General features: G+C 43.3%; 2 protein-coding genes, 1 long non-coding RNA gene and 2 gene segments (V, D, J or C); all 5 read right to left on the reverse strand.

Moving 5' to 3' along the window:
* Window positions 1–3,967: 3,967 nt before the first annotated feature.
* On the reverse strand, window positions 3,968–6,100 carry LOC121615144. The segment is given in 2 exon segments: window positions 3,968–4,470; window positions 5,237–6,100. Coding segments are annotated over 2 exon segments (516 nt in total).
* A 6,505-nt stretch (window positions 6,101–12,605) lies between these two features.
* LOC121615150 lies at window positions 12,606–13,445 on the reverse strand. Its single transcript, XR_006007249.1, has 3 exons — window positions 13,398–13,445; window positions 13,007–13,186; window positions 12,606–12,914 (listed from the first exon to the last, which is right to left on the reverse strand). It is a non-coding gene; the product is annotated as an uncharacterized LOC121615150 (long non-coding RNA).
* Window positions 13,446–24,058: 10,613 nt separating this feature from the next.
* Window positions 24,059–31,488, reverse strand: LOC121614940 (immunoglobulin lambda-like polypeptide 1). Its single transcript, XM_041949043.1, has 4 exons — window positions 31,434–31,488; window positions 27,537–27,638; window positions 25,761–26,069; window positions 24,059–25,178 (listed from the first exon to the last, which is right to left on the reverse strand). The coding sequence occupies exons 1-4, from the start codon at window positions 31,486–31,488 to the stop codon at window positions 25,024–25,026; spliced, it is 621 nt and encodes a 206-aa protein (XP_041804977.1). The 3' UTR covers window positions 24,059–25,023.
* A 12,466-nt stretch (window positions 31,489–43,954) lies between these two features.
* Window positions 43,955–45,649, reverse strand: LOC121615146. The segment is given in 3 exon segments: window positions 43,955–44,097; window positions 44,663–44,737; window positions 44,856–45,649. Coding segments are annotated over 3 exon segments (477 nt in total).
* Window positions 45,650–54,752: 9,103 nt separating this feature from the next.
* Window positions 54,753–58,707, reverse strand: LOC121614945. The gene is made up of 6 exons (XM_041949048.1): window positions 58,576–58,707; window positions 58,094–58,483; window positions 56,568–56,747; window positions 56,108–56,446; window positions 55,901–55,975; window positions 54,753–55,355 (listed from the first exon to the last, which is right to left on the reverse strand). Exons 1-6 carry the CDS (start codon window positions 58,616–58,618, stop codon window positions 55,189–55,191), a joined length of 1,194 nt encoding a protein of 397 aa, XP_041804982.1. The 5' UTR covers window positions 58,619–58,707; the 3' UTR covers window positions 54,753–55,188.
* Window positions 58,708–60,948: the final 2,241 nt, after the last annotated feature.

Here is a 60,948-nt window from a genome sequence, read left to right on the forward strand (position 1 = left end):
CTATGAGCAAGCCCACACCAGCCCGCTGCCTCTCACCAGGGGCAACTCCAGCGTAGAAGGGAGTCCAGCCTCTCTTGAGGAGTTTGGTTCCAGAACCCAGACTGTGCGTGGAGGTGAGCCCGACTATCTCTAACCGGTACCGCTCAACCTCCCGCACTAGCTCTGGCTCCTTCCCCCCGAGCGAGGTGACATTCCATGACCTCATTGCCAGATTCGGAGTCCAGGGATTGGGCCGTCGGGGCCCCCTCCCACGACTACCAACCAAATCCCACCGCATTGCCCCCTTCTGATCTCTCCTTCGGGTGATGGGCCTACTGGAGGGCGGGCCCAAGATTTGTCTTTTAAAATGTCCTGAAGTGAAACGATGTGGTGAAATCTACTGAAAGGTGTTCAACAACAAGTGCTGCTCAAGTGTTTTCACTCAGAGCACGTTAGTATTGTGAGGGAGGAATGGACTTTATTCAGCAGCAGAGCAAAGAGGAGGGTTTTCATCTTCATCTCAAATATCTTCTCTGCAGTTTGTTGTCTTATTGTCCAAAATGACTGAATGAAAAATGACAGATGTTTGTTATTTGAGCCTTTTATCTGCGTCATGTTTCTATTGGTTTTCTCTTGTTTACTTCATCGTTGTGTTGCTGTGTTGCTCGTTTGTCTTCACTGTGTTAAACTACAGAAATCCTGCTGGAATATGTGATGAAACTGTGAATAAATCTCATCTTTAATAAATGTGTCACTTCAGGATGTTTGTGACTCTGCTGAGATGGAGGTGAAATATGTGAACCTGGGCTGTGGTTTACTTCCTGTCACAAACACTGTTTGACATCTGTTCATCTGTTGGTTTTTGTTCAGGCTGCAGGGATCATTTCTCACTGTGGGGATCCAACAGCTGCAGTAGTAGGAGGCTGAATGATGGAGTTTAACTGACTTGATCTCCAACTCACAGCCGTCCTGTTTATTCACAGCTGAGAAATCATCTATCTGAGGATGATTGTACCTGTGAGCTACGGTACAACCACTCCTGTCAATATCAAGAATCCTTCTGAATGTTTCTGTGTCTTTCTTCTGGTACCAGTATACATAATTACTGCTACACTGTTGAGTTCCTCGACAGCTGAAGGAGACTTTTTCACCAACTCTCCTGGTCAATGTTAAATCATCCTGAATCAGCTCTGCTGCCATGGCAACCAGCGCTGTAGAGACACAGAGGGAGAGGTGAAGGTCAGTGTGACGGTGCTGGTTAAAGGTGGACTTTGCTGGCTCCTGATTGGCTGCACACACTCACCTGAACACAGAAAGCACAGAGCAGCAGCTGGGAGGAGAAGCATTTTGTGCAGTGATGTTTCCTCTGGTGAACCTGGGGAGAAGTGGCGCTCCGATGCAGCCGAGGCCGAACGAGGACGAGCTGTGAGGTCGCACAAGGGCGGCGTGGTTTCTATCAGGTCCTCAGACCTCCCATCAGCCCCTGCGGCGGACAGATAAGGCTGCTGCTGCTGCTGATTGATTGTGTGGTTTTCTGCTGAGTCTGAGGTTTTTCGGGGAGGAGGCGGAGCTGAGGAGCAGCACACGGTTACACAGCGATGGAGGACTGCATCCTGTCTGCTGCTTCACATCACTGTTTGTATCCAGGTGTTAATGTGACGACTGAGCTCCTCCACTGCAGTAAAATGACAAACTCGGCTGATTTTAACAGTGAAAATGATCGACTCCAGGCAGGGACATGTTGTTTATATCTTCATCGTGTGTTTGTCAAACTGAGACCTTCATCCTCTAAAACTCTGTTTGTGTTCAGTCTTCAGATGTCCCTCAGCTCATTTATCATCCACTTTGTTAATCTGTGTTTAACAAAGTGTTCTCACTATTTGAATGTTTTTCTAAATTATTCTTGGTTCCAGACTTTCTGTTTTTCTCTGAACTGATTCAGACAGAAGTTTCTTCACCTTGATTTGAATCTGACAGCAGATTAATAATCTGGGTCACAGTACTCAAGAGAAGTACAAGTACCTCAAATTTTCCACCACTGTCTCTATGTGAGCACTATCAGATGTCACTAGATTACTAATTTACCTCAAACGTGACAACGAGTTAATATTGAGCAGTGAAATGAAAATAATCAGTAGACTCATCCAGAATGAAAACAATCATTAGTTTCAGTCCGACCAAAAACAATGAGCTCTGTTATGCCCCCGGCCTAGGGGTGCAGAGGCACAACACGAAGAAAGGCAGAGGAGAAATTACTATGAAAAACAGGCAGTTTATTGCCAACAAAAATCATACTTTTTTCTACAATTAGAAGCCTTGCTTCAGGGTGGACTAATGGCCAAAACAACAAACAAAACAAGCTATCTGAAAACCCCCCAAAAACTAAACCCTGGTAGGAACATAAATAAACAAAAAAAAAAAAACATTTACTAAGCCTACCTCCCTAGGCTAAGTAAAACAGGAGAAAATAGTCAGTAACAAAAATGCCAGACCACCCCTACTGCTTCTAAGAGAACAAAATACTTACAATATTTACACAATCTGATCCGAATTACAAACAAACAAACAAACTCTCACTAATCTAACTCCAAATTCGGTCTACAGATTTCAAGACAATTCACTCTCAGTACACCCAGCAATTACAAAGTGACGCTTTCAGGTAAAGCTCAGTTTGGCCGGCAAAAAGTGGACTCCAGTCGCAGGCCGGCAGGAAGAAGGGGTTTAAGTACCGGCCAGCTTGATGGTACAGCCAATCATCAGCCTCCAAGTCTTCCAAGCAACGTTCCTGCTCACAGACACAAAGATAGGGCACAAAAGAAGAGGTCTCACTCTGTCACAGAAAAACAATCAAACTATTTTCCAGGTGGGTCGTCACTGTTGCTCTCTGGGCTCAGGTCAGCTTTGTGTGGGGGGAGGGCTCACTGAAAAAAAGGCTCCCAGACAACAAGAGGACAGACAAACGACTGCAGAGAGGGAGACGAGTCGATGAGTGTGTTCAGCAGCAGATATGAATCTGTTCTCGGTGGTTATTAGGACTCATAAAAAGCTGTCGACAGCCAATCAGCACTTCCCTTCCTGCAGCAGTCGGGCTGTGTGGGTTTCTGCTCTGCAGCCTCCTCACCGTTAGCTCTGCTTTTTCTCATGAACAACACAATGACAGTTACAACCATGGACTCTGCTTCAAGAATCATTCCAGTCCTCACTGTCTCAGCTTTGATCCGTCTTATTGATCTGCCAGAGAAACGGCTCAAATCCTCAACTCAGAGCTGAGAAATAAAAGCAGATATGTTCAACCTCCTGCAGTCTGCTCTGATCCCACTTTATGACCTCACACCAACTCAAACAGTGAAGCTTTTTCATTCAAACAGCTTTATTGACTCTGTCAAGGAAACAGTTTAATGACAGTTTCTGCAGCCTGACGTCAACATGGAACATAACACAACATATTAGGACATGTGGGAAAGAATCAGAGCGTTCAAACATTTCATACAACATCAACACAAAGTTTCTAATTTATCTGTTCGTGCCATCATGTTTCCAACATTCAGACTTCTGATCAAGCTGCTGTGTCATCATTTTATGTCAGTTGTAGCTTCAAAGCAGCTCGCTCTGCTGTTTGTTCACCTGTGGAAACAACAGTGTCATCAGCGTAGAGGTTTACGTCCACACTGACACAGTCAGAAAAGGGGGTCAGCCCTGAACCTGGTGGCACAACCACACCTGCTGACTTGTATATAACAGCTCTATGTTGATGTTGGCTTATCTTTGTCTGGCTTTGTTGTCCTTGTTTAGCTGTGTGCTCGTCTTCATGTCTTCCTCTACATTTGTTCTTGGTGCTGTGTGAAGGTTTATGGAGAGCCGACTACAACCACAGTCAAATGACTCGTAGCCGTCAACATACATGGCCGATGAAGTTGATTCTGTTTCTGGTGATTTGCTCTGAAGCCAAAGTGAAATCCATGACAACAAAGTTGTTCATGAAACACGCTGTGATTTTTCTCTTTATTGAGAATGTTTGAGTGAAAGAATTTGACAAACCTGCCACACTCTGCATCATGTATTAAAAAGAAAGACAAGAACAGAAAAATAGCACAAACAATAAAATATGTAGCAGGCAGCCAATGATTCAGCTTCATTTTCTATTATTATAAAAGTCACAATTCAAAGCAGAAATAAACTAGAGGATCAAAATAACACTTTACCACAGAATATACACTCAGTAACTGCAGATATATATATGTGTGTATATGTATTTGTACGTTTAGGACGAAGCATGAGATGAAGGGATGAGATCTGATGGCGAGGAAAGGCGAGCAGGAAACAGTCAGTCAGCATGTGTGCAGTTGGTGGACGGTCCCTTGTTTCTGAGGATCATCAGCAGAGAGAGTCCACAGCAGTACACCAGACTCTTCACTATCAGCACTGAGTACAGCAGCAAGAGCAGCTTCACCCTGCACTGAGACTGGAAGGACACTGACACTGACACTGACACACACACACACACACACACACACACACACACACACACACAGGACAGTTTGAATGAAAGCTCAAAGGACCTTATTAAATACAACAAGTCAGGACCACAACGAGCTCTTCAGGGGTCCTAAACTGGATCTGACGTCCCGTTTGATCAAAAACTAAATCTAGGAGCTAAAGAGGCTAAAAAGCAGCGTAGAGCTGCAGAGTTGGTGATGATTCTCTGCGGCTTCACAGCCACCAGAGACACCTTTCACTGTACACAGAGTCATTCCACTCATTCTTCATATACAAGCATTTATAGTGGAGCTTGAACAGGTCATCCCCACAGTTTTTATAGCACCTCAGAGTCCTACATGTAGTTCAGCTGCCCTGAAACTTGTGATCTGTCAGACTGTGGAGTGAAAGCTGTCTCAGTGGGATCAGTTGTGCTGTTGGACACTCTAACAGAATCAGGGAGTGTGAGCTGAAATCCTTCACTGATGAGCAGAAGGTGAACACACTGATATGCAGCCCTGACTGCAGCAGAACATTGGAGCTGTCCATGCAGAGAGGCAGCAGGTGATCTTACAGTCAGCTTGCTGCACAGCCGGCAGGTCTGTCGGCTCTCTCTCTGGAGGACGGGAAGCTGCTGGAGCTGGAGCCTCTGAAACAGAGAAGGAGTCAAATGTTTGGAGCAGCAGTGAGAAATGTCCGTCCTCTGCTCCTCTGCTCTCTGTGACGGCGTCTCCACATGAAGCTCCATCACTGCTCAACACACTCACCGAGCCTTCATTACCTGGTACTGGTGGGGCCTCCACTTTGCCCCCCTCGTGCTGGACGTAGCAGATGTAATTATATGAGCTCCTCTGTGGCTGATGGATCAGCAAGATGGCGGCGGCGCGTCCCGACTCTCTGAGCTCCAGCTGCTCTGTCTCAGCGGGGGGCGGCTCCTCCAGAGGACCGTTCTCCTTTCGTCTTTTCCAGGAGAACCGGACCACAGGGGGAAACATGGCCGAGGCCAGACACAGCAGGGCGCTCCGGCCCTCCAGGCGGGCTCCGGGCGCCGCCGGGTACACGCTCGCCACGGGCTTCGCTACCGGCTCATCTGGAGTTTGACGGCAGCCACGAGCGCCACAGACACACATTCACACAGTCAACAGCAGCTTCCAGCACTGCACTGCATTCAGTCTGATCCTGGAAACTACATGGACTCTGATCACTAAACTGCTCATCAATACAGCACAAAGTTCACCACATGTACTGTGTTCACCTTCATATCAAACACAAGGATCAGCTCATGTCATCAGAGGTTCTATGAGGAACACACACAATGACGTATCTGCAAATTCTACATTTCAAAATAAGAGCAGAATAATTTCACATTAATTATTATTACTGATAATATATTAGAATATAAAACAATATAATATATTGATGAAATTTGGTTTGATAGAATGAAGAAACGTTTTTCTCTGTCAGAATGACAACTGTCATGTTGATGATTACAAGATATGAAGAATATTATATATTTATCACCACATACTTCAATCTAATCATTAAAAAATACATCAATAATTTCAGATCTTTTTCTGAACACTTTCAGCTTTTATACAGAATTTAAATGATTTGTTCAGACATGTCAAATGTGAACAGACTCCAATATAAAATACTCTCATGAAAATAAATTAATGTCAAAATTTCTTGATGCCTGAATGACATTTTTATCAAAAAAAAAATCTAATGTCATACAATATAATACAGTAATGTTAACAATAATAATAATAATGCATTTATGTGTGTATATGTATTTGTACGTTTCTGGCCTTTCTGGACACTCAAGGTCACTTTACAAGTTGTGTTACAGTATAATATATAAACTATAATAATGTAGTATACAATAATATATACTTTAATATATAAAGTAAAATATGTACACTTTTTAGTACAAAATATTTATCATTATATATTTTCGAATATATTTTAATTTTCCATTTTTCAAATTATATTCAGCATCATTTACTACTTATATTTATATTCAATGTTTTTTTTAGGATACAAATATTTGAATGTGTGACACTTTACATTAAATTATCCTCTATGATGGATAGAAATATAAATATTAGCAGCCATAAATTAATTGTGTTGTATAAAATTAATTGTAACATCATATTCAGTGTCTGTTTGTCTTTATGTTTAAATAAATCTTCCACTAAAAGACATATGTACCATCATATAAATACAGTTTTCATGAGGTCAGTTTCACCATTTAAAAATGACTTATTAATTATCCAATACAACATATTTGAAGTCATCAGCTTTTCAAAATACATTTACTGACATTAATTCAATTTAGTTTTTCATATTTTATCTTGAAGCTGAATGACTGAGATGATCAAATACTGAATATCTGTAACATTGTCAATATCATACTTTTTGTATAGAAATCAGTTGAAGTCCTGCAGAAATAAAGAATAACTTCAGTTGTTCTGTGAGATTTAAACATCTTTTCAGGAATTATGAACCTTTTTATGCAACAAAAGCTGCACGGCTGCAAGAATTCTCTGCTAATTATGAACAAACTAACATGTGAACTCATTAAAAACACATTTTCAACTTCTTGAAGGAAAATGAATGTTTGTTCTTACCTGTTACATACAGTTTAGTTCCAGAGCCAAAGATGAAGTAGCTGTTTCCTCCCACAGTGAAACAGAGTGATACAAAAAGCTGTCTGCTGTTGAATGTGTCAGCTGAGCTGAACGAGTCCAAATGATGAACCAGGATCAGATTTCAGCTCCATCATGTGTTTCTCTAATGTTCTTCATCATGACTGTCTCTTCTTCTACTGTCTGTTCAGACACACCAGCAGTGTTGCTCTATGGATGCTAATGTCTGTCGGTCCACTGCTGTAGTCCAGATGGATTGGACCTGGACCACAGGACGGACGGACGGATTGATTTTGTTCAGACATTCTTGGTCCCCAGAGGATGAACCTCGTGAACTTTGTTGATTCTGACTGTTGATCTAGCGCCACCAGCAGGTCAACATTTTAGCTTCAGACTGAAATATCTCAGCTATTGGATGGATTACCATTTAATGTGGTCCAGACATTCAGGTTCCCCTGAGGATGAACTGGAGTGACTCTGGTGATCCTCTGACTTTTCATCTAGCGCCATCATCAGGTCAACATTTGAATTTGTCCAATACTTGTTTGATGACCAAATACCTGCAGAACTAAAGACGTTCACCTGGAAGTTGCTCGACGTCGTCACTGATTCATGTTCTTCATGTGTGTTTCCAGTCTGTCGATAATATCGTCATCCTAATTTTACATGTTATTGTGGTGTTGTTTTATTGTTTTCTGGACAAATGACATTTATTTCATGTGTCGTCCTGATGGTGATTCAGCAGCACCTGAGAAGGTTATTATGTATGGGATAATGTGCTATACTTTATTGTCATGTCTCGTCGTGTCTGTTAGTGTTTTGTTCACTGGCATCATGTCTTGTAATCACTTCCTGTTTTATTGTGAAACCCTAACTCGCCTATGTTTCAGACCCTTGACTTCCTGGTGTCCTTCCCGCCTGTCTGATTGTCTGCCCCTCCCTGATTGTTTCCACCTGTTCCTTGTTACCTTGTGTATAAATAGTCTGCGTCTCTCTGTGTCCTGTGGCAGATTGTTTTGTGTACCTTGTCTAGTCATCCAGCCAGTTGTTGCCTTGCTCAAGAGAACTTTGTAACTCTTGTTTTGCCTTGTAAGAAAACCTCAAGACTTTTGTTTACCTTGTTTAAGAACCAAGCGCCTTTTGTTTGCCTTGTTAACCTGATCACTTCCTGTTATTAAAACCAGCTTCAGTGCTCAAACTTCCTCTGTTCTTCTGTTTTGAGTTTGCATTTGAGTCTGAAAACCTCGAGCCTCGGAGTTTGTTAATTATCACACTTAGAACTCTGCTTGCTCCGAAAGCATTCAATAAAGTGACACAATATAGTGATTAAAACATATTTTACTGATTTAAAATAAGCCTACTCTCGTCTGTCACCACTCTCTGAAAGTAAAAACGTACGTTGCCTAGCAACCGCCTGTCACTGTGCTCAGGCCGGCAGGCAGGAAAACTTATTTCTTAACAGATATTCAGAGAAATCATGTCAAATGTGGAGAAGTGACGGGATATCCCAGACCTGAGAGAGACGTAGCTGGAGACAGAGTTTGGTTTCTATTATTTTGTTCTGATGGATAAAAGTCCCGCAGCAGCTGATTTCTGCGTTCAGCGTCAAACGTTAAAAATCTGTCTCCAGTTTTGTCTCCACTAAGTAGTCTTTTAGCAGGTTGATCGCTCATGCTGTGTTTTTCTTGGTGTTTTGTGTCAGGCTGGGACTCAGATCAGGACTCAGACGCAGAGATTTGCTCACACAGTTCTTTATTGAACAACCCCAAGAACCACTTCACTGAGTGTTAAACAAATAGGCTATGAAATTATTCGAGGCAAAAAGCTATCACAATAATAGCCTATATCTATAAAAGGAAAATAACACAAAAAACCCCAAAAAAAGCTCACTAAGAGGAAAAACAATGAATTTCTATGACTATGAAAATTAAGAAACAAAAGACGCTCCCAAAGGAGGAAAACACAAAGGGCTATGAAAACGGAAATGACTTAACGAATCTAGATAAGAAAAACTACAAACTCAAAATACACTACTCATAACTAGGACTAGCATAAAAATAACAAAATTAATCCAACAGAAAATCACTCAATAATGAGGAAAACAATTTGGCTAAACTCTAATCTAAGAAAAGAAACCAGAAACTAATTTATCAAAATTACAAACCAAAAACACTCACGAAGAGGAAACAAGAGACAATGATCAATACTGTGGCTGTGGCAAGGACAAGGAGAAGACAGGCTCGGGTGAATCGCCGACGGACAAAGACACACTGGCACAAGATAAGGGAGACGCAGACTATTTAACACATGGAGGGTAATCAGGAACAGGTGGAGACAACAGGTGACGACACACAGGACACATGAGGAAAGGCAAGTGCTATGAAACGAGAGGAGAGTTACACCTTCAAAATAAAACAGGAAATGACAAGACAAAACCCCATGACGAGACAGACCTCACCGCGGTGTGACATTTTCTTCGTGTCTGTCTGCTTCAACCTGGTCAATCTCTGTGTCCTCAAGTCTCTTGTCCCTCAATATTGTTTCTCCTGTCGGTCCAGTGCTGTCCTTTAATTTTCCTTTCTGTTTTTGCTGGGGACATGTCCTTCTCCAGCCACACGTCAAGTGTTTTGTCCTCTCCAAACAAGTTAAAAGTATTGTCTGGGAAATGCTCCATATTTTGCCACTGGGATCAGCTGGCTATTTGTTATTGAGCTTGGTACATTAAGGGATTGCCCCTTTAGTCCATTAGTGTTGCTATGGCTTCCCTAGCAACGGAGTACCAGAGCAGCCGGTGGTTTGTCAAGAAATAAACATTGACCGATTGACCAATGAGAACTGAGTATTTAAGAGTGCCATGCCATTCTAAACATATGCAATGGAGGGGAGGAGGAGGTTCACTGGAGGGGCCAGCGATTGGTCTCGGCCCTCCTGGCCCCGCTTGGCGGTGGCCCTGACCAAAATATATTATTGAACACATATATCACACTCACCTCTGTGATGGCTGGAACTGCTTCTCATTCCGATCTGATGTCTGATGGTCGTGATGATGATGATGATGATGATTCTGGTTTTCCAGGTTTGGGTCAGTCAGTCTTGAGTCAGTTTTGAACAGAGCTGCTCTCAGCAGCAGAGACATAAGTTGTGATTGTCAGCCAATAAAATGTGACCAGGTCTCGACCACAATCCAGAACCCTGCGTCCGATGTTTCCTTCTCTGTGTGTGTGTGTTGCTTCATTACATCAGTTTGTGTAAAAGCCACTGGGAAACCTCCTGGTCCTCCCAATGATCAGTCCACCCTCGACTCCACAAAGTCACTTCACCCTTTGATCAGAGAAAATAAAAGAAAATAAGACAAGATCAAAATATTGTCAGTTTCTTTAAAATCAACCCATTCACTCTCAAGCTGCTGAAGTGTTGGTGCAGAGACACTTTTGTCCTGATGGTGGCGCTAGAGGGAAGGTCAGGAGGTCCCCATGCATTACTGCTGCACCGATCCACCTGTCAGTCTCACGCTCCATCCTTCCCTCACTTGTGAACAAGACCCCAAGATACTTGAACTCCTCCACTTGAGGCAGGATCTCTCCTCCAACCCAGAGGGGACAAGCCACCCTTTTCCGGTCGAGGACCATGGCCTCGGACTTGGAGGTGCTGACTCTCATCCTAGCCGCTTCACACTCGGTGCAAACTGCCCCAACACATGCTGGAGGTCCTGGATCGAAGAAGCCAACAGGACAACATCATCTGCAAAAAGCAGAGATGAGATCCTGTGGTCCCCAAAACAGACTCCCTCCGGCCCTTGGCTGAGCCTAGAAATTCTGTCCATAAAAATAACAAAAAGAACCACTGACAAAGGGCTGCCCTGCCAGATCAACATGCACTTGGAACAGGTCTGACTTACTGCCAGCAATGCAACCAAGCTCTTGAGGCTCGTAGTAGAGGGCCCCGTACTCCATACTCCCAAAGCACCTCCCACAGAATGCCACGAGGGACACGGTCGCCTTCGAGTTGAAAACCCCTCTGACATAGGGTTCCGCCAGACGTTCCCAACAGACCCTCACTGCCTGTTTGGGCCTGCCAAGTCTGTCCAGCTTCCTCCTCTGCCAGCGGATCCAACTCACCACCAGGTGGTGATCAGTTGAAAGCTCAGCCCCTCCCTTCACCTGAATGTCAAGACATACAGTCGAAGGTCAGATGACACGACCACGAAGTCAATTATTGACTTGTGGCCTAGAGTGTCCTGGTGTCACGTGCAATGATGGACACCCTTATGCTTGAACATGGTGTTTATTATGGACAAACTGTGACTTGCACAGAAGTCCAATAACAGAACACCGCTCGGGTTCAGATCAGCAAGGCCGTTCCTCCCAATTATGCACTTCTAGGTAACACTGTCGCTGCCCATGTGAGCATTGAAGTCCCCCAGTAGAACAATGGAGTCCCCATTCGGAGCACCTTCCAGCGCCCCTCCCACGGACTCCAAGATGGGCGGGTACTCTACACTGTTGTTCGGCCAGCAGGCCAAAACAACAGTGAGGCACCTGTCCCCAACCCGAAGGGGTAGGGCAGCGATCCTCTCGTTCACCGGGGAAAACTCCAACCCATGGCAGGTAAGGTGGGGGGCCATGAGCAAGCCCACACCAGCCCGCTGCCTCTGACCAGGGGCAACTCCAGAGTAGAAGGGAGTCCAGCCTCTCTCGAGGAGTTGGGTTCCAGAACCCAGACTGTGCATGGAGGTGAGCCCGACTATCTCTAGCCGGTACCGCTCAACCTCCCGCACTAGCTCTGGCTCCTTCCCCCCCAGCGAGGTGACATTCCATGACCTCATTGCCAGATTCGGAGTCCAGGGATTGGGCCGTCAGGGCCCCCTCCCACGACTGCCACCCAAATCCCACTGCATTGCCCCCTTCTGATCTCTCCTGTGGGTGATGGGCCTACTGGAGGGGGGGGTCCAAGATTTGTCTTTTAAAATGTCCTGAAGTGAAACGATGTGGTGAAATCTACTGAAAGGTGTTCAACAACAAGTGCCGCTCAAGTGTTTTCACTCAGAGCACGTTAGTATTGTGAGGGAGGAATGGACTTTATTCAGCAGCAGAGCAAAGAGGAGGATTTTCATCTTCATCTCAAATATCTTCTCTGCAGTTTGTTGTCTTATTGTCCAAAATGACTGAATGAAAAATGACAGATGTTTGTTATTGGAGCCTTTTATCTGCGTCATGTTTCTATTGGTTTTCTCTTGTTTGCTTCATCGTTGTGTTGCTGTGTTGCTCGTTTGTCTTCACTGTGTTAAACTACAGAAATCCTGCTGGAATATGTGATGAAACTGTGAATAAATCTCATCTTTAATAAATGTGTCACTTCAGGATGTTTGTGACTCTGCTGAGATGGAGGTGAAATATGTGAACCTGGGCTGTGGTTTACTTCCTGTCACAAACACTGTTTGACATCTGTTCATCTGTTGGTTTTTGTTCAGGCTGCAGGGATCGTTTCTCACTGTGGGGATCAAACAGCTGCAGTAGTAGGAGGCTGAATGATGGAGTTTAACTGACTTGATCTCCAACTCACAGCCGTCCTGTTTATTCACAGCTGAGAAATCATCTTTCTGAGGGTGATTGTAACCTGAATAAACTTCACCATCACTCCTGTCAAAACGTAGAATCCTTCTGAATGTTTCTGTGTCTTTCTTCTGGTACCAGTATACATTATTACTGCTACACTGTTGAGTTCCTCGACAGCTGAAGGAGACTTTTTCACCAACTCTCCTGGTCAATGTTAAATCATCCTGAATCAGCTCTGCTGCCATGGCAACCAGCGCTGTAGAGACACAGAGGGAGAGATGAAGGTCAGTGTGACGGTGCTGGTTAAAGGTGGACTTTGCTGGCTCCCGATTGGCTGCACACACTCACCTGAACACAGACAGCACAGAGCAGCAGCTGGGAGGAGAAGCATTTTGTGCAGTGGTGTTTCCTCTGGTGAACCCGGGGAGAAGTGGCGCTCCGATGCAGCCGAGGCCGAACGAGGACGAGCTGTGAGATCGCACGAGGGCGGCGTGGTTTCTACCAGGTCCTCAGACCTCCCATCAGCCCCTGCGGCGGACAGATAAGGCTGCCGCTGCTGACTGACGGCTCGGCTGAAGCTGCCGTGTGGTTTTAACACCACAGCTTTGCTTCCGTCAGTAAAAACCCTCCTAATGTCAATTTTCTACACAGTGAAAAGCTCAAAGTTTCCCTCTGAACTGTCGCAGAGTAGAAGTATAAAATAGCACAAGATGGAAATACTCCAGCAACGTACAAGTACCTCAAATCTCCCACCGCTGTCTTTATGTGAGCACTATCAGATGTCAGCAGATGATCCAGAATGAAAAGAATCATTAGTTTCAGTCCTTTAAATATAGTGTAAAATGAGCTCCACCTCCACCAGCTCCAACAGTGAAATCCTGCTTTGACTTTGAGTCACAATAAACAGTGGTTTTGTCACAAAACAGTGACAAAACCACATAATGAGGACAAGAACAGTCAGAACAGTGAATACATACAGACCAGCTCATTGAACTGTTTCACTGTGAAAAATAAATCAATATCTAAGATATTATGATCATAATAAAGATGAAAGAAAATGCACAAAGGCTGCTCTTAATTTTTGCTGCTTCCAATACTGCTAATAATAATAATAATAATAACAACAATAATAATAATAACAATAACAACAACAACAACAACAATAATAATAATAATAATAATAATGGCAGATGATACTGTGGGTATTGTCAGTAATAATAACTGTGACAAAATGTAAAATACAAAAGAATAACAGAGGAGAAAGAGACACAAAGAGTGTAAATGTAATGTAATAGAAATAAATAATATTTAATGATAAACAGCATAAATAAAAATAAATAACATCCTGAACGTGAAAGAAAAGAAATAATGACAACAGTTATGTAGATATATGTTATAATTAGTAATGTTATTATTAGTGTTGGTATTGATATGAATGTTTTTATTATAATTATATACATTTAGTCTGAAAGTCATTAAAAGTGATCCACAGCTGAGTCCACATTGACGTCTGTTGTGAAGGCTTTTGACAAAGTCAACTTTGAGCTGTTGAACCTTCACAGTCGTCCATGAGCAGGACCACAGTCCTCCAACCAGAGAGTTTAACTGACACGTCCAAACAGACATGAACCACTGAGGCATCGCAGCACAAAACACTCATATGTGTTGTTTTGGAGGCCACGGACAAAGAAGCCTTTGCTCATTTCCCTATGAGGACTTGTTGGCTCTCATCAGTGGAAACTGTAAAGTGGACCTTCGATGGCTAAAATGCCCATAAATAAACTGCATGGACGTGACCTCCAGGTGGGTCGTCACTGCTGCTCTCTGGGCTCAGGTCAACTTTGTGTGGGTGGAGGGCTCGCTGGAAAAAAGGCTTCCAGACAACAAGAGGACAGACAAACGACTGCAGAGAGGGAGACGAGTCGATGAGTGTGTTCAGCAGCAGATATGAATCTGTTCTCGGTGGTTATTAGGACTCATAAAAAGCTGTCGACAGCCAATCAGCACTTCCCTTCCTGCAGCAGACGGGCTGTGTGGGTTTCTGCTCTGCAGCCTCCTCACCGTTAGCTCTGCTTTTTCTCATGAACAACACAATGACAGTTACAACCATGGACTCTGCTTCAAGAATCATTCCAGGAACTTCAGTCTGATTTCAGCGCTCAGTCCTCACTGTCTCAGCTTTGATCCGTCTTATTGATCTGCCAGAGAAACGGCTCAAATCCTCAACTCAGAGCTGAGAAATAAAAGCAGATATGTTCAACCTCCTGCAGTCTGCTCTGATCCCACTTTATGACCTCACACCAACTCAAACAGTGAAGCTTTTTCATTCAAACAGCTTTATTGACTCTGTCAAGGAAACAGTTTAATGACAGTTTCTGCAGCCTGACGTCAACATGGAACATAACACAACATATTAGGACATGTGGGAAAGAATCAGAGCGTTCAAACATTTCATACAACATCAACACAAAGTTTCTAATTTATCTGTTCGTGCCATCATGTTTCCAACATTCAGACTTCTGATCAAGCTGCTGTGTCATCATTTTATGTCAGTTGTAGCTTCAAAGCAGCTCGCTCTGCTGTTTGTTCACGAGTGGAAACAACAGTGTCATCAGCGTAGAGGTTTACGTCCACACTGACACAGTCAGAAAAGGGGGTCAGCCCTGAACCTGGTGGCACAACCACACCTGCTGACTTGTATATAACAGCTCTATGTTGATGTTGGCTTATCTTTGTCTGGCTTTGTTGTCCTTGTTTAGCTGTGTGCTCGTCTTCATGTCTTCCTCTACATTTGTTCTTGGTGCTGTGTGAAGGTTTATGGAGAGCCGACTACAACCACAGTCAAATGACTCGTAGCTGTCAACATACATGGCCGATGAAGTTGATTCTGTTTGTGGTGATTTGCTCTGAAGCCAAAGTGAAATCCATGAAAACAAAGTTGTTCATGAAACACGCTGTGATTTTTCTCTTTATTGAGAATGTTTGAGTGAAAGAATTTGACAAACCTGCCACACTCTGCATCATGTATTAAAAAGAAAGACAAGAACAGAAAAATACCACAAACAATAAAATCTGTAGCAGGCAGCCAATGATTCAGCTTCATTTTCTATTATTATAAAAGTCACAATTCAAAGCGGAAATAAACTAGAGGATCAAAATAACACTTTACCACAGAATATACACTCAGTAACTGCAGATATATATGTGTGTGTATGTATTTGTACGTTTAGGACGATGCATGAGATGAAGGGATGAGATCTGATGGCGAGGAAAGGCGAGCAGGAAACAGTCAGTCAGCATGTGTGCAGTTGGTGGACGGTCCCTTGTTTCTGAGGATCATCAGCAGAGAGAGTCCACAGCAGTACACCAGACTCTTCACTATCAGCACTGAGTACAGCAGCAAGAGCAGCTTCACCCTGCACTGAGACTGGAAGGACACTGACACTGACACTGACACTGACACACACACACACACACACACACACACACACACACACACAGACAGGACAGTTTGAATGAAAGCTCAAAGGACCTTATTAAATACAACAAGTCAGGACCAAAACGAGCTCTTTAGGGGCCCTAAACTGGATCTGACTTCCTGTTTGATCAAAAACTAAATCTAGGAGCTAAAGAGGCTAAAAAGCAGCGTAGATCTGCAGAGTTGGTGATGATTCTCTGTGGCTTCACAGCCACCAGAGACACCTTTCACTGTCCACAGAGTCATTCCACTCATTCTTCATATACAAGCATTTATAGTGGAGCTTGAACAGGTCATCCCCACAGTTTTTATAGCACCTCAGAGTCCTACATGTAGTTCAGCTGCCCTGAAACTTGTGATCTGTCAGACTGTGGAGTGAAAGCTGTCTCAGTGGGATCAGTTGTGCTGTTGGACACTCTAACAGAATCAGGGAGTGTGAGCTGAAATCCTTCACTGATGAGCAGAAGGTGAACACACTGATATGCAGCCCTGACTGCAGCAGAACATTGGAGCTGTCCATGCAGAGAGGCAGCAGGTGATCTTACAGTCAGCTTGCTGCACAGCCGGCAGGTCTGTCGGCTCTCTCTCTGGAGGACGGGAAGCTGCTGGAGCTGGAGCCTCTGAAACAGAGAAGGAGTCAAATGTTTGGAGCAGCAGTGAGAAATGTCCGTCCTCTGCTCCTCTGCTCTCTGTGACGGCGTCTCCACATGAAGCTCCATCACTGCTCAACACACTCACCGAGCCTTCATTACCTGGTACTGGTGGGGCCTCCACTTTGCCCCCCTCGTGCTGGACGTAGCAGATGTAATTATATGAGCTCCTCTGTGGCTGATGGATCAGCAAGATGGCGGCGGCGCGTCCCGACTCTCTGAGCTCCAGCTGCTCTGTCTCAGCGGGGGGCGGCTCCTCCAGAGGACCGTTCTCCTTTCGTCTTTTCCAGGAGAACCGGACCACAGGGGGAAACATGGCCGAGGCCAGACACAGCAGGGCGCTCCGGCCCTCCAGGCGGGCTCCGGGCGCCGCCGGGTACACGCTCGCCACGGGCTTCGCTACCGGCTCATCTGGAGTTTGACGGCAGCCACGAGCGGCACAGACACACATTCACACAGTCAACAGCAGCTTCCAGCACTGCACTGCATTCAGTCTGATCCTGGAAACTACATGGACTCTGATCACTAAACTGCTCATCAATACAGCACAAAGTTCACCACATGTACTGTGTTCACCTTCATATCAAACACAAGGATCAGCTCATGTCATCAGAGGTTCTATGAGGAACACACACAATGACGTATCTGCAAATTCTACATTTCAAAATAAGATCAGAATAATTTCACATTAATTATTATTACTGATAATATATTAGAATATAAAACAATATAATATATTGATGAAATTTGGTTTGATAGAATGAAGAAAAGTTTTTCTCTGTCAGAATGACAACTGTCATGTTGATGATTACAAGATATGAAGAATATTATATATTTATCACCACATACTTCAATCTAATCATTAAAAAATACATCAATAATTTCAGATCTTTTTCTGAACACTTTCAGCTTTTATACAGAATTTAAATGATTTGTTCAGACATGTCAAATGTGAATAGACTCCAATATAAAATACTCTCATTAAAATAAATAAATTAAATTTTTATAAAATAAAATAAAATATAATACAGTAATATTAACAATAATAATAATAATGCATTTATTTATCGGCACCTTTCTAGACACTCAAGGTCACTTTACATCAAGTTGTGTTACAGTATAATATATAAACTATAATAATATAGTGTATAATAATATATGCTTTAATAAATAAACTAAAATATGTACAGTGTTTAATACAAAATATTTATATATTTTCCAATAAATTTTAATTTTCCATTTACCATTAAATTATATTCAGCATCATTTACGATATTCAATGTTTTTTCGGATTATATCTTAAAATATATTTAAATGTGTGACATTTTACATTAAATTATCCTCTATGATGGATATAAATATAAATATTAGCAGCCATAAATTAATTGTGTTGTATAAAATTAATTGTAACATCATATTTAGTTTATTTTTATCTTTAAGTTTAAATAAATCTTCCACTAAAAGACATATGTACCATCATATAAATACAGTTTTCATGAGGTCAGTTTCACCATTTAAAAATTACTTATTAATTATCCAATACAACTTATTTAAAGTCATCAGCTTTTCAAAATTAATTTACTGACATTAATTCAATTTAGTTTTTCATATTTTATCTTGAAGCTGAATGACTGAGATGATCAAATACTGAATATCTGTAACATTGTCAATATCATACTTTTTCTATAGAAATCAGTTGAAGTCCTGCAGAAATAAAGAATAACTTCAGTTGTTCTGTGAGATTTAAACATCTTTTCAGGAATTATGAACCTTTTTATGCAACAAAAGCTGCACGGCTGCAAGAATTCTCTGCTAATTATGAACAAACTAACATGTAAACTCATTAAAAACACATTTTCAACTTGTTGAAGGAGAATGAAAGTTTGTTCTTACCTGTTACATACAGTTTAGTTCCAGAGCCAAAGATGAGGTACACGTTTCCTCCCACAGTGAAACAGAGTGATACAAAAAGCTGTCTGCTGTTGAATGTGTCAGCTGAGCTGAACGAGTCCAAATGATGAACCAGGATCAGATTTCAGCTCCATCATGTGTTTCTCTAATGTTCTTCATCATGACTGTCTCTTCTTCGACTGTCTGTTCAGACACACCAGCAGTGTTGCTCTATGGATGCTAATGTCTGTCGGTCCACTGCTGTAGTCCAGATGGATTGGACCTGGACCACAGGACGGACGGACGGATTGATGTGAAATTTTGTTCAGACATTCTTAGTCCCCAGAGGATGAACCTCGTGAACTTTGTTGATTCTGACTGTTGATCTAGCGCCACCAGCAGGTCAACGTTTTAGCTTCAGACTGAAATATCTCAGCTATTGGATGGATTACCATTTAATGTGGTCCAGACATTCAGGTTCCCCTGAGCATGAACTGGAGTGACTCTGGTGATCCTCTGGTGAATTTGTCCAATACAGTATACCCTTGTTTTTCGCGGGGGTTACGTTCCAAAAAGAACCCATGATAGGCAAAATCCGTGAAGTAGAAACCTTTAATTTTTTTTTTTACAATTATTATACGATTAAATACTCTATTATACATTGAAAAGAAAGAACAAACCTCTTTACAGGCTCAAGCATTTGTTTCACAAATAAAAGTACTTTAGAAACGTTTTTTTTAACAAATAACTTCTGTACTGTACTGTCAAATAATAATTTTAATCATCGATGTGAACAGAAGGCTTCAAATTGCAGAGATTAGCACCGCCCACTGCGACCCGAGTAATTGGATTAAACGGGAGAAAATTAAAAATGATTATGAAAAAATACAAAGTACAGACAAATAGTGACTCAGGTGTATTTCACTGCTCTTCAGACTGAGCCGCTGCATCCTGACTCCGCTCTGCAGTGTTTTCTTCTTTTGAAGCCCGCGGTGCAGGTGTGTTTGTTCGGGAGAAGAACATAGTGATCGGCAAAAAGAGAATTTGCACGTACGTAATGTAAATTTGGCGAGCTGGTTTACGTACATGTACATATTAAACTGGAACGTTATTGACGCACAGGTAGAGAAGAAGCGGAGTGACTTTTCAGCCAATCAGAATGCAGAACACAATGCACGATGCAAATCCGTGAAGTAGCGAAACCGTGAAAAGTAAACCGCGTTATAGCGAGGGATCACTGTTTGATGACCAAATACCTGCACTGCAACTAAAGACGTTCACCTGGAAGTTGCTCGACGTCGTCACTGATTCATGTTCTTCATGTGTGTTTCCAGTCTGTCGATAATATCGTCATCCTAATTTTACATATTATTGTTGTGTTGTTTTGTTCAAATGACATTTATTTCATGTGTATAAGAAAACCTCAAGACCATCTGCATCAACACCAAGTTATGCGAGAGAGAGAGGGATCGCCGAAGACAGAGTGCGCAAAAGGCAAAAAATTGGAGACAGATCCCGAGAATCCCGGCGCGCTCCAACGAGGTACCTTCCCAGCACCTTTTCCACGCTCCCACCCTGCCACCTTCCGGTGCAGAAGAGCCAATGCAGATAGGTCGGGCAAATTTTGGATTCTGAGGAGAGACAGCATCGCGTACGAGAAAAGGCATGCTTTTACTGCGGAGACTCGCTGACGGTCAGGTAAAAGAGAAGGCTCACCAACCAAGAAGAGGGCGTTGGTGAGCCAAATGCCAGACGGGCAAAATCCTCCTCGCATACTCATGCAGGTAACCTTGCATATTAATGACCGCATGGTTCATCTGAAAGCTTTGATAGACTCTGGGGCTGATGGCAGCTTTATGGACTGGCAAATCACCAGGGACAATGAAATGTAAATAAAATCTTAACGGGCGCTTCATTTTCCAAGTAACTCATTGTACCGAGCCTTGTGAAATATAATTCGAGGGAAAACACACAGAGACTAAGGTCTTCCATTATTTGGCTCTGCATGCTCTCATTCTCGGCTAACCCTCGCTACGAAAGAAAACAGGAGACAGGAAAGATCCTGGCATGGGAAAGTGACCGTTTAACTAACTGTCTTTCTGAAAACACCCACAGCTTGGCGAAACAAGATCCAGAACCAACATTGCTAGACAAGAAAACGACAGACCAGTATCCCGACTTGGCACGAGTTCCTCTATGTTACTGGGATTTAAAGGAGGTATTTAACGAAGTGAGGCTACATCATTACCTCCACATAGATCCTCAGACTGTGATATAGAGTTGCTGCCAGGAGCGCCCATACCCAAAGGTAGACTTTATTCTCTTTCAGGTCCAGAACGCAAGGCAATGAACGAGTATATTCAGACTTCCCTAAAAGCTGGTATCATCCACCCTCTTGTTGCCCCTGTAGCCAATGACAGTTAAGAATTCCTGAGCAGGCGGTCGTCTGTCAAGAAATAAACACCGCTGAATTTTGGGGATTGACCAATCAGAACTGAGTATTTAAGAGTGCCATGCCATTCTAAACATATGCAATGAAGGGGCCAGCGGTTGGTCTCGGCCCTCCTGGCCCCGCTTGGCAGTGGCCCTGTCCAGAATATATTATTGAACACATATATCACATCTTCATCTCAAATATCTTCTCTGCAGTTTGTTGTCTTATTGTCCAAAATGACTGAATGAAAAATGACAGATGTTTGTTATTGGAGCCTTTTATCTGCGTCATGTTTCTCTTGGTTTTCTCTTGTTTGCTTCATCGTTGTGTTGCTGTGTTGCTCGTTTGTCTTCACTGTGTTAAACTACAGAAATCCTGCTGGAATATGTGATGAAACTGTGAATAAATCTCATCTTTAATAAATGTGTCACTTCAGGATGTTTGTGACTTTGCTGAGATGGAGGTGAAATATGTGAACCTGGGCTGTGGTTTACTTCCTGTCACAAACACTGTTTGACATCTGTTCATCTGTTGGTTTTTGTTCAGGCTGCAGGGATCATTTCTCACTGTGGGGATCTATCTTCCAACAGCTGCAGTAGTAGGAGGCTGAATGATGGAGTTTAACTGACTTGATCTCCAACTCACAGCCGTTCTGTTTATTCACAGCTGAGAAATCATCTTTCTGAGGATGATTGTACCTGTGAGCTACGGTACAACCCCTCCTGTCAATATAAAGAATCCTTCTGAATGTTTCTGTGTCTTTCTTCTGGTACCAGTATACATAATCACTGCTACACTGTTGAGTTCCTCGACAGCTGAAGGAGACTTTTTCACCAACTCTCCTGGTCAATGTTAAATCATCCTGAATCAGCTCTGCTGCCATGGCAACCAGCGCTGTAGAGACACAGAGGGAGAGATGAAGGTCAGTGTGACGGTGCTGGTTAAAGGTGGACTTTGCTGGCTCCTGATTGGCTGCACACACTCACCTGAACACAGAAAGCACAGAGCAGCAGCTGGGAGGAGAAGCATTTTGTGCAGTGATGTTTCCTCTGGTGAACCCGGGAAGAAGTGGCGCTCCGATGCAGCCGAGGCCGAACAAGGACGAGCTGTGAGGTCGCACAAGGGCGGCGTGGTTTCTACCAGGTCCTCAGACCTCCCATCAGCCCCTGCGGCGGACAGATAAGGCTGCCGCTGCTGCTGCTGATTGACGGCTCGGCTGAAGCTGCCATGTGGTTTTAGCACCACAGCTTTGCTTCCGTCAGTAAAAACCCTCCTAATGTTAATTTTCTACACAGTGAAAAGCTCAAAGTTTCCCTCTGAACTGTCGCAGAGTAGAAGTATAAAATAGCACAAGATGGAAATACTCCAGCAAAGTACAAGTACCTCAAATCTCCCACCGCTGTCTTTATGTGAGCACTATCAGATGTCAGCAGATGATCCAGAATGTAAAGAATCATTAGTTTCAGTCCTTTAAATATAGTGTAAAATGAGCTCCACCTCCACCAGCTCCAACAGTGAAATCCTGCTTTGACTTGGAGTCACAATAATCTTTTTATTATTAGTATGAAGACAAAAAGACAAAACAGTGACAAAACCACATAATGAAGACAAGAACAGTCAGAACAGTGAATACATACAGACCAGCTCATTGAACTGTTTCACTGTGAAAAATAAATCAATATCTAAGATATTATGATCATAATAAAGATTAAAGAAAATGCACAAAGGCTGCTCTTAATTTTTGCTTCTTCCAATACTGCTAATAATGATAATAATAATAATAATAATAATAATAATAATAATAATAATAATAACAGATGATACTGTGGGTATTGTCAGTAATAATAACTGTGACAAAATGTAAAATATAAAAGAACAACAGAGGAGAAAGAGACACAAAGAGTAAATGTAATAGAAATAAATAATATTTAATGATAAACACCATCAATAAAAATAAATAAAATCTTGAAAAGGAAAAGGAGAAATAATGACAACAGATATGTAGATGTATGTTATAATTAGTAATGTTATTATTAGTGTTGGGATTGATATGAATGTTTTTATTATAATTATATACATTTAGTCTGAAAGTCATTAAAAGTGATCCACAGCTGAGTCCACATTGACGTCTGTTGTGAAGGCTTTTGACAAAGTCAACTTTGAGCTTTTGAACCTTCACAGTCGTCTATGAGCAGGACCACAGTCCTCCAACCAGAGAGTTTAACTGACACGTCCAAACAGACATGAACCACTGAGGCATCGCAGCACAAAACACTCATATGTGTTGTTTTGGAGGCCACGGACAAAGAAGCCTTTGCTCATTTCTCTATGAGGACTTGTTGGCTCTCATCAGTGGAAACTGTAAAGTGGACCTTCGATGGCTAAAATGCCCATAAATAAACTGCATGGACGTGACCTCCAGGTGGGTCGTCACTGCTGCTCTCTGGGCTCAGGTCAACTTTGTGTGGGTGGAGGGCTCGCTGGAAAAAAGGCTCCCAGACAACAAGAGGACAGACAAACGACTGCAGAGAGGGAGACGAGTCGATGAGTGTGTTCAGCAGCAGATATGAATCTGTTCTCGGTGGTTATTAGGACTCATAAAAAGCTGTCGACAGCCAATCAGCACTTCCCTTCCTGCAGCAGACGGGCTGTGTGGGTTTCTGCTCTGCAGCCTCCTCACCGTTAGCTCTGCTTTTTCTCATGAACAACACAATGACAGTTACAACCATGGACTCTGCTTCAAGAATCATTCCAGGAACTTCAGTCTGATTTCAGCGCTCAGTCCTCACTGTCTCAGCTTTGATCCGTCTTATTGATCTGCCAGAGAAACGGCTCAAATCCTCAACTCAGAGCTGAGACGCTGAAATAAAAGCAGATATGTTCAACCTCCTGCAGTCTGCTCTGATCCCACTTTATGACCTCACACCAACTCAAACAGTGAAGCTTTTTCATTCAAACAGCTTTATTGACTCTGTCAAGGAAACAGTTTAATGACAGTTTCTGCAGCCAGACGTCAACATGGAACATAACACAACATATTAGGACATGTGGGAAAGAATCAGAGCGTTCAAACATTTCATACAACATCAACACAAAGTTTCTAATTTATCTGTTCGTGCCATCATGTTTCCAACATTCAGACTTCTGATCAAGCTGCTGTGTCATCATTTTATGTCAGTTGTAGCTTCAAAGCAGCTCGCTCTGCTGTTTGTTCACCTGTGGAAACAACAGTGTCATCAGCGTAGAGGTTTACGTCCACACTGACACAGTCAGAAAAGGGGGTCAGCCCTGAACCTGGTGGCACAACCCAACTGCTGACTTGTATATAACAGCTCTATGTTGATGTTGGCTTATCTTTGTCTGGCTTTGTTGTCCTTGTTTAGCTGTGTGCTCGTCTTCATGTCTTCCTCTACATTTGTTCTTGGTGCTGTGTGAAGGTTTATGGAGAGCCGACTACAACCACAGTCAAATGACTCGTAGCTGTCAACATACATGGCCGATGAAGCTGATTCTGTTTCTGGTGATTTGCTCTGAAGCCAAAGTGAAATCCATGACAACAAAGTTGTTCATGAAACACGCTGTGATTTTTCTCTTTATTGAGAATGTTTGAGTGAAAGAATTTGACAAACCTGCCACACTCTGCATCATGTATTAAAAAGAAAGACAAGAACAGAAAAATACCACAAACAATAAAATATGTAGCAGGCAGCCAATGATTCAGCTTCATTTTCTGTTATTATAAAAGTCACAATTCAAAGCGGAAATAAACTAGAGGATCAAAATAACACTTTACCACAGAATATACACTCAGTAACTGCAGATATATATGTGTGTGTATGTATTTGTACGTTTAGGACGACGCATGAGATGAAGGGATGAGATCTGATGGCGAGGAAAGGCGAGCAGGAAACAGTCAGTCAGCATGTGTGCAGTTGGTGGACGGTCCCTTGTTTCTGAGGATCATCAGCAGAGAGAGTCCACAGCAGTACACCAGACTCTTCACTATCAGCACTGAGTACAGCAGCAAGAGCAGCTTCACCCTGCACTGAGACTGGAAGGACACTGACACTGACACACACACACACACACACACACACACACACACACACACACAGACAGGACAGTTTGAATAAAAGCTCAAAGGACCTTATTAAATACAACAAGTCAGGACCAAAACGAGCTCTTTAGGGGCCCTAAACTGGATCTGACTTCCTGTTTGATCAAAAAATAAATCTAGGAGCTAAAGAGGCTAAAAAGCAGCGTAGAGCTGCAGAGTTGGTGATGATTCTCTGCGGCTTCACAGCCACCAGAGACACCTTTCACTGTACACAGAGTCATTCCACTCATTCTTCATATACAAGCATTTATAGTGGAGCTTGAACAGGTCATCCCCACAGTTTTTAGAGCACCTCAGAGTCCTACATGTAGTTCAGCTGCCCTGAAACTTGCGATCTGTCAGACTGTGGAGTGAAAGCTGTCTCAGTGGGATCAGTTGTGCTGTTGGACACTCTAACAGAATCAGGGAGTGTGAGCTGAAATCCTTCACTGATGAGCAGAAGGTGAACACACTGATATGCAGCCCTGACTGCAGCAGAACATTGGAGCTGTCCATGCAGAGAGGCAGCAACACACTCACCGAGCCTTCATTACCTGGTTCAGGTGGGGCCTCCACTTTGCCCCCCTCGTGCTGGACGTAGCAGATGTAATTATATGTGCTGCTCTCCGGCTGATGGATCAGCAAGATGGCGGCGGCGCGTCCCGACTCTCTGAACTCCAGCTGCTCTGTCTCAGCGGGGGGCGGCTCCTCCAGAGGACCGTTCTCCTTTCGTCTTTTCCAGGAGAACCGGACCACAGGGGGAAACATGGCCGAGGCCAGACACAGCAGGGCGCTCCGGCCCTCCAGGCGGGCTCTGGGCGCCGCCGGGTACACGCTCGCCACGGGCTTCGCTACCGGCTCATCTGGAGTTTGACGGCAGCCACGAGCGGCACAGACACACATTCACACAGTCAACAGCAGCTTCCAGCACTGCACTGCATTCAGTCTGATCCTGGAAACCACATGTACTGTGTTCACCTTCATATCAAACACAAGGATCAGCTCATGTCATCAGAGGTTCTATGAGGAACACACACAATGACGTATCTGCAAATTCTACATTTCAAAATAAGAGCAGAATAATTTCACATTAATTATTATTACTGATAATATATTAGAATATAAAACAATATAATATATTGATGAAATTTGGTTTGATAGAATGAAGAAAAGTTTTTCTCTGTCAGAATGACAACTGTCATGTTGATGATTACAAGATATGAAGAATATTATATATTTATCACCACATACTTCAATCTAATCATTAAAAAATACATCAATAATTTCAGATCTTTTTCTGAACACTTTCAGCTTTTATACAGAATTTAAATGATTTGTTGTCAAATGTGAACAGACTCCAATATAAAATACTCTCATGAAAATAAATTAATGTCAAAATTTCTTGATGCCTGAATGACATTTTTATCAAAAAAAAAATCTAATGTCATACAATATAATACAGTAATGTTAACAATAATAATAATAATGCATTTATTTATCGGCGCCTTTCTGGACACTCAAGGTCACTTTACATCAAGTTGTGTTACAGTATAATATATAAACTATAATAATGTAGTATACAATAATATATACTTTAATATATAAAGTAAAATATGTACACTTTTTAGTACAAAATATTTATCATTATATATTTTCAAATATATTTTAATTTTCCATTTTTCAAATTATATTCAGCATCATTTACTATTTATATTTATATTCAATGTTTTTTTTAGGATACAAATATTTGAATGTGTGACACTTTATATTAAATTATCCTCTATGATGGATAGAAATATAAATATTAGCAGCCATAAATTAATTGTGTTGTATAAAATTAATTCTAACTTCATATTCAGCTTCTGTTTGTCTTTATGTATAAATAAATCTTCCACTAAAAGACATATGTACCATCATATAAATACAGTTTACATGAGGTCAATTTCACCATTTAAAAATGACTTATTAATTATCCAATACAACATATTTAAAGTCATCAGCTTTTCAAAATTCATTTACTGACATTAATTCAATTTAGTTTTTCATATTTTATCTTGAAGCTGAATGACTGAGATGATCAAATACTGAATATCTGTAACATTGTCAATATCATACTTTTTCTATAGAAATCAGTTGAAGTCCTGCAGAAATAAAGAATAACTTCAGTTGTTCTGTGAGATTTAAACATCTTTTCAGGAATTATGAACCTTTTTATGCAACAAAAGCTGCACGGCTGCAAGAATTCTCTGCTAATTATGAACAAACTAACATGTGAACTCATTAAAAACACATTTTCAACTTGTTGAAGGAAAATGAAAGTTTGTTCTTACCTGTTACATACAGTTTAGTTCCAGAGCCAAAGATGGGGTACCAGTTTGTTCCCACAGTGAAACAGAGTGATACAAAAAGCTGTCTGCTGTTGAATGTGTCAGCTGAGCTGAACGAGTCCAAATGATGAACCAGGATCAGATTTCAGCTCCATCATGTGTTTCTCTAATGTTCTTCATCATGACTGTCTCTTCTTCTACTGTCTGTTCAGACACACCAGCAGTGTTGCTCTATGGATGCTAATGTCTGTCGGTCCACTGCTGTAGTCCAGATGGATTGGACCTGGACCACAGGACGGACGGATTGATGTGAAATTTTGTTCAGACATTCTTGGTCCCCAGAGGATGAACCTCGTGAACTTTGTTGATTCTGACTGTTGATCTAGCGCCACCAGCAGATCAACATTTTAGCTTCAGACTGAAATATCTCAGCTATTGGATGGATTACCATTTAATGTGGTCCAGACATTCCGGTTCCCCCGAGGATGAACTGTAGTGACTCTGGTGATCCTCTGACTTTTTATCTTGCGCCATCATCAGGTCAACATTTGAATTTGTCCAATACTTTGTTTGATGACCAAATACCTGCAGAACTAAAGACGTTCACCTGGAAGTTGCTCGACGTCCTCACTGATTCATGTTCTTCATGTGTGTTTCCAGTCTGTCAATAATATCGTCATCCTAATTTTACATATTATTGTTGTGTTGTTTTGTTCTTTTCTGGACAAATGACATTTATTTCATGTGTCGTCCTGATGGTGATTCAGCAGCACCTGAGAAGGTTATTATGTATGGGATAATGTGCTATACTTTATTGTCATGTCTCGTCGTGTCTGTTAAAGTGTTTTGTTCACTGGCATCATGTCTTGTAATCACTTCCTGTTTTATTGTGAAACCCTAACTCTCCTATGTTTCAGACCCTTGACTTCCTGGTGTCCTTCCCGCCTGTCTGCCCCTCCCTGATTGTTTCCACCTGTTCCTTGTTACCTTGTGTATAAATAGTCTGCGTCTCTCTGTGTCCTGTGGCAGATTGTTTTGTGTACTTTGTCTAGTCATCCAGCCAGTTGTTGCCTTGCTCAAGAGAACTTTGTAACTCTTGTTTTGCCTTGTAAGAAAACCTCAAGACTTTTGTTTACCTTGTTTAAGAACCAAGCACCTTTTGTTTGCCTTGTTAACCCGATCACTTCCTGTTATTAAAACCAGCTTCAGTGCTCAAACTTTCTTTGTTCTTGTGTTTTGAGTTTGCATTTGAGTCTGAAAACCTCGTGCCTCGGAGTTTGTTAATTATCACACTTAGAACTCTGCTTGCTCCGAAAGCATTCAATAAAGTGACACAATATAGTGATTAAAACATATTTTACTGATTTAAAATAAGCCTATTCTCGTCTGTCACCACTCTCTGAAAGTAAAAACGTACGTTGCCTAGCAACCGCCTGTCACCGTGCTCAGGCCGGCAGGCAGGAAAACTTATTTCTTTACAGATATTCAGAGAAATCATGTCAAATGTGGAGAAGTGACGGGATATCCCAGACCTGAGAGAGACGTAGCTGGAGACAGAGTTTGGTTTCTATTATTGGATAAAAGTCCACAGCAGCTGATTTCTGCGTTCAGCGTCAAACGTTAAAAATCTGTCTCCAGTTTTGTCTCCACTAAGTAGTCTTTTAGCAGGTTGATCGCTCATGCTGTGTTTTTCTTGGTGTTTTGTGTCAGGCTGGGACTCAGATCAGGACTCAGACGCAGAGATTTGCTCACACAGTTCTTTATTGAACAACCCCAAGAACCACTTCACTGTTAAACAAATAGGCTATGAAATTATTCGAGGCAAAAAGCTATCACAATAATAGCCTATATCTATAAAAGGAAAATAACACAAAAAAACCCAAAAAAAGCTCACTAAGAGGAAAAACAATGAATTTCTATGACTATGAAAATTAAGAAACAAAAGACGCTCCCAAAGGAGGAAAACACAAAGGGCTATGAAAACGGAAATGACTTAACGAATCTAGATAAGAAAAACTACAAACTCAAAATACACTACTAATAACAAGAACTAGCATAAAAATAACAAAATTAATCCAACAGAAAATCACTCAATAATGAGGAAAACAATTTGGCTAAACTCTAATCTAAGAAAAGAAACCAGAAACTAATTTATCAAAATTACAAACCAAAAACACTCACGAAGAGGAAACAAGAGACAATGATCAATACTGTGGCTGTGGCAAGGACAAGGAGAAGACAGGCTCGGGTGAATCGCCGACGGACAAAGACACACTGGCACAAGATAAGGGAGACGCAGACTATTTAACACATGGAGGGTAATCAGGAACAGGTGGAGACAACAGGTGACGACACACAGGACACATGAGGAAAGGCAAGTGCTATGAAACGAGAGGAGAGTTACACCTTCAAAATAAAACAGGAAATGACAAGACAAAACCCCATGACGAGACAGACCTCACCGCGGTGTGACATTTTCTTCGTGTCTGTCTGCTTCAACCTGGTCAATCTCTGTGTCCTCAAGTCTCTTGTCCCTCAATATTGTTTCTCCTGTCGGTCCAGTGCTGTTCTTTACTTTTCCTTTCTGTTTTTGCTGGGGACATGTCCTTCTCCAGCCACACGTCAAGTGTTTTGTCCTCTCCAAACAAGTTAAAAGTATTGTCTGGAAAATGCTCCATATTTTGCCACTGGGATCAGCTGGCTATTTGTTATTGATCTTGGTACATTAAGGGATTGCCCCTTTAGTCCATTAGTGTTGCTATGGCTTCCCTAGCAACGGAGTACCAGAGCAGCCGGTGGTTTGTCAAGAAATAAACATTGACCGATTGACCAATGAGAACTGAGTATTTAAGAGTGCCATGCCATTCTAAACATATGCAATGGAGGGGAGGAGGAGGTTCACTGGAGGTGCCAGCGATTGGTCTCGGCCCTCCTGGCCCCGCTTGGCGGTGGCCCTGACCAAAATATATTATTGAACACATATATCACACTCACCTCTGTGATGGCTGGAACTGCTTCTCATTCCGATCTGATGTCCGATGGTCGTGATGATGATGATGATGATGATTCTGGTTTTCCAGGTTTGGGTCAGTCAGTCTTGAGTCAGTTTTGAACAGAGCTGCTCTCAGCAGCAGAGACACAAGTTGTGATTGTCAGCCAATAAAATGTGACCAGGTCTCGACCACAATCCAGAACCCTGCGTCCGATGTTTCCTTCTCTGTGTGTGTGTTGCTTCATTACATCAGTTTGTGTAACAGCCACTGGGAAACCTCCTGGTCCTCCCAATGATCAGTCCACCCTCGACTCCACAAAGTCACTTCACCCTTTGATCAGAGAAAATAAAAGAAAATAAGACAAGATCAAAATATTGTCAGTTTCTTTAAAATCAACCCATTCACTCTCAAGCTGCTGAAGTGTTGGTGCAGAGACACTTTTGTCCTGATGGTGGCGCTAGAGGGAAGGTCAGGAGGTCCCCATGCATTACTGCTGCACCGATCCACCTGTCAGTCTCACGCTCCATCCTTCCCTCACTTGTGAACAAGACCCCAAGATACTTGAACTCCTCCACTTGAGGCAGGAGCTCTCCTCCAACCCAGAGGGGGCAAGCCACCCTTTTCCGGTCGAGGACCATGGCCTCGGACTTGGAGGTGCTGACTCTCATCCTAGCCGCTTCACACTCGGTGCAAACTGCCCCAACACATGCTGGAGGTCCTGGATCGAAGAAGCCAACAGGACAACATCATCTGCAAAAAGCAGAGATGAAATCCTGTGGTCCCCAAACCAGACTCCCTCCGGCCCTTGGCTGCGCCTAGAAATTCTGTCCATAAAAATAACAAAAAGAACCGCTGACAAAGGGCTGCCCTGCCAGATCAACATGCACTTGGAACAGGTCTGACTTACTGCCAGCAATGCAACCAAGCTCCTGAGGCTCGTAGTAGAGGGCCCCGTACTCCATACTCCCAAAGCACCTCCCACAGAATGCCACGAGGGAGTTGAAAACCCCTCTGACAAAGGGTTCCGCCAGACGTTCCCAACAGACCCTCACTGCCTGTTTGGGCCTGCCAAGTCTGTCCAGCTTTCTCCTCCGCCAGCGGATCAAACTCACCACCAGGTGGTGATCAGTTGACAGCTCAGCCCCTCTCTTCACCTGAATGTCAAGACATACAGTCGAAGGTCAGATGACACGACCACAAAGTCAATTATTGACTTGTGGCCTAGAGTGTCCTGGTGCCACGTGCACTGATGGACACCCTTCTGCTTGAACATGGTGTTTATTATGGACAAACTGTGACTAGCACAGAAGTCCAATAACAGAACAGAGCTCGGGTTCAGATCGGCAAGGCCGTTCCTCCCAATTATGCACTTCTAGGTAACACTGTCGCTGCCCATGTGAGCATTGAAGTCCCCCAGTAGAACAATGGAGTCCCCATTCGGAGCACTTTCCAGCCCCCCCCCCCCCCCCCACTCCAAGATGGGCGGGTACTCTACACTGTTGTTCGGCCAGCAGGCCAAAACAACAGCGAGGCACCTGGCCCGCTGCCTCTCACCAGGGGCAACTCCAGAGTAGAAGAGAGTCCAGCCTCTCTCTCAAGGAGTTGGGTTCCAGAACCCAGACTGTGCATGGAGGTGAGCCCGACTATCTCTAGCCGGTACCGCTCAACCTCCCGCACTAGCTCTGGCTCCTTCCCCCCCAGCGAGGTGACATTCCATGACCTCATTGCCAGATTCGGAGTCCAGGGATTGGGCTGTCAGGGCCCCCTCCACGACTACCAGCCAAATCCCACCGCATTGCCCCCTTCTGATCTCTCCTGCAGGTGATGGGCCTACTGGAGGGGGGGTCCAAGATTTGTCTTTTAAAATGTCCTGAAGTGAAACGATGTGGTGAAATCTACTGAAAGGTGTTCAACAACAAGTGCCGCTCAAGTGTTTTCACTCAGAGCACGTTAGTATTGTGAGGGAGGAATGGACTTTATTCCAGCAGCAGAGCAAAGAGGAGGGTTTTCATCTTCATCTCAAATATCTTCTCTGCAGTTTGTTGTCTTATTGTCCAAAATGACTGAATGAAAAATGACAGATGTTTGTTATTTGAGCCTTTTATCTGCGTCATGTTTCTATTGGTTTTCTCTTGTTTGCTTCATCGTTGTGTTGCTGTGTTGCTCGTTTGTCTTCACTGTGTTAAACTACAGAAATCCTGCTGGAATATGTGATGAAACTGTGAATAAATCTCATCTTTAATAAATGTGTCACTTCAGGATGTTTGTGACTCTGCTGAGATGGAGGTGAAATATGTGAACCTGGGCTGTGGTTTACTTCCTGTCACAAACACTGTTTGACATCTGTTCATCTGTTGGTTTTTGTTCAGGCTGCAGGGATCATTTCTCACTGTGGGGATCAAACTTCACACAGCCGCAGTAGTAGGAGGCTGAATGATGGAGTTTAACTGTCTGGATCTCCAACTCACAGCCGTCCTGTTTATTCACAGCTGAGAAATCATCTATCTGAGGATGATTGTAACCTGAATCAACTTCACCATCACTCCTGTCAATATCAAGAATCACTCTGAATGTTTCTGTGTCTTTCTTCTGGATCCAGAATACATAATCGTAGTCACACTGTTGAGTTCCTCGACAGCTGAAGGAGACTTTTTCACCAACTCTCCTGGTCAATGTTAAATCATCCTGAATCAGCTCTGCTGCCATGGCAACCAGCGCTGTAGAGACACAGAGGGAGAGGTGAAGGTCAGTGTGACCGTGCTGGTTAAAGGTGGACTTTGCTGGCTCCTGATTGGCTGCACACACTCACCTGAACACAGACAGCACAGAGCAGCAGCTGGGAGGAGAAGCATTTTGTGCAGTGGTGTTTCCTCTGGTGAACCTGGGGAGAAGTGGCGCTCCGATGCAGCCGAGGCAGAACGAGGACGAGCTGTGAGGCCGAACGAGGACGAGCTCTGAGGTCGCACGAGGGCGGCGTGGTTTCTACCAGGTCCTCAGACTTCCCATCAGCCCCTGCGGCGGACAGATAAGGCTGCCGCTGCTGATTGACGGCTCGGCTGAAGCTGCCGTGTGGTTTTAACACCACAGCTTTGCTTCCGTCAGTAAAAACCCTCCTAATGTCAGTTTTCTACACAGTGAAAAGCTCAAAGTTTCCCTCTGAACTGTCGCAGAGTAGAAGTATAAAATAGCACAAGATGGAAATACTCCAGCAAAGTACAAGTACCTCAAATCTCCCACCGCTGTCTTTATGTGAGCACTATCAGATGTCAGCAGATGATCCAGAATGTAAAGAATCATTAGTTTCAGTCCTTTAAATATAGTGTAAAATGAGCTCCACCTCCACCAGCTCCAACAGTGAAATCCTGCCTTGACTTTGAGTCACAATAATCTTTTAATAATGATCATAATAATTATTAATATAATTCTGATTATTATTAAGACAACAAGACAAAACAGTGACAAAACCACATAATGAAGACAAGAACAGTCAGAACAGTGAATACATACAGACCAGCTCATTGAACTGTTTCACTATGAAAAATAAATCAATGTCTAAGATATTATGATCATAATAAAGATGAAAGAAAATGCACAAAGGCTGCTCTTAATTTTTGCTGCTTCCAATACTGCTAACAATAATAATAATAATAACAACAACAACAATAATAATAACAATAACAATAACAATAACAACAACAACAATAATAATAATAACAATAATAATAATAACAATAACAACAACAACAACAATAATAATAATAATAATAATAACTAGAAAATTCCCCCTGGGAAATTTTGAAAGGGACATGGGGTGTGTTGGAGCCGACAAAATTATCTACGTTTTAAAGTTTGAATGAAGTCTCTAGGACAAAGTATGGCCGAGCAGCGGACAATTGAAAAAGGCTGAAATTTGAGGAAATTTCCCCATTCATTTCTTATGGGAAATTTATCGCAGTTGTTTGCGTCTTACGTCGGCCTTCGATGGTCATAGCTCGAAAACCGTAAGAGATATCAAAATGTGCCGAGGGTCATTTGGAGCCGACAAAATTATCTACGTTTTAAAGTTTGAATGAAGTCTCTAGGAGAAACTATGGCGAAGCAGCGGACAATTGAAAAAGGCTGCAATGTGAGAAAACGGCAGATATCAGAGGTAGTCAGTCCCTGATTAATGAATTGCTCTCAGCTGTGTTTCTGTGGCTTTCTCCTTGTCTGTCTCTGTTGATCACCTCAGCTGTCTGTGTCTGCTTCTCTCCTCTGCTTCATGTCTCTGTTAACATGAATTAATGAACTGAATCAATAAACATGAATGGAGCTAATGCTAACGGAGCTAACAGAGCTAACACTAACGGAGCTAACAGCTAACGGTGCGAATAGAGCTGACGGCGCTAACACTAACAGAGCTAACTGTGCTAACAGAGCTAATAGAGCTAACGGCGTTAACAAGGGGGCGGGGGGATGGGGTTTTCATTATGCATTTGTCTGTGTGTGTGTGTTTATGTATCTGTCATTGTGTGTGACTGCGTATGTGTGTGTCTTCGTCTGTTTGTGTGTGTGTGTCTGCTTGAACTACACAAGCAGCCCAACCTGCTCCTACATAGAGATGTGTATGGTATATGTGTGCCTGAATGTGTGTGTGTGTGTGTGTGTGTGTGCGTGCGTGTGTGCCTGTGTAACTTCTGCCCCACCTGCTGATAATTACCTCTGCACCTCTCCCACTGTTTACCTGTTCCTGTTCAGTTTTGACGTGCTGTTTTTAATCACTTTTTAGCTGTTGGTTAGCCCTTTTTGTGTGTGTGTTTGTGTGACTCCTGTCTCAACCTTTTTGGCAAAGCGCTTGGTGAAGCTGAGTTTAACTGTTTGTTGGACGGAGATTGTTTTCAAACAATGCCCATGTTTTGACTGAGCTCGTTAAGATAATCATTCTCAGGCTTGTTGTCCTGCAGATGTGTGTGTGTGGGTTATTGACCGGTGTGTGTGTAAATGACAGTTACACCTGTTAACTGAAAAGCGGCTTTTTCGCTGTCGGTTTCTTCCGAACAACTTGCGATTGTGTCAAAACCGTAGCTGCTATCAAAAAACCGATTACACTGTGAGATGCGGACAAGTCTGGGCCAGATGTACGTGTGTTTTATGTCCAGATATTCTTTAGAAAAATGACAAAATGGTCGACTTAAAAAGACTCTGCGACTCAGAGAACAGGAGTTTGTATTGTATGCAGTGAGATTTGGGTTCGGCGAACCTCCCGAACTAAATCCTCTGGTGAGAGAACCGTACCTCCTATCAGAGTGTACTATAGATCACTGGACTCCCGAGACCTTCCTGAGTCCGAATATCATCTCGTTTTATTCCTGAGACAACAACTTTTGTTTTTATGGCGATCTAAAGACAAGAGGCATTAAATTTGAGAAAAGTAATAGCACACCGATCCCGATCAAACCGCACGTTTTGATATATAATTTGCGAGGGTTTTCTCAAAGCTGCGGGGCGAGTTAAGGGACAAAAATTTGGAGGATGATGAAAAATAATAACTAGAAAATTCCCCCTGGGAAATTTTGAAAGGGACACGGGGTGTGTTTGAGCCGACAAAATTATCAACGTTTTAAAGTTTGAATGAAGTCTCTAGGAGAAACTATGGCGAAGCAGCGGACAATTGAAAAAGGCTGCAATTTGAGAAAACGGCAGATATCAGAGGTAGTCAGTCCCTGATTAATGAATTGCTCTCAGCTGTGTTTCTGTGGCTTTCTCCTTGTCTGTCTCTGTTGATCACCTCAGCTGTCTGTGTCTGCTTTTCTCCTCTGCTTCATGTCTCTGTTAACATGAATTAATGAACTGAATCAATAAACATGAATGGAGCTAATGCTAACGGAGCTAACAGAGCTAACACTAACGGAGCTAACAGCTAACTGCGCTAATAGAGCTAACGGCGCTAATGCTAACAGAGCTAACTGTGCAAACAGAGTGTGTCTGCTTGAACTACACAAGCAGCCCAACCAGCTCCTACATGGAGATGTGTATGGTATATATGTGTCTGAATGTGTGTGTGTGTGTGTGTGTGCGTGTGTGCGTGTGTAACTTCTGCCCCACCTGCTGATAATTACCTCTGCACCTCTCCCACTGTTTACCTGTTCCTGTTCTCCTCGTTTTATTCCTGACACAACAACTTTTCGTTTTATGGCGATGTAAAGACAGGAGGCATTTCTGCTTTTCTCACAAAACAGCTCTGAATTTTAACATGGGACTTAATGGGAGAGCAGGAGGGAGCTGGCTGCACAAAAAGTCTCACTATTTAAATTCAGTAAGTCTCTCGGCTTTTTCGAGGACATCACACGAAAGAGGACAAGTTTGTCTACAAACTGATCCCAAAATTATGCGTGTAGAGTGTAATTTGTGGCCGTAGCGACGAGAAAAAGAGAAGATTTTCGGATCGTTTTTAGACTCTGTGCCACTCTAGCACGCACTCTAGCACGAACATTCCGCGCAATACACACCCATTATAATCTCAAAATTTCCCTCCAAACGATCACTGTCATTGAACAGTGACTAATCAAAAACTATAGGACCAATCAAAATGGATGAACACACCAATAGACCAGACTTGGGTCTACATTTTAAAGTTGAAATGAAGTCTCTCGGTGAATGTATGCCTGAGCTACAGATGTTTGAAAAACTCCAATTTCAATCTTGTTTTTTTCACCCGTCCCATTCATTTCTTATGGAAAATTTATCGCAGTTTTTCGCGTCTTACGACGCGAAAAACTGCGATAAATTTGAGAAAAGTAATAGCACACCGATCCCGAACAATACGCACGTTTTGATATATAATTTGCGAGGGTTTTCTCAAAGCTGCGGGGCGAGTTAAGGGACGAAAACTTGGAGGAGGATGAAAAATAACTAGAAAATTCCCTCTGGGAAATTTTGAAAGGGACACGGGGTGTGTTCGAGCCGACAAAATTATCTACGTTTTAAAGTTTGAATGAAGTCTCTAGGAGAAACTATGGCGAAGCAGCGGACAATTGAAAAAGGCTGCAATTTGAGAAAACAGCAGATATCAGAGGTAGTCAGTCCCTGATTAATGAACTGGTCCCAGCTGTGTTTCTGTGGCTTTCTCCTCTGCTTCATGTCTCTGTTAACATGAATTAATGAACTGAATCAATAAACATGAATGGAGCTAATGCTAACGGAGCTAACAGAGCTAACACTAACGGAGCTAACAGCTAACGGCGCGAATAGAGCTAACGGCGCAAACACTAACAGAGCTAACTGTGCTAACAGAGCTAATAGAGCTAACGGCGTTAACAAGGGGGCGGGGGGATGGGGTTTTCATTATGCATTTGTCTGTGTGTGTGTGTTTATGTATCTGTCATTGTGTGTGACTGCGTATGTGTGTGTCTTCGTCTGTTTGTGTGTGTGTGTCTGCTTGAACTACACAAGCAGCCCAACCTGCTCCTACATGGAGATGTGTCTGGTATATGTGTGTCTGAATGTGTGTGTGTGTGTGTGTGTGTGCGTGTGTAACTTCTGCCCCACCTGCTGATAATTACCTCTGCACCTCTCCCACTGTTTACCTGTTCCTGTTCAGTTTTGACGTGCTGTTTTTAATCACTTTTTAGCTGTTGGTTAGACCTTTTTGTGTGTGCATTTGTGTGACTACTGTCTCAACCTCTTTGGCAAAGAGCTTTCTGAAGCTGAGTTTAACTGCTTGTTGGACAGAGATTGTTTTCAAACAATGCCCTTGTTTTGACTGAGCTCGTTAAGATAATCATTCTCAGGCTTGTTGTCCTGCAGATGTGTGTGCGTGGGTTATTGACCGGTGTGTGTGTAAATGACAGTTGCACCTGTTAAACTCTTCCCTTGAAAAGCGGCTTTTTCGCTGTCGGTTTCTTCCGAACAACTTGCGATTGTGTCAAAACCGTAGCTGCTATCAAAAAACCGATTACACTGTGAGATGCGGACAAGTCTGGGCCAGATGTACGTGTGTTTTATGTCCAGATATTCTTCAGAAAAATGACAAAATGGTCGACTTAAAAAGACTCTGCGACTCAGAGAACAGGAGTTTGTATTGTATGCAGTGAGATTTGGGTTCGGCGAACCTCCTGAACTAAATCCTCTGGTGAGAGAACCGTACCTCGTATCAGAGTGTACTATAGATCATCGGACTCCCGAGAACTTCCTGAGTCCGACCATCTCCTCGTTTTATTCCTGAGACAACAACTTTTCGTTTTATGGCGATCTAAAGACAGGAGGCATTTCTGCTTTGCTCACAAAACAGCTCTGAATTTTAACATGGGACTTAATGGGAGAGCAGGAGGGAGATGGCTGCACAAAAAGCCTCACTATTTAAATTCAGTAAGTCTCTCGGCTTTTTCGAGGACATCACACGAAAGAGGACAAGTTTGTCTACAAAAGATCCCAAAATTATGTGTCTCCTATTCACCGTTTGGATTTTACGGCAATTTTAGAAACACATTTCAGGCGATTTCTCACTGGCTGTCTCACTCTAACTTTTGAAATTACCCACTCTAGGGGGAGAAATTCTGAGCATTTTTGTGAGAAACTTGATGGTCTTCGGATGGTCATAGCTCGAAAACCGTAAGAGATATCAAAAAATGTGCCGGTATTAATTTTGAGCTGAGAAATTTATCTACGTTTTAAACTTTGAATGAAGTCTCTAGGACAAAGTATGGCCGAGCTGCGGACAATTGAAAAAGGCTGAAATTTGAGGAAATTTCCCCATTCATTTCTTATGGGAAAGTCTTCGCAGTTGTTCGCGTCTTACGTCGGCCTTCGATGGTCATAGTTCGAAAACCGTAAGAGATATCAAAATGTGCCGAGGGTCATTTGGAGCCGACAAAATTATCTACGTTTTAAAGTTTGAATGAAGTCTCTAGGAGAAAGTATGGCGAAGCAGCGGACAATTGAAAAAGGCTGAAATTTGAGGAAAGAGCAGGTATCAGAGGTAGTCAGTCCCTGATTAATGAATTGCTCCCAGCTGTGTTTCTGTGGCTTTCTCCTTGTCTGTCTCTGTTGATCACCTCAGCTGTCTGGGTCTGCTTCTCTCCTCTGCTTCATGTCTCTGTTAACATGAATTAATGAACGGAATCAATAAACATGAATGGAGCTAATGCTAACGGAGCTAACACTAACGGAGCTAACAGCTAACGGTGCGAATAGAGCTAACGGCGCTAACACTAACAGAGCTAACTGTGCTAACAGAGCTAATAGAGCTAACGGCGTTAACAAGGGGGCGGGGGGATGGGGTTTTCATTATGCATTTGTCTGTGTGTGTGTGTTTATGTATCTGTCATTGTGTGTGACTGCGTATGTGTGTGTCTTCGTCTGTTTGTGTGTGTGTGTCTGCTTGAACTACACAAGCAGCCCAATCTGCTCCTACATGGAGATATGTATGGTATATGTGTGTCTGAATGTGTGTGTGTGTGTGTGTGTGTGTGTGTGCGTGCGTGTGTGCCTGTGTAACTTCTGCCCCACCTGCTGATAATTACCTCTGCACCTCTCCCACTGTTTACCTGTTCCTGTTCAGTTTTGACGTGCTGTTTTTAATCACTTTTTAGCTGTTGGTTAGCCCTTTTTGTGTGTGTGTTTGTGTGACTACTGTCTCAACCTTTTTGCGAAACTGCTTTCTGAAGCTGAGTTTAACTGTTTGTTGGACGGAGATTGTTTTCAAACAATGCCCTTGTTTTGACTGAGCTCGTTAAGATAATCATTCTCAGGCTTGTTGTCCTGCAGATGTGTGTGCGTGGGTTATTGACCGGTGTGTGTGTAAATGACAGTTGCACCTGTTAAACTCTTCCCTTGAAAAGCGGCTTTTTCGCTGTCGGTTTCTTCCGAACAACTTGCGATTGTGTCAAAACCGTAGCTGCTATCAAAAAAACGATTACACTGTGAGATGCGGACAAGTCTGGGCCAGATGTACGTGTGTTTTATGTCCAGATATTCTTTAGAAAAATGACAAAATGGTCGACTTAAAAAGACTCTGCGACTCAGAGAACAGGAGTTTGTATTGTATGCAGTGAGATTTGGGTTCGGCGAACCTCCTGAACTAAATCCTCTGGTGAGAGAACCGTACCTCGTATCAGAGTGTAGATCATCGGACTCCCGAGAACTTCCTGAGTCCGACCATCTCCTCGTTTTATTCCTGACACAACAACTTTTCGTTTTATGGCGATCTAAAGACAGGAGGCATTTCTGCTTTGCTCACAAAACAGCTCTGAATTTTAACATGGGACTTAATGGGAAAGCAGGAGGGAGCTGGCTGCACAAAAAGTCTCACTATTTAAATTCAGTAAGTCTCTCGGCTTTTTCGAGGACATCACACGAAAGAGGACAAGTTTGTCTACAAACTGATCCCAAAATTATGCGTGTAGAGTGTAATTTGTGGCCGTAGCGACGAGAAAAAGAGAAGATTTTAGGATCGTTTTTAGACTCTGTGCCACTCTAGCACGCACTCTAGCACGAACATTCCGCGCAATACACACCCATTATAATCTCAAAATTTCCCTCCAAACGATCACTGTCATTGAACAGTGACTGATCAAAAACTATAGGACCAATCAAAATGTGGATGAACACACCAATAGACCAGACTTGGGTCTACATTTTAAAGTTGAAATGAAGTCTCTCGGTGAATGTATGCCTGAGCTACAGATGTTTGAAAAACTCCAATTTCAATCTTGTTTTTTTCGCCCGTCCCATTCATTTCTTATGGGAAATTTGAGAAAAGTAATTTGAGAAAAGTAATAGCACACCGATCCCGCCCCGAGTCCCTAATAATAATAATAAGAAGAAGAAGAAGAAACGCGCGGGATAGTAATAAGTGACTCGGGGCTATGCCCCGAGTCCCTAATAATAACAATAATAATAATAATGACAGGTGATGCTGTGGGTATTGTCAGTAATAATAACTGTGACAAAATGTAAAATATAAAAGAACAACAGAGGAGAAAGAGACAAAAAGAGTAAATGTAATAGAAATAAAGAATATTTAATGATAAACAGCATAAATAAAAATAAAAAACATCCTGAACATGAAAGAAAATATATAATGACAACAGTTATGTAGATATATGTTATAATTAGTAATGTTATTATTAGTGTTGGTGTTGATATGAATGTTTTTATTATAACACCACAAATAAATGCAACAGAATCATTACTGTTGTTGATGTGTGTGTGTGTGTGTGTGTGTGCGTGTGTGTGTCAAAGTCAACAAACACTGACCTGGGGCCCCCCCCCCCCACCAGGGGTCGCAAATGCTTCAATGAGCAATGACTTTTGTTGAACGTGGAGATGATTTCAGTCTTCAGTCTCATTTCTTTGAGTTTTCTGTCTGTGTTTGTGAGGTTGACGTCTCTCAGTTTGCTGGACTGTAACAAACAGGAAAACTGACTCAATATCGAGGATGTCGTCGAGATGCATCAGGAATAATTTAGTGCAAAAAACGGAGTCCCAACCTGTGAAATCCTACATGTCGCAGTTCTTTCTGCAGTAAAAATGCTAACAGGAACGCCCTACAGCTGCTGATTTAGTGAATTTCTCCATTGTGAGATCAATAAAGTCTGATCTGATCTAGTCTAATCTAGTTCCTGAGTTTAGCTCCTGGAGCTCCTCACTTCTTGGACTCTTTGATCCAAAAGCTCTTTGAGCTGTTGAACCTTCACAGTCGTCTATGAGCAGGACCACAGTCCTCCAACCAGAGAGTTTAACTGACACGTCCAAACAGACATGAACCACTGAGGCATCGCAGCACAAAACACTCATATGTGTTGTTTTGGAGGCCACGGACAAAGAAGCCTTTGCTCATTTCTCTATGAGGACTTGTTGGCTCTCATCAGTGGAAACTGTAAAGTGGACCTTCGATGGCTAAAATGCCCATAAATAAACTGCATGGACGTGACCTCCAGGTGGGTCCTCACTGCTGCTCTCTGGGCTCAGGTCAACTTTGTGTGGGTGGAGGGCTCGCTGGAAAAAAGGCTTCCAGACAACAAGAGGACAGACAAACGACTGCAGAGAGGGAGACGAGTCGATGAGTGTGTTCAGCAGCAGATATGAATCTGTTCTCGGTGGTTATTAGGACTCATAAAAAGCTGTCGACAGCCAATCAGCACTTCCCTTCCTGCAGCAGACGGGCTGTGTGGGTTTCTGCTCTGCAGCCTCCTCACCGTTAGCTCTGCTTTTTCTCATGAATAACACAATGACAGTTACAACCATGGACTCTGCTTCAAGAATCATTCCAGGAACTTCAGTCTGATTTCAGCGCTCAGTCCTCACTGTCTCAGCTTTGATCCGTCTTATTGATCTGCCAGAGAAACGGCTCAAATCCTCAACTCAGAGCTGAGACGCTGAAATAAAAGCAGATATGTTCAACCTCCTGCAGTCTGCTCTGATCCCACTTTATGACCTCACACCAACTCAAACAGTGAAGCTTTTTCATTCAAACAGCTTTATTGACTCTGTCAAGGAAACAGTTTAATGACAGTTTCTGCAGCCTGACGTCAACATGGAACATAACACAACATATCAGGACATGTGGGAAAGAATCAGAGCGTTCAAACATTTCATACAACATCAACACAAAGTTTCTAATTTATCTGTTCGTGCCATCATGTTTCCAACATTCAGACTTCTGATCAAGCTGCTGTGTCATCATTTTATGTCAGTTGTAGCTTCAAAGCAGCTCGCTCTGCTGTTTGTTCACGAGTGGAAACAACAGTGTCATCAGCGTAGAGGTTTACGTCCACACTGACACAGTCAGAAAAGGGGGTCAGCCCTGAACCTGGTGGCACAACCACACCTGCTGACTTGTATATAACAGCTCTATGTTGATGTTGGCTTATCTTTGTCTGGCTTTGTTGTCCTTGTTTAGCTGTGTGCTCGTCTTCATGTCTTCCTCTACATTTGTTCTTGGTGCTGTGTGAAGGTTTATGGAGAGCCGACTACAACCACAGTCAAATGACTCGTAGCTGTCAACATACATGGCCGATGAAGTTGATTCTGTTTCTGGTGATTTGCTCTGAAGCCAAAGTGAAATCCATGACAACAAAGTTGTTCATGAAACACGCTGTGATTTTTCTCTTTATTGAGAATGTTTGAGTGAAAGAATTTGACAAACCTGCCACACTCTGCATCATGTATTAAAAAGAAAGACAAGAACAGAAAAATACCACAAACAATAAAATCTGTAGCAGGCAGCCAATGATTCAGCTTCATTTTCTATTATTATAAAAGTCACAATTCAAAGCAGAAATAAACTAGAGGATCAAAATCACACTTTACCACAGAATATACACTCAGTAACTGCAGATATATATGTGTGTATATGTATTTGTACGTTTAGGACGATGCATGAGATGAAGGGATGAGATCTGATGGCGAGGAAAGGCGAGCAGGAAACAGTCAGTCAGCATGTGTGCAGTTGGTGGACGGTCCCTTGTTTCTGAGGATCATCAGCAGAGAGAGTCCACAGCAGTACACCAGACTCTTCACTATCAGCACTGAGTACAGCAGCAAGAGCAGCTTCACCCTGCACTGAGACTGGAAGGACACTGACACTGACACTGACACACACACACACACACACACACACACACACACACACACACAGGACAGTTTGAATGAAAGCTCAAAGGACCTTATTAAATACAACAAGTCAGGACCCCAACAAGTTCTTTGGGGGCCCTAAACTGGATCTGACTTCCTGTTTGATCAAAAACTAAATCTAGGAGCTAAAGAGGCTAAAAAGCAGCGTAGAGCTGCAGAGTTGGTGATGATTCTCTGCGGCTTCACAGCCACCAGAGACACCTTTCACTGTACACAGAGTCATTCCACTCATTCTTCATATACAAGCATTTATAGTGGAGCTTGAACAGGTCATCCCCACAGTTTTTAGAGCACCTCAGAGTCCTACATGTAGTTCAGCTGCCCTGAAACTTGTGATCTGTCAGACTGTGGAGTGAAAGCTGTCTCAGTGGGATCAGTCGTGCTGTTGGACACTCTAACAGAATCAGGGAGTGTGAGCTGAAATCCTTCACTGATGAGCAGAAGGTGAACACACTGATATGCAGCCCTGACTGCAGCAGAACATTGGAGCTGTCCATGCAGAGAGGCAGCAGGTGATCTTACAGTCAGCTTGCTGCACAGCCGGCAGGTCTGTCGGCTCTCTCTCTGGAGGACGGGAAGCTGCTGGAGCTGGAGCCTCTGAAACAGAGAAGGAGTCAAATGTTTGGAGCAGCAGTGAGAAACGTCCGTCCTCTGCTCCTCTGCTCTCTGTGACGGCGTCTCCACATGAAGCTCCATCACTGCTCAACACACTCACCGAGCCTTCATTACCTGGTCCTGGTGGGGCCTCCGCTTTGCCCCCCTCGTGCTGGACGTAGCAGCTGTAATTATATGTGCTCCTCTCTGGCTGATGGATCAGCAAGATGGCGGCGGCGCGTCCCGACTCTCTGAGCTCCAGCTGCTCTGTCTCAGCGGGGGGCGGCTCCTCCAGAGGACCGTTCTCCTTTCGTCTTTTCCAGGAGAACCGGACCACAGGGGGAAACATGGCCGAGGCCAGACACAGCAGGGCGCTCCGGCCCTCCAGGCGGGCTCTGGGCGCCGCCGGGTACACGCTCGCCACGGGCTTCGCTACCGGCTCATCTGGAGTTTGACGGCAGCCACGAGCGCCACAGACACACATTCACACAGTCAACAGCAGCTTCCAGCACTGCACTGCATTCAGTCTGATCCTGGAAACTACATGGACTCTGATCACTAAACTGCTCATCAATACAGCACAAAGTTCACCACATGTACTGTGTTCACCTTCATATCAAACACAAGGATCAGCTCATGTCATCAGAGGTTCTATGAGGAACACACACAATGACGTATCTGCAAATTCTACATTTCAAAATAAGATCAGAATAATTTCACATTAATTATTATTACTGATAATACATTAGAATATAAAACAATATAATATATTGATGAAATTTGGTTTGATAGAATGAAGAAAAGTTTTTCTCTGTCAGAATGACAACTGTCATGTTGATGATTACAAGATATGAAGAATATTATATATTTATCACCACATACTTCAATCTAATCATTAAAAAAAACATCAATAATTTCAGATCTTTTTCTGAACACTTTCAGCTTTTATTCAGAATTTAAATGATTTGTTCAGACATGTCAAATGTGAACAGACTCTATTATAATATCCTCTCATGAAAATAAATTAATTTCAAAATTTCTTAATTACTGAATGACATTTTTTATAAAATAAAATATAATATAATATAATACAATATAATGCAATAATGTTAACATTAATAATAATAATGCATTGCATTTATTTATCGGCGCCTTTCTGGACACTTTACATCAAGTTCTGTTACAATAAAATATATAAACTATAATAATAAAGTCTGTAATACTATATACTTTAATATATAAAGTATAATTTGTACAGTGTTTAATACAAAATATTTGTCATCATATATTTTTTAATATATTGAAATTTTCCATTTTCCATCAAATTATATTCAGCATCATTTACTATTTATATTTATATTCAATGTTTTTTAGGATACAAATATATTTGAATGTGTGACACTTTACATTAAATTATCTCTATGATGGATATAAATATTAGCCGCCATAAATTAATTGTGTTGTGTAAAATTAATTCTCACATCATATTCAGTGTCTGTTTGTCTTTATGTATAAATAAATCTTCCACTAAAAGACATATGTACCATCATATAAATACAGTTTTCATGAGGTCAATTTCACCATTTAAAAATGACTTATTAATTATCCAATACAACTTATTTAAAGTCATCAGCTTTTCAAAGTACATTTACTGACATTAATTCAATTTAGTTTTTCATATTTTATCTTGAAGCTGAATGACTGAGATGATCAAATACTGAATATCTGTAACACTGTCAATATCATACTTTTTCTATAGAAATCAGTTGAAGTCCTGCAGAAATAAAGAATAACTTCAGTTGTTCTGTGAGATTTAAACATCTTTTCAGGAATTATGAACCTTTTTATGCAACAAAAGCTGCACGGCTGCAAGAATTCTCTGCTAATTATGAACAAACTAACATGTGAACTCATTAAAAACACATTTTCAACTTGTTGAAGGAAAATTAATGTTTGTTCTTACCTGTTACATACAGTTTAGTTCCAGAGCCAAAGGTGAGGGACCCGTTTCCTCCCACAGTGAAACAGAGTGATACAAAAAGCTGTCTGCTGTTGAATGTGTCAGCTGAGCTGAACGAGTCCAAATGATGAACCAGGATCAGATTTCAGCTCCATCATCATGCTTCAGCTTCATCATGACTGTCTCTTCTTCTACTGTCTGTTCAGACACACCAGCAGTGTTGCTCTATGGATGCTAATGTCTGTCGGTCCACTGCTGTAGTCCAGATGGATTGGACCTGGACCACAGGACGGACGGACGGAGGGATTGATGTGAAATTTTGTTCAGACATTCTTGGTCCCCAGAGGATGAACCTCGTGAACTTTGTTGATTCTGACTGTTGATCTAGCGCCACCAGCAGATCAACATTTTAGCTTCAGACTGAAATATCTCAGCTATTGGATGGATTACCATTTAATGTGGTCCAGACATTCAGGTTCCCCTGAGGATGAACTGGAGTGACTCTGGTGATCCTCTGACTTTTCATCTAGCGCCATCATCAGGTCAGCATTTGAATTTGTCCAATACTTTGTTTGATGACCAAATACCTGCACAACTAAAGACGTTCACCTGGAAGTTGCTCGACGTTGTCACTGATTCATGTTCTTCATGTGTGTTTCCAGTCTGTCGATAATATCGTCATCCTAATTTTACATGTTATTGTTGTGTTGTTTTGTTCAAATGACATTTATTTCATGTGTATAAGAAAACCTCAAGACCATCTGCATCAACACCAAGTTATGCGAGAGAGAGGGATCGGCGAAGACAGAGTCCACAAGAGGGAAAAAATTGGAGACAGATCCCGAGAATCCCGGCGCGCTCCAGCCAGGTACCTTCCCAGCACCTTTTCCACGCTCCCACCCTGCCACCTTCCGGTGCAGAGGAGCCAATGCAGATAGGTCGGGCAAATTTTGGATCCTGAGGAGAGACAGCATTGCGTACAAGAAAAGGCATGCTTTTACTGCGGAGACCAGGGGCAGAAACTCGCTGACTGTCAGGTAAAAGAGAAGGCTCACCAACCAAGAAGAGGGCGTTGGTGAGCCAAATGCCAGACGGGCAAAATCCTCCTCGCATACTTATGCAGGTAACCTTGCATATTAATGACCGCATGGTTCATCTGAAAGCTTTGATAGACTCTGGGGCTGATGGCAGCTTTATGGACTGGCAAATCACCAGGGACAATGAAATATAAATAAAATCTTAACCAGCGCTTCATTTTCCAAGTAACTCATTGTACCGAGCCTTGTGAAATATCATTCGAGGGAAAACACACAGAGACTAAGGTTTTCCATTATTTTACTCTGCAAAGCATGCTCTCATTCTCGGCTACCCCTGGCTACAAAACAATAACCCGCACGTTAACTGGCAGACAGGAATGATCTTGGGATGGGAAAGTGACCGCTTAACTAACTGTCTTTCTGAAAACACCCACAGCTTGGTGAAACAGGATCCAGAACCAACATGGCTGGGCAAGACAACGACAGACTGGTATCCCGACTTGGCACAAGTACCTCAATGTTACTGGGATTTAAAGGAGGTATTTAACAAAGATAAGGCTACATCATTACCTCCACATAGATCCTCAGACTGTGCGATAGAGTTGCTGCCAGGAGCGCCCATACCCAAAGGTAGACTTTATTCTCTTTCAGGTCCAGAACGCAAGGCAATGGACGAGTATATTCAGACTTCCCTAAAAGCTGGTATCATCCACCCTCTTGTTTCCCGGCAGGAGCGGCGTTCTTCTTTGTAAGGAAGAAAGACGGTTCACTCAGGCCATGCATTGACTAAAGCCCCTTAAATTAAATAACTGTTAAAAATTGCTATCCATTGCCACTCATGTCTTCAGCTTTTGAACTTCTGCAGCAGTCTTTTTAATGTACTCTAGGTTCTTGTGATCTGTCCAAACAAGAAATGGTTGCTCCGCCCCCTCTAACCAATGACACATGTCGCATATCAGAGGGGGATGAATGGAAAATGGAGTGCAACACCCCTAGTGGACACTAATTATGCCTTTCGGGTTGACCAGCGCACCGGCAGTGTTTCAGGGTTATGTGAATAATGGATTGAGAGAGTTTCTGAATGACTTTGTGTCTATCATCGATGACATCTTGATCTTTTCTCCAGACCTCCTATCAGAGACATGTCTGCCAAGTTCTGATCCGGCTATTGCAACACCACCTGTATGTGAAAGCAGAAAAGTGTGAGTTTCATACCCACACTGTCTCATTCCTTGGTTACATCATCACAGAAAATAAGGTACAAATGGATACAGAGAAGGTGGAGGCGGTAGCTAACTGGCCGGTTCCTACCAACAGAAAAAGCTTCAGCAGTTTCTGGGATTCACCAACTTCTAAAGGAAGTTTATCAGAAACTTTAGTGCGGTAGCTGCTCCTCTCCATGCTCTCACTTCTCCTAAGTCTGTTTTCTAGTGGTCCCCAGAGGCAGATGTGGCTTTCCAGCATCTTAGGACCACCACACCTATCCTCACTGTCCTGGATCTGAGCAGACAGTTCTTGGTCGAAGTTGACGCCTCAAATGAAGGTATTGGAGTCGTTCTGTCTCAGTGGTCAGAACAGGACAATAGGATTCATCCCTGCGCTTACCTATCACGTTAGTTGTCATCAGCCGAGAAGGGATACGATGTTGGTAACAGAGAATTGCTAGCTGTTTAGATGGCACTAGAAGAATGGCGTCATTGGTTAGAGGGGGCGGAGCAACCATTTCTTGTTTGGACAGATCACAAGAACCTAGAGTACATTAAAAAGGCGAAAAGACTCAATGCTGTTTTTTAGTCGGTTCTGGTGTACCCTGTCCTTTAGACCTGGCTCTCAGAATACCAAACCAGATGCTCTTTCTTGCCTTTATGAACTGTTCCCGACTGCCCAAGAACCCAGAACCTATTCTACCACTGAATTGTGTGGTAGGAGGAGTTTCTTGGCCAATAGAAAATGAAGTGCTCTAGCGACCGGTTGATCGTACCATGTCGGCTACAGTCGCAGGTTATTCATTGGGCACACACTTCGTTACTCACATGTCACCCGGGGGTCAAACTGAATTTGTGATCAGACAGAGGTTTTGGTGGCCTAAATTAATGAAGGATGTTTTGGAATATGTACGTGCATAAGAGACCTGTACAGGAATAAGGCGTCCCGACAAAGCCCTGCTCCACTTCTGCATCTCTGTGGACTTCGTAACCGGATTACCTGTTTCACAAGGTAACACCACTATCTTGACCATAGTTGATAGATTTTCTAAAATGGCACATTTTGTGGCTTTACCGAAGTTACCGTCCGCCAAAGAAACGGCGGATGTCTTGATCAAAAAAGTGTTTCGCATACATGGTCTCCCTAAAGACATTGTTTCTGTCATGACCCGTGCCAGGCACTCTGTTTCCTCGTCATTGCCTCATTTAGTTAGTGTTGTCTCAGTCATGCCATGTTTTATGTAAGAGTTTTTGTATTGTCTTAGTCTCGATCCTTGCCCTGTCTTGTTTGTCTCGATCCTTGCCCTGTCTGGTTTGTTTCCTGCCTGTCTGATTGTCTGCCCCGCCCTGATTGTCTCCAACTGTTCCTTGTTACCTCATGTACATATAGTCTGCGTCTCCCCTTGTCCTGTGCCAGATTGTCTTGTTGCCTTTGTGTTTCATGCAGTGGCGTGCACGGGGGGGGTGGGGGGGGGGGGCAGTTTTTGAAAAACGCGCGCTACAGTGCCCTCTTGGACTCCAAATTGCATGCTAAAGTGCCCTCTTGGACTCCAAAACACGTGCTAAAGTGCCCTCTTGGGAGCCAAAACACGCGCTAAAGTGCCCCTGGGAGCCAAAACGCGTTCTAAAGTGCCTTCTTGGACGCCAAAACGCATGCTAAAGTGCCCTCTTGGACGCCAAAACGTGCGCTAAAGTGTCCCCTGGGAGCCAAAATGCGTGTTAAAGTGCCCTCTTGGACGCCAAAACGCGTGCTAAAGTGCCCCCTGGGAGCCAAAACGCACTCTAAAGTGCCCTCTTGGACTCCAAAACATGTGCTAAAGTGCCCTCTTGGATGCCAAAACGCGCTCTAAAGTGCCCCCTGGGAGCCAAAATGTGTGTTAAAGTGCCCTCTTGGACGAAAAACGCGTGCTACAGTGCCCCCTGGGAGCCAAAACGTGTGCTAAAGTGCCCTCTTCAGTGGCGAGGACACGCTATTTGTGCCCTTTTTTTCCTTTTTTCCGCCCCTGACCTTCAAAAAGTCTGTGCATGCCACTGGTTTCATGTCAGTCCAGGGTTTCTACCTTGTTAAGCCTAATATTTTTGATTTCCTAGTTTTTGAGAATATCCAAACCTTTGTATTGTGAGCCATGCGCCTTTTGTTTTTCATTTCTTGGATTGAGAATCTTTTGTTACTATTAAACCAGCCTTGAGCCTTTTTTCATCTTTGCCTGTTTTGAGTTGTGCATTTGAGTCCAGGACCTCGTGCCTGAGCACTCAGCTCCATATTTTGCCACTCAAATCAGATGGCAAATTGTTATTGAGCCTGGTACGTTCACGGATTGCCCCTGTAGCCAATGACAGTTAAGAATTCCTGAGCAGGCGGTCGTCTGTCAAGAAATAAACACCGCTGAATTTTGGGGATTGACCAATCAGAACTGAGTATTTAAGAGTGCCATGCCATTCTAAACATATGCAATGGAGGGGCCAGCGGTTGGTCTCGGCCCTCCTGACCCCGCTTGGCGGCGGCCCTGTCCAGATAATTATTGAACACATATATCACATCTTCATCTCAAATATCTTCTCTGCAGTTTGTTGTCTTATTGTCCAAAATGACTGAATGAAAAATGACAGATGTTTGTTATTGGAGCCTTTTATCTGCGTCATGTTTCTATTGGTTTTCTCTTGTTTGCTTCATCGTTGTGTTGCTGTGTTGCTCGTTTGTCTTCACTGTGTTAAACTACAGAAATCCTGCTGGAATATGTGATGAAACTGTGAATAAATCTCATCTTTAATAAATGTGTCACTTCAGGATGTTTGTGACTCTGCTGAGATGGAGGTGAAATATGTGAACCTGGGCTGTGGTTTACTTCCTGTCACAAACACTGTTTGACATCTGTTCATCTGTTGGTTTTTGTTCAGGCTGCAGGGATCATTTCTCACTGTGGGGATCTATCTTCCAACAGCTGCAGTAGTAGGAGGCTGAATGATGGAGTTTAACTGTCTGGATCTCCAACTCACAGCCGTTCTGTTTATTCACAGCTGAGAAATCATCTTTCTGAGGATGATTGTAACCTGAATAAACTTCACCATCACTCCTGTCAATGGCAAGAATCCTTCTGAATGTTTCTGTGTCTTTCTTCTGGAACCAGAATACAGCATCACTGTAACACTGTTGAGTTCCTCGACAGCTGAAGGAGACTTTTTCACCAACTCTCCTGGTCAATGTTAAATCATCCTGAATCAGCTCTGCTGCCGTGGCAACCAGCGCTGTAGAGACACAGAGGGAGAGGTGAAGGTCAGTGTGACCGTGCTGGTTAAAGGTGGACTTTGCTGGCTCCTGATTGGCTGCACACACTCACCTGAACACAGACAGCACAGAGCAGCAGCTGGGAGGAGAAGCATTTTGTGCAGTGGTGTTTCCTCTGGTGAACCCGGGAAGAAGTGGCGCTCCGATGCAGCCGAGGCCGAACAAGGACGAGCTGTGAGGTCGCACAAGGGCGGCGTGGTTTCTACCAGGTCCTCAGACCTCCCATCAGCCCCTGCGGCGGACAGATAAGGCTGCCGCTGCTGCTGCTGATTGACGGCTCGGCTGAAGCTGCCATGTGGTTTTAGCACCACAGCTTTGCTTCCGCCTGTAAAAACCCTCCTAATGTCAATTTTCTACACAGTGAAAAGCTCAAAGTTTCCCTCTGAACTGTTGCAGAGTAGAAGTATAAAATAGCACAAGATGGAAATACTCCAGCAAAGTACAAGTACCTCAAATCTCCCACCGCTGTCTTTATGTGAGCACTATCAGATGTCAGCAGATGATCCAGAATGTAAAGAATCATTAGTTTCAGTCCTTTAAATATAGTGTAAAATGAGCTCCAGCTCCACCAGCTCCAACAGTGAAATCCTGCTTTGACTTTGAGTCACAACATCTTTTTATTATTATTATTATTAAGACAAAAAGACAAAACAGTGACAAAACCACATAATGAAGACAAGAACAGTCAGAACAGTGAATACATACAGACCAGCTCATTGAACTGTTTCACTATGAAAAATAAATCAATATCTAAGATATTATGATCATAATAAAGATTAAAGAAAATGCACAAAGGCTGCTCTTAATTTTTGCTTCTTCCAATACTGCTAATAATGATAATAATAATAATAATAATAATAATAATAATGGCAGATGATGCTGTGGGTATTGTCAGTAATAATAACTGTGACAAAATGTAAAATATAAAAGAATAACAGAGGAGAAAGAGACACAAAGAGTAAATGTAATAGAAATAAATAATATTTAATGATAAACACCATCAATAAAAATAAATAAAATCTTGAAAAGGAAAAGGAGAAATAATGACAACAGATATGTAGATGTATGTTATAATTAGTAATGTTATTATTAGTGTTGGTATTGATATGAATGTTTTTATTATAATTATATACATTTAGTCTGAAAGTCAATAAAAGTGATCCACAGCTGAGTTCACATTGACGTCTGTTGTGAAGGCATTTGACAAAGTCAACTTTGAGCTGTTGAACCTTCACAGTCGTCTATGAGCAGGACCACAGTCCTCCAACCAGAGAGTTTAACTGACACGTCCAAACAGACATGAACCACTGAGGCATCGCAGCACAAAACACTCATATGTGTTGTTTTGGAGGCCACGGACAAAGAAGCCTTTGCTCATTTCTCTATGAGGACTTGTTGGCTCTCATCAGTGGAAACTGTAAAGTGGACCTTCGATGGCTAAAATGCCCATAAATAAACTGCATGGACGTGACCTCCAGGTGGGTCGTCACTGCTGCTCTCTGGGCTCAGGTCAACTTTGTGTGGGTGGAGGGCTCGCTGGAAAAAAGGCTTCCAGACAACAAGAGGACAGACAAACGACTGCAGAGAGGGAGACGAGTCGATGAGTGTGTTCAGCAGCAGATATGAATCTGTTCTCGGTGGTTATTAGGACTCATAAAAAGCTGTCGACAGCCAATCAGCACTTCCCTTCCTGCAGCAGACGGGCTGTGTGGGTTTCTGCTCTGCAGCCTCCTCACCGTTAGCTCTGCTTTTTCTCATGAACAACACAATGACAGTTACAACCATGGACTCTGCTTCAAGAATCATTCCAGGAACTTCAGTCTGATTTCAGCGCTCAGTCCTCACTGTCTCAGCTTTGATCCGTCTTATTGATCTGCCAGAGAAACGGCTCAAATCCTCAACTCAGAGCTGAGAAATAAAAGCAGATATGTTCAACCTCCTGCAGTCTGCTCTGATCCCACTTTATGACCTCACACCAACTCAAACAGTGAAGCTTTTTCATTCAAACAGCTTTATTGACTCTGTCAAGGAAACAGTTTAATGACAGTTTCTGCAGCCTGACGTCAACATGGAACATAACACAACATATTAGGACATGTGGGAAAGAATCAGAGCGTTCAAACATTTCATACAACATCAACACAAAGTTTCTAATTTATCTGTTCGTGCCATCATGTTTCCAACATTCAGACTTCTGATCAAGCTGCTGTGTCATCATTTTATGTCAGTTGTAGCTTCAAAGCAGCTCGCTCTGCTGTTTGTTCACGAGTGGAAACAACAGTGTCATCAGCGTAGAGGTTTACGTCCACACTGACACAGTCAGAAAAGGGGGTCAGCCCTGAACCTGGTGGCACAACCACCCCTGCTGACTTGTATATAACAGCTCTATGTTGATGTTGGCTTATCTTTGTCTGGCTTTGTTGTCCTTGTTTAGCTGTGTGCTCGTCTTCATGTCTTCCTCTACATTTGTTCTTGGTGCTGTGTGAAGGTTTATGGAGAGCCGACTACAACCACAGTCAAATGACTCGTAGCCGTCAACATACATGGCCGATGAAGTTGATTCTGTTTCTGGTGATTTGCTCTGAAGCCAAAGTGAAATCCATGAAAACAAAGATGTTCATGAAACACGCTGTGATTTTTCTCTTTATTGAGAATGTTTGAGTGAAAGAATTTGACAAACCTGCCACACTCTGCATCATGTATTAAAAAGAAAGACAAGAACAGAAAAATACCACAAACAATAAAATCTGTAGCAGGCAGCCAATGATTCAGCTTCATTTTCTATTATTATAAAAGTCACAATTCAAAGCGGAAATAAACTAGAGGATCAAAATAACACTTTACCACAGAATATACACTCAGTAACTGCAGATATATATATGTGTGTATATGTATTTGTACGTTTAGGACGAAGCATGAGATGAAGGGATGAGATCTGATGGCGAGGAAAGGCGAGCAGGAAACAGTCAGTCAGCATGTGTGCAGTTGGTGGACGGTCCCTTGTTTCTGAGGATCATCAGCAGAGAGAGTCCACAGCAGTACACCAGACTCTTCACTATCAGCACTGAGTACAGCAGCAAGAGCAGCTTCACCCTGCACTGAGACTGGAAGGACACTGACACTGACACTGACACACACACACACACACACACACACACACAGGACAGTTTGAATGAAAGCTCAAAGGACCTTATTAAATACAACAAGTCAGGACCAGAACGAGATCTTTAGGGGCCCTAAACTGGATCTGACTTCCTGTTTGATCAAAAACTAAATCTAGGAGCTAAAGAGGCTAAAAAGCAGCGTAGAGCTGCAGAGTTGGTGATGATTCTCTGTGGCTTCACAGCCACCAGAGACACCTTTCACTGTACACAGAGTCATTCCACTCATTCTTCATATACAAGCATTTATAGTGGAGCTTGAACAGGTCATCCCCACAGTTTTTATAGCACCTCAGAGTCCTACATGTAGTTCAGCTGCCCTGAAACTTGTGATCTGTCAGACTGGAGTGAAAGCTGTCTCAGTGGGATCAGTTGTGCTGTTGGACACTCTAACAGAATCAGGGAGTGTGAGCTGAAATCCTTCACTGATGAGCAGAAGGTGAACACACTGATATGCAGCCCTGACTGCAGCAGAACATTGGAGCTGTCCATGCAGAGAGGCAGCAGGTGATCTTACAGTCAGCTTGCTGCACAGCCGGCAGGTCTGTCGGCTCTCTCTCTGGAGGACGGGAAGCTGCTGGAGCTGGAGCCTCTGAAACAGAGAAGGAGTCAAATGTTTGGAGCAGCAGTGAGAAACGTCCGTCCTCTGCTCCTCTGCTCTCTGTGACGGCGTCTCCACATGAAGCTCCATCACTGCTCAACACACTCACCGAGCCTTCATTACCTGGTCCTGGTGGGGCCTCCGCTTTGCCCCCCTCGTGCTGGACGTAGCAGATGTAATTATATGTGCTGTTCTCCGGCTGATGGATCAGCAAGATGGCCGCGGCGCGTCCCGACTCTCTGAGCTCCAGCTGCTCTGTCTCAGCGGGGGGCGGCTCCTCCAGAGGACCGTTCTCCTTTCGTCTTTTCCAGGAGAACCGGACCACAGGGGGAAACATGGCCGAGGCCAGACACAGCAGGGCGCTCCGGCCCTCCAGGCGGGCTCCGGGCGCCGCCGGGTACACGCTCGCCACGGGCTTCGCTACCGGCTCATCTGGAGTTTGACGGCAGCCACAGACACACATTCACACAGTCAACAGCAGCTTCCAGCACTGCTGTTGACTGACTCTGACTCTGCTGAGATGCAGCACAGACAAAGGGCAGCCCTGCCAGATCAACATGCACTTGGAACAGGTCTGACTTACTGCCAGCAATGCAACCAAGCTCCTGCCCGGTCATAAAGAGACCGGACGGCTCGTAGTAGAGGGCCCCGTACTTCATACTCCCGAAGCACCTCCCACAGAATGCCACGAGGGACACGGTCGCCTTCTCCAAGTACACAAAACATGCGGACTGTTTGGGCAAACCACGAACCCTTGAGTACCCTGTGGAGGGTGTAGAGCTGGTTCAGTGTTCCACGACCAGGACAAAAACTGCATTGTTCCTCCGGAATCCAAGGTTCAACTATCGGCCGAATTCTCCTCTCCAGTACCCTGGAATAGACTTTACCAGGGAGGCTGAGGAGTGTGAATCCGCCTGTAGTTGGAGCACACCCTCGGGTCTGCCAGTCCAGGGGCTTCCTCAAAGGAAGGCGTGACAATGGGAACATGGTGTTCGTTATGGGCAAACTGTGACTAGCACAGAAGTCCAATAACAGAACACCGCTCGGGTTCAGATCGGGAAGGCCGTTCCTCCCAATCACGCCCTTCCAGGTAACACTGTCGCTGCCCACATGAACGTTGAAGTCCCCCAGTAGAACAATGGAGTCCCCAGACGCAGCACTTTCCAGCACCCCTCCCAGGGACTCCAAGAGTGTTGTTCGGCCAAAACAACGGTGGGCACCTGTCCCCAACCCGAAGGGGTAGGGCAGCGACCCTCTCATTCACCGGGGAAAACTCCAACGCATGGCAGGTAAGGTGGGGGGCTATGAGCAAGCCCACACCAGCCCGCTGCCTCTCTCCGGGGGCAACTCCAGAGTAGAAGGGAGTCCAGCCTCTCTCGAGGAGTTGGGTTCCAGAACCCAGACTGTGCATTGAGGTGAGCCCGACTATCTCTAGCCGGTACCACTCAACCTCCCGCACTAGCTCTGGCTCCTTCCCCCCCAGCGAGGTGACATTCCATGACCTCATTGCCAGATTCGGAGTCCAGGGATTGGGCCGTCGGGGCCCCCTCCCACAACTACCAACCAAATCCCACCGCATTGCCCCCTTCTGATCTCTCCTGCGGGTGATGGGCCTACTGGAGGGGGGGTCCAAGATTTGTCTTTTAAAATGTCCTGAAGTGAAACGATGTGGTGAAATCTACTGAAAGGTGTTCAACAACAAGTGCTGCTCAAGTGTTTTCACTCAGAGCACGTTAGTATTGTGAGGGAGGAATGGACTTTATTCAGCAGCAGAGCAAAGAGGAGGATTTTCATCTTCATCTCAAATATCTTCTCTGCAGTTTGTTGTCTTATTGTCCAAAATGACTGAATGAAAAATGACAGATGTTTGTTATTGGAGCCTTTTATCTGCGTCATGTTTCTCTTGGTTTTCTCTTGTTTGCTTCATCGTTGTGTTGCTGTGTTGCTCGTTTGTCTTCACTGTGTTAAACTACAGAAATCCTGCTGGAATATGTGATGAAACTGTGAATAAATCTCATCTTTAATAAATGTGTCACTTCAGGATGTTTGTGACTCTGCTGAGATGGAGGTGAAATATGTGAACCTGGGCTGTGGTTTACTTCCTGTCACAAACACTGTTTGACATCTGTTCATCTGTTGGTTTTTGTTCAGGCTGCAGGGATCGTTTCTCACTGTGGGGATCAAACTTCACACAGCTGCAGTAGTAGGAGGCTGAATGATGGAGTTTAACTGTCTTGATCTCCAACTCACAGCCGTCCTGTTTATTCACAGCTGAGAAATCATCTTTCTGAGGGTGATTGTAACCTGAATAAACTTCACCATCACTCCTGTCAAAACGTAGAATCCTTCTGAATGTTTCTGTGTCTTTCTTCTGGTACCAGAATACATAATCGTAGTCACACTGTTGAGTTCCTCGACAGCTGAAGGAGACTTTTTCACCAACTCTCCTGGTCAATGTTAAATCATCCTGAATCAGCTCTGCTGCCATGGCAACCAGCGCTGTAGAGACACAGAGGGAGAGGTGAAGGTCAGTGTGACGGTGCTGGTTAAAGGTCGGCTTTGCTGGCTCCCGATTGGCTGCACACACTCACCTGAACACAGACAGCACAGAGCAGCAGCTGGGAGGAGAAGCATTTTGTGCAGTGGTGTTTCCTCTGGTGAACCCGGGGAGAAGTGGCGCTCCGATGCAGCCGAGGCCGAACGAGGACGAGCTGTGAGGTCGCACGAGGGCGGCGTGGTTTCTACCAGGTCCTCAGACCTCCCATCAGCCCCTGCGGCGGACAGATAAGGCTGCTGCTGCTGATTGATTGTGTGGTTTTCCGCTGAGTCTGAGGTTTTTCGGGGAGGAGGCGGAGCTGAGGAGCAGCACACGGTTACCACAGAGATGGAGGACTGCATCCTGTCTGCTGCTTCACATCACTGTTTGTATCCAGGTGTTAATGTGACGACTGAGCTCCTCCACTGCAGTAAAATGACAAACTCGGCTGATTTTAGCAGTGAAAATGATCGACTCCAGACAGGGACATGTTGTTTATATCTTCATCGTGTGTTTGTCAAACTGAGACCTTCATCCTCTAAAACTCTGTTTGTGTTCAGTCTTCAGATGTCCCTCAGCTCATTTATCATCCACTTTATTAATCTGTGTTTTATTCTCACTATTTGAATGTTTTTCTAAATTATTCTTGGTTCCAGACTTTCTGTTTTTCTCTGAACTGATTCAGACAGAAGTTTCTTCACCTTGATTTGAATCTGACAGCAGATTAAAAATCTGGGTCACAGTACTCAAGAGAAGTACAAGTACCTCAAATTTTCCACCACTGTCTCTATGTGAGCACTATCAGATGTCACTAGATTATTAATTTACCTCAAACGTGACAACGAGTTAATATTGAGCAGATCAATGAAACTAATCAGCAGATTGATCCAGAATGAAAAAGAATCAAAAAAACAATGAGCTTCAACATTAAATCCTGCTTTGACATGAACGACTGAGTCACAATAATCTATTGAGATCAGACAGAACAGTAGAACAGGAGAACAGGAGAACAGGAGAACAGTCACAGGGACGTTTTACTGCACCAAGTACTTTTACTTTCAATACTTGAAGTGCTTTTTCCTGATTATACTGACAGACTTTTACTTCAGGGACATTTTCGAGGAGTTTTCCTGTACCACAGTATTTTTACAGTGTAGTATTAGTACATTTACTTCAATAAGGGATGTGAATACTTCCTCCACCACTGCTTTTTGTGTTTTTAATGTCTTTGTATCTGTTTTTAAAGCTAATTGTACATAAACAGAGTATAAACTGTGCTATATGATGTACTTCTACTTCTATTACTACAGTTAATGATACTCCTGCTTCTCCTGTCCTGATGTTTTGCAGCAGACGTGTTAAAGTGCAGTTCAGGTGTCAGTCTTCACATTAATGATGGCTCTCATGACACGTTTATGAGTCTGCATGAATAAATCTGAGGCTCCAGAACTGGAGCACAGAGGTGAAAAGCAGCAGTTATTAATGTTATTAATTACAACACACTCATCTCCTGCTGTCACGGGTCAAAATGTCTGGCAGAAAAAGGTCGACATCGTTGCTGCTGTCAGGATTGTAAGTGTCACACTGCTGCCCTCTAGAGTCTGTAACGACACACTGCGTCACCTCCATTTGGAACTGCTGCTGCAGCTGGAGCTGTGGGACAAACTCTGGACTGCTGCCCTCTAGTGGCTGAAAGGACGCATTGATCCACACTCAACGGTCTCTCCTACTTTTTCTGCTTCTGTTGCTATGACTACCAGGCAGCATTGCCACTCCTGCCTCTGGCTTCTTCTGCTTCTACTGCACCTACTGGTACTAATAGTCCTTCTACCTCAGGTGACTCCAGTGACTCTAATCATTGCTGTTTCATAACCATGAACCATCAATGACCTTAAAAACGACCACACAGAGCTTAAATACCTGTCAGCTCGAACCGAACCAGCTCTGAGAATGAGAGGTCAAATGTTTCGGTCTCTGCAGCCAAGTTGGAAACCTTGTTACGCTTAATTTTATTTGTAGAGTTTGAGACATTAGTTGTAAAATAGGAAGTTCAGTTCATGTCTGACAAATCCTTCAACGCAGCAGCTGTATTTTTCTGTGTCCCATAACTCCAGGTGGGCTGGGAACTTAAATCTGCACGACAAAATAACTGAGATACATTTTACACACGGTACATTTAATCGTCCGTTCTCTTATTAATCTATTCCATTCGTTTCTTCATCATGAGTGGCTCAAATGAAGTGAGAGTCATCAAAAAGTAATTAATTTACAGAAACAAAATTTGCAAAATGGGTGAGGTGTGGTTTGCTGTGCAGTGAGGGGGAAACATGGTGTGCAGGTGTGTCCAGAGGACTGTGGCGACCAGCAGGCCAGAGGGACGTCACAACACTCCCACTTATTAGGTCGATCTTGCTGGTTTGGTCAAACT

The sequence above is a fragment of the Chelmon rostratus genome, chromosome 12, assembly GCF_017976325.1.
Source record: "Chelmon rostratus isolate fCheRos1 chromosome 12, fCheRos1.pri, whole genome shotgun sequence".
Lineage (NCBI taxonomy): Eukaryota > Metazoa > Chordata > Actinopteri > Chaetodontiformes > Chaetodontidae > Chelmon > Chelmon rostratus.

What these genes read in the sequence shown, in the direction of transcription:
- LOC121614945 (XM_041949048.1), bottom strand. Translation starts at nt 58,618, where the DNA reads ATGCTTCTCCTCCCAGCTGCTGCTCTGTGCTGTCTGTGTTCAG. An exon ending in GCTTGGTTGCATTGCTGGCA is followed by an intron (nt 56,447 to 56,567) that starts GTAAGTCAGACC and finishes TGACTGTGTGAA; the next exon opens with TGTGTGTCTGTGGCTGCCGT. An exon ending in GGAGGCCCCACCAGGACCAG is followed by an intron (nt 55,976 to 56,107) that starts GTAATGAAGGCT and finishes TCTCTGTTTCAG; the next exon opens with AGGCTCCAGCTCCAGCAGCT.
- LOC121614940 (XM_041949043.1), bottom strand. Translation starts at nt 31,488, where the DNA reads ATGGAGTACGGGGCCCTCTACTACGAGCCTCAGGAGCTTGGTTGCATT. An exon ending in GCTTGGTTGCATTGCTGGCA is followed by an intron (nt 27,639 to 31,433) that starts GTAAGTCAGACC and finishes CGTTCAGCTCAG; the next exon opens with CTGACACATTCAACAGCAGA. An exon ending in AACTAAACTGTATGTAACAG is followed by an intron (nt 26,070 to 27,536) that starts GTAAGAACAAAC and finishes GTCAAACTCCAG; the next exon opens with ATGAGCCGGTAGCGAAGCCC.